Source organism: Pelophylax lessonae (genome assembly GCF_965119305.1).
Source record: "Pelophylax lessonae genome assembly, chromosome: 9".
NCBI classification, from domain to species: domain Eukaryota; kingdom Metazoa; phylum Chordata; class Amphibia; order Anura; family Ranidae; genus Pelophylax; species Pelophylax lessonae.
In genome coordinates, this window is record NC_138776.1 from 24630215 (window position 1) to 24702303 (window position 72089).

Consider the following 72089-nt stretch of genomic DNA (forward strand, 5'->3'; position numbering starts at 1 on the left):
TTGGAGGTGCTGGCGTGCCCTGCAGCCAGTGTATTATCTGAACGTGTATTTAGCATGGCTGGGGGCGTTATCACAGACAAGCGCAGCCGCCTGTCCAGAGACAATGTGGACAAGCTCACGTTCATTAAAATGAACCAGGTATGGATCCCACGGGACTTTTCCGTACCTTGTGCAGAATAGAGATGGATACCGACCTTACGCAGCCATTGTTCTATTTTTGATCTTTCTCACTCTTTTGGGGTGTACCCTCATTTAAAATGACTGAAAAAAAGCAGTGTTGGCTACCTCGTCCTCCTCCACCGCCGCTTCCACCTACACCACCCATAGATGTGCGCAGCCTATTGCATTAGGGTGTGCACCCCAAAGTTTAAATACACATGCATGCGTTTGCCTACATGTATATGGCCCCGGTACATTACTCTCCCTGCTGGCAAAGTGAAATAGAAGTGTGTGGCACTTCTCTTATGGCAGAGCAGGTCCGAGGGAGATCTTTCCCATCTCCTCACTGGCAAACAGAGCGATAATGCTAATGTGCCCTAGGTGATTAGGGTGTGCCCAGGCACACCCGGCACACCCTGTGCACACGCCTATGACACCGCCACATCCACCACCACCTCAACCTCCCTCCTACTCCATATGGGCCTCGTCCTTCACAGATGAAGAACATTGTTTTATTTTTCTGTTTTTTTTTTTTTTTTTGTTGTTTTAAGTTATTTCCCTATCCACATAGCCATGCTCTTAACTACGTTTTGCTGCAATTTGCAGCACTCTAGCCCTTTCCATTGGTGTTTTAGAGCCATTTTAGTGCCTGAAAGTTCGGGTCCCCATTGACTTCAATGGGGTTCGGTGTCCGGGTAAAGTTCGGAAAAAGTCCGGGACACGGACCCGGACTTTTTTTTAAAGTTCGGCCGAACCCGCCGAACACGGACATCCAGGTGTCCGCTCAACTCTAGTGACTAGCTCAACATAGTGCTAACCAGCGTTAATCAGCGTTAACCAGCGTTAATCAGCATTTTCCGGATCGTCCCTGCCTATTGTGCATAGTTCAGTTCAGTTGGAGTATCCCACTCATTGCTTCTCCTATCCAAGTTCCTAAAAAAACATAAAAAACAAAGAAATTGGACTGGTCCTTGTTTGAGGTAAAAACACTTGGAAACATGCCAAAATGTTCTACTGTTGCTAATGGTAACCCTGGGGAACCCGTACTCAGCAGCTCCCAAGGGAGTAGTGCTACATATATATATAGGTGATCTGACACTTCCGGGCAGTGGGCGCACTTAGGAGCCGGCAGCGGCATGCATCCGCTGTCATTAAACACAGCGGAAGCCGATTGGCGGGTGTCGGGGTACTCGATGTACGCCGCACCCGCCGATCATCGGGGAGAGAAAGCAAGAACTGCGATCTGACTATGTAAGCAAGGCAGATCGCCATTCCGACAGGAGGGAAGGCATGGAGTTTGTGTCTCTGCAAAGCAGGGAATAAATTTAATCTCTTCCCCTAGTAAAAGCACCTCCCACAGTATAGTAAAACACTGGCTAGGAACACAGTTAACCCTTTGATCGCCCCTGATGTTAACCTCTCCCCTGCCAGTGTCATTAGTACAGTGACAGTGCATATTTTTAGCACTGATCACTGTATTAGTGTCACTGGTCCCCAAAAAGGGTCAGTTAGTGTCAGAATGTTTGCGAAATATCGGAGTTCTGCTATAAGTTGCTGATCGCCGTCATTACTAGTAAAAAGATAAATAAAAATATCCCATCATTAGTAGACGCTATACCTATTGCCCAAACCCCTTTAGACGTGTTCCTATTGGGACTATCTCACCAAAAATTACATTTTTGTTGCAGGTGATGCCAGACATCTGAATTGTATCTTAGTGCAGACTTCTGGGAAAATTGGTGAGCCAATCACACAAGTAGGAAATTATGTTTCTGGGGGTGTGGTCAGTATACATTCTGTGTATAGAGCGCCTCCAGGTGGCCATATTGCATTGCATTTTCAGAAAATTACAACAGCTGCAGATTGAAAAGGAAAGGTCATTTTTAATATTATTTAAGTACAATATGATTTGTGTCGCAATTGTATACGCTATATATATATATATATATATATATATATATATATATATTGTAAGGGATTAGCTCGGTGGTAGGCGTATGGGTGACCCCTTTGGGGGTGCGTTTTCACAGAGAGATAGCCGAGCAGAGGTTGAAAACAATAGTTTTTGGTTTATTCTTCAAACAAGTGCATGCAGCAAAAACATCAAAATAAAATAAAAGACAAAATAAATCCTTGCCTCTGTGGGCGGCTACCTTCTCACGCTGGAACCTACCTAAGAAGTCTTCCCAACCTACTGTTGGGCCGACACTGCTGATCCTACAGCAGACACTCAAATGTCCATTTGTTTGCTTTTCACACAGTACAAACATTGTCCATTGAACATGTCCCTTTGTTTTCTTTCACACAGAAACACTTCGTCTTCTCACCTTTGAGACGTCTTCACTCGTTTTTACCCTCCTGAGCGCACACCGCTTCAGGAGGTCTTCCCCATGCTCACAGCTTTCAGGGGGCCCACAGGACTGTCCTCTACCCACATGGCGTCAGGATGCAGCCGTTTGTCTGCCTTCCTCTCCCAGCCCACACGGCGACAGGAGGCAGCAATCAATAGGACTTTCTCTGAACAAATTATAGAGCCTTAACTCCCTCATTCTGAACAGGTGAAGGCCTTTCAACTTCCTGCTGGCTAGCTCTGTAGCCAACACCCTATAGTATCAGTGAACTTTGTAAATCAGGTGGAAATGTATCTCCTTCCTGTGACTACATTCCCAGATTTACCTGACTTCCTGTCACATACCCCCCCCTCTTGTTTCAACCCTAGGGTTGGGACACAGATTTCCAGGCACGCATGTGTCAAGCACTGCTGACTCACTGATAAGCCTCCTATTATCCTCAAGCTTCCGGATGAAACTGTTTTGTCATCTTCATTGACGGATTTCTCATAAATGCCACACAGTTTGTCTCTCATCTCATATACACATTCTTCAACTGCATTTTTGGCATCATTTTGCTCCTTCTCGTTTCTGTCATCTTCATTGACAGCTTTCTCATAAATGTCAGACAGCTTGTCCCTCATAACCGTCTGTCCAATCCACCATGGAGGACCGTGATCCATAGGCAACTCAATTGGGCTAGTCTTAATGTCTTCAACATTCTTAAGACGCCTCTCTCTGCAATCCATAAATGTTTTCCACAAAACTTTGAGAACCTTTGCTTCACTAAGCTTTGTTCCAAGTAGGGACTCTTGACATCCCTCTGTGACTTGAGTTGCCTCTCCATACATCTGTACACAATCATTGACTTTTTGTTGTAAAAGGGAATGATCTTCCTTCTTGAGCTTTGCTTGCTCTAAGATGCTGTGCAGAGGATTTTCCAATTGAGACAACAGGCTGTCACACATTTCTTCAAAGTGACCCCTGTTCCTTTTCCCAGAGATATCAATATCATTCACCAAACATTTCATATTCATAGGCAGATCTGAAGCATTTGCACTCATCAACTTCTTAAACTTTTCGCCCTCCTGAGCGAGTCGCAGTAAAGGCCTACTATTTGATTTGATATTCAGTTTATATTTCTTGCCAAACTCTTCACAGAAGAAGCCAACCAGAACATCATCAACTTTCCTTCCACCAACATAGGGGTCAAAGGCAACAACACAGTTGAACCCAGCGATCTGGGTGGTATCCATTATAGACCTCCTCTCTGCATCAGTGAAGAAGCATGGAACTGCAACACATTCTTTTACAGGTTTCTTCAATGCACTTTCTGCTGAACTATTTGACCGCTCAAGGTCACCTAGTTCTTTTTCTCTATCTGAATTCCACATGGAATGCATCTCAAGATCACGATCAAACTTCTGCCACCCGTCTTTCACCAGTTCCATTTTGGAAACACTCCCTGAAAGGCACTTATTCATTTGCTTCACGTTTTCACCAACAGCCTTAGTTTTCCCCACTAGGTTTTCAGCCTGAACTGAGAAATCATCACATTTCTTACTCAGCTCCTTTGTTTGCTGAAGTTCTAATGATACATTTTCCAATGCTTGAAGTTTTTGAAGGAACGGTTTATTCCAAAGGGGTGATTCAAGCCACATGTCATCACATTTCTGAGGCTCACTCAGGACAGACCCCAAAACACTGATCCTTTTAAAAACTGCATCAGGCACACTATCCCCTCTTTGGGACAGATCCTCTGTTGCCTGGAATTCCTCTTCCAGTTCCTGTAACAGAATCTTCATCTCTTCTACTTGCTGTTCTAAGGCTCGCTTAGACTTTTCTAGCTCCTGAACGCTTTTCACAACATCATCCTTGGAGCTGACCAATTCTTCCATTTCTGTACGCAGCTGTTTAACACTTTCTAGTTCAGCCTTACACTCTAGAGCTTCCTCCAAAGAGCGAGCCAAGAACAGGGCTTTGCTCTCGTTATCACGCACCTCCGTTTCTGCACGTGCGCGTTCTTCTGCATATTTTTCAGACACATTCTTCTCTTCACCAAGCATCTGATCAAACTTCTTTTTCACATCTTCAACACACTGTAATGAACCAACGCTTTCTTCCATGCGTTTTTTCATATCCGCTATCTGAGCTTGCAATGTTGCGACTTGCTCTGATAGGTTTTTCTTTGCTTCCGCCTCCTCTTTTAATTGTTCCAGGAAGCCATTTTTCTCATCTTCCATTTGTTTGAGCTTTGTGCTAAAACTCAGCCTTTGACACCTCTCTTCCTGTAAGAGTTCCTGCGTGTCTTGCAGCTGCGATTCCAAGATAGAAAAATCTTCCGCAATTTCTCTAGATTTGCTGTCTGCTTGAGAAAGCTGATTTGTAACATTGTCCAACTCAACCTGCAGTCGGTTTGCCTTCTCTGACAGCTTAGCACACAATCGGTCACCTTCTGACACCTTGACTTGCGATTCCAGAAGCTGTGCCTCTACTTTTTCCCTCTTATGTTCACAATCTCCTTTTCCCTGCATAAGAGCCTTCACCTCATTGGCTAGCATCTGGGAATAAGAATGTAATTCTGCCACACAGGCTTCTTTCTCCTTTAACTGCTGCTGGACACGTTGGGCTTCCCCTTTCCAACTTTCACAGTCCGCACGCCATTCATTTACCACATTGCTCAAAGTAGTGAGCTCATACACAGTACTCAGTAATTTAGCCTCTCTTTCACTTTTCTCGTTGTCGCTGAGAGACAATGTCGTTTTCAGAGCGACATTCTGTTCCTGCCACTCCTGCAGGTCTATTTTTGTAGCTCCCAAAGACTGAAGACTTTTTTCCAGCTGATTACGCAACTCCAACATATCAGCCATACTTTGCTTCTGCAAAGTCTGAATTTCACTTTCCTTTTCCATGAGGATGGTATCTTTCTCCATTATAGTCTCTCTGCGTTTTTGCAACTCGACCAAAAGAAGAGCAGTGGATTCTTCCCACTGTAACACATGAGACTTGAGTAGTTCATTCATTTCCTGCAAGTTTCTATGCTCCATTTTAAGCAATTCCAAGGCTTGTTCCTTTTCTTCCATTTTCCGTTGCAAGGCATCCAACTCAGCCCTGCACACATACTCGGTTTCCTCCAAACCGATGGCCTCCATTGGCTGCTGGCGTCTCTGTTTCCAGCCTGCCATGCTCTCTTGATGAGCCTTTTGTTGAGCTGCAAAGCTCTGCTGAAAATCCGCATTTGCCTGCTGTTGAGCTGCATTTGCTTGCTGTTGAGCTGCATTTGATATAATCAGATGTTTCAACATCTCCTCCATTTTGAGTTTACTTTTCATCTGAGCACACTGCGTCTCCATAGCGGTTTCATCAGTGTTGCTAGGGACAACAACCTTCCTCTTTAGTAGACTCTCTTTAGGCATGGATGGGGCTGGTTCAGACGGCAACATCCCCTCCATCCATAGAATCCGGTCTCTCATTTCATCTATCTTTGCATTCTTCAGGCGTTTTGAACGCCCCATCTTCAATAACTCCACAAACAAATTTTTCACAGTCCAGCAAAAATTTTTCAGACCACTGTCTCTTTAACACATGTAGTTTTTCTCTCTCTCTTGCAAGATCTCTTTTCCTGCACACACAGTTTGTGCAGTCACTTGCACCAGACACAACAAAGTTCATCAAATAATTTTGAGACCGCTGTCTCTTTAAAACACTTTTTTTTTTTTTTTTTTTTGTCAGGATCTTCTCTCCTGCACACATAGATTGTGCAATCTCATGCACCAGACAAAGTTCATCAAACATTTGCACTTCCTTGCAGGGATCTCTGCTTATGCCCACTGCATACCTCCACCATATGTAAGGGATTAGCTCGGTGGTAGGCGTATGGGTGACCCCTTTGGGGGTGCGTTTTCACAGAGAGATAGCCGAGCAGAGGTTGAAAACAATAGTTTTTGGTTTATTCTTCAAACAAGTGCATGCAGCAAAAACATCAAAATAAAATAAAAGACAAAATAAATCCTTGCCTCTGTGGGCGGCTACCTTCTCACGCTGGAACCTACCTAAGAAGTCTTCCCAACCTACTGTTGGGCCGACACTGCTGATCCTACAGCAGACACTCAAATGTCCATTTGTTTGCTTTTCACACAGTACAAACATTGTCCATTGAACATGTCCCTTTGTTTTCTTTCACACAGAAACACTTCGTCTTCTCACCTTTGAGACGTCTTCACTCGTTTTTACCCTCCTGAGCGCACACCGCTTCAGGAGGTCTTCCCCATGCTCACAGCTTTCAGGGGGCCCACAGGACTGTCCTCTACCCACATGGCGTCAGGATGCAGCCGTTTGTCTGCCTTCCTCTCCCAGCCCACACGGCGACAGGAGGCAGCAATCAATAGGACTTTCTCTGAACAAATTATAGAGCCTTAACTCCCTCATTCTGAACAGGTGAAGGCCTTTCAACTTCCTGCTGGCTAGCTCTGTAGCCAACACCCTATAGTATCAGTGAACTTTGTAAATCAGGTGGAAATGTATCTCCTTCCTGTGACTACATTCCCAGATTTACCTGACTTCCTGTCACAATATATATATATATATATTTTTTTTTAATTGCTAATCTTTTTTCCCCCCATGAAAGTGGAGTTACCCTTTAAAGGAGTTGTGAAGTCAGAAGGTTTTTTTAATCTTAATGCATTCTCTGCATTAGAAAAAAAAGCCTTCCTTGTGCTGCAGAGCCCCCCACAGCCCCCCTAATACTTACCTGAGGTCCTGAGGTCTCAACCATCTGAGATTCTCCCTTCTGATTACCTGAGACACAGAAGCAGCACCGTTGTCTCCCACTGCTGTCAATCAAAGTCAACTAGCCAATCAGGGGTGAGAGGGGGCAGGGCTGGGTCAGGGCTCAATGTCTGAATGGACACAGGGAGCTGTCACTCGAATCGGGTTCCCCAATAGCAAGCTGCTTGGCCTGGGGCCAGGAGAGCCGAAAAGATCTGAGAAGAGGAGGATCGGGGCTGCTCTGTGCAAAACCCACTACACAGAGGAGGGACGTATAACATGTTTGTACATTTTATAGGAAAAAAAAAAACTAGACTTTACAATCACTTTTAAAAGTGGAAAAATTGGAAGAAAAAAGATGGGGTTTTAAGGGCCCAAATGAGATGATCAAAATATAATGCAACACAACAAGTTAATTAAAAACGCATATTTATTAATGAGTTTCTATTCACATAAAAGGCATGTACAAACATGCTCTAAAGACATACATACATATAACATGTAACATAACATAAGGTCAAGAACACAAATAGGGTAACCAAGTGGTGGGTCTCAACAAGAGAAGATGGAAGTGGTCCCTGTGCAGCCAACACGTTTCACTTGGTTTTGCTTCTTCAGGGCTTATGAGACCAAAGAACCAGCTAGTGTTCCACTAAATGCAGGACCATAGGGCGAACAGAAGTTCCATCGGTGGGCTCAAGTAATATAGCAAATACGGGTAGTATATTGATTAGCAGTGATGGTACAAAAATATATGCGTACCTTTATAAAGTATATATATGCATAAAGCGTTGGGGTGCCCGTGCGTCCATATATGACGCACACGCTGTATCAATGTACACATATAATGCCCCAATATACTATTAGTATTGGCTCTAATTGAACCATCTACTGATTTAGTGATGATATATTTCGTCCATATTGTGGGGTTTGCATAGTAGGCAGGCAGGTGATTATTTAGATAGTACTCCCAAGTGGGCAACAAGCTTCTTAATCATGGTGGAAAAGGGAGAGGGCCCAGAGGATATTATAAATACTGGTTACAAGCTTCCTTTTAAGGGACCATCTCTGTGTGCCCGTCCGAATATTATCCTGCCTTTTAAAAGTGTTCTCACTCACTTCAACTAAAATAAACCATATAAATAGTGCAACTAGCAAAAAATTAGCAAAATCATAAGTGAATGAATGTAATTAAAGGTGCAACAATAATGTATCCAAAAACAATAATTTTGTAAAATAAACAGCTAAAGTGAGTCCCAAAATATTTCCACAGTGCAGGGCCAGAAATAAATCAGTTCATTGTGTAATGAGTTATTCATCACTTCCAGTTCCTCCCCTTTGTTTAACTAGGAACCAGTGGCCAGAGGAGCAGCCAATCGGACTGATCTCAGTCTGATCGGCTGCATGGGGGGCCAGAGGAGAGATTTGGGGTCTAATAGACCCCAAATGTCTCCATAAAGCGGACCTGTCACTGTGCATGCTGTCACAAGGTATGTTGTTCATCCCTTGTGATAGTAATAAAGTTAGTACAAAAAAAAAAGTTTAAAAAAAGTGTAAAAAATAAATTTTTTGTATAAAATAAATAAATAAAAAAAAAATCTAAAGTGCCCCCATCCCACCATGCTTATGTGCAAATGCATGTGTTACTCCCGGACTCATATGTAATGGTGATCGCACCACGCATGTGAGATATTGTCACGATAGTCTGAGTGAGAGCAATAACTCGAGCACCTCCTGTGCAACGCTAAACACCATTTAAAGCGTCACCTATGGAGAATTTTAAGCACCGCAGTTTTCCGCCATTTCACGGGCAGACACAATTTTGAAGCATGACATGTTGGGTATCTATTTACTCGGCGTAACATCATCTTTTACATTATACAAAAAAATGGGCTAACTTTACTGTTTTTTTTTTTTTAATTAATGAAAGTGAAAAAATTGCGTTTGAAAAACCGTTGTGCAAATACCGTGTGACATAAAAAAATTGGTCTTTGACATAAAAAAGTGTCTCTGCTAAAAATATATATATAATATTTGGGGGTTATAAGTAATTTTTTAGCAAAAAAAGTTACACAGGAGCACAAGGGGGTTGACGATCATCCAGCAACCAGTGAGCAGGGCTGCTGACCTTTTAACCACTTCAATACCGGGCACTTTTCCCCCTTTTCAACCAGGCCAATTTATAGCTTTTAGCGCTGTTGCATTTTGAATGACAATTGAGTGGTCATGCAACACTTTACCTAAACCAAATTTATGTCATTTTTCCTCCACAAATAGAGCTTTCTTTTGGTGGTATTTGATCACCGCAAGGATTTTTCTTTTTTTGCTAAACAAAAAAAAAAAAAGACAGAAAAGTCTGAAAAAAAAAATATTTTTTTTGTTTATGTTATAAAATTTTGTAAATAGATATGTTTTTCCCTGCACTGATGAGCACTGATGAGGCTGCACTGATGAGGAAGCACTATGGGGTGGCACTAATATGCGACACTGATAAGCGGCAATGATATGCAGCATTGATGGGCACTGATATGTGGCACTGATAGGTAGCACTGAAATGCAGCACTGTTGGGCACTGATAGGTGGCACTGATGGGCACTGATAGGTGTCATTGATGGGCACTGATGGGCACTGATAGGCGGCAGATTCCTGTCCCTGACATTTGCATTGTGCCTAAACGTATGTGCAAATGTAGCCTTAGAACAAGGTTTGGGACCTACTACTTTAGAAAAAAAGTTACTAAACCCTGTTATAAAGTGCAGTTCCCTTTTAATAAAGTAGTGGTTACAAAGCCAGTTATAAAGCATGACTTACAAAGCCAGATATAATGGAGTACTCACAAAGCCAGTTATTAAGCAAAACTCCTCTATAACTGGCTCTGCGAGTAATGCTTATTAACTGGCTTTGTGAATACTGAAAAGCCAGTTATAAAGCATTAAGCCTCGTACACACCACTAAACTGACTGCTCAGGTCGGAGCCGCTGTACTAACAATCCGATGTTAGTACAGTGATCTCCCCTGCTGAGATTTGTGATCTGACCCTGCCTCCCCCCCCCCTGCCAGAACACTCTGGTCAGCACTCTCAGCCATTGGCTAAGAACGCTGACCAGGAGCCGCTTGGCAGACCTTTTTGGTCATTAGCCTTCGACAGAAGAAAGCTGAATGGCCAACTTCTGTCAGACTGGCTGCCACACACACAGACTAAATCCAGCCGACATTCGGCCCTTGTGTACTAGGCTTTACGCACAATATTCTGACTTAAATTGTTGTAATAGTGACTTATCCCTTGCTGAGACCTATTCCTGGCCTGTATAAGCAGATGCAATCACCGCAGACAATCGTTATCAGATATCTGAACTCACCAGACACCATTTCTTTCCATCCATGTAGGTTTTATTGTAAGCAGTAGGTATAGCAGACAACAAAATGTGGCAGATGTTTGGAGATGGTATCTGCAGGTCAAAACATGGTAATGTGTTCCTGGATGCGAGCAGATTGTATGAATGCCTAGACGAATGTGGCCATCTCTATTCCCACAAGCATAAAGAAGCAGGAACAGGAAATACATCATCAATGGGAGGGGACAGGAGGGAACACAAAAGGGAAAGACAAAAAGCAAGTGCAACAACCGAAAAAACAATCACATGTGTGCATGTGCGAACTGGAACCTTCGGTTTAGCGGTGGCCTAGGTTACCATGGAACAGTTTGGTGGGCGGGGGAATGGAAAGACTCTTTCCGCTCCGCCCACCACCACTGAGCATGTGCGGCACATCCACCCGTGGCCAGCCCTGCATGTCACAGCCAGCTTTACCTAAGACATGCAGCCCGGTGGCCCCGGCCCACCTGGGCAAACGACCTGTGTACCCTATGACCATTCTGGGCCAGAGGTTAAATAACAAACATGCTAAATATAGTTAAATGTTTCTTCTGATAACAAAATATGTTACATCACTGATTTCTGTGAATGTGTTCTACATGTACGAGGGGTCTCTGCACTTTTTTATATGTAATAGAGTTAAAAAAAGTACGGAAACTTCTTGCAGAACCCTTGTATTTCGAAACAATTCTTGCCATTTGGTCTCTGTTTGTGCATTCCATCCATGTTCTCATTATATTTTGTATTCCGGTTGTGCTCATCAGCTTGTGGTTTTAAACTTGACATTGTGGAGAAACACATGGATCTTGCAACCCAATGAGAGAACATGTAGGGTGATTTGGTTTGGACATTTTCTTCTGTATCTCTGTGTGGTCATCGTATGATATCAGACACTAGGTGCTGGTGGTTTTGTTTCCTCTTTAGAGTTTGTTTGTCTTTCCATCCACAGAAACCTCCACTTTCAAAATGAATGAAGCTTCTTAAGATTCAAGCCTAACTATCCAGCCCCTGCTATTCTTTTCCTGTAGGTGCTTGGGTGTAAGATAAATTTACACAAATTCGAGATAAAATCTAGCCATTCTATAAGACAGGTCTGACCTGAACGTTTCAACTTTTTTACAAAAAGTAAGACCTATTTTCTTGGTTTTGCCAATGTTAAATCATCAAAACGTCAATCTAACCTAAATTCCTCTCCCTACCTATTTACACCCCCCCCCCTCCCATACCTCAAAAAGGTCAGCACCATTTCCATGTAGGCTTACAAATGCCCAAGACTCAAATGTCAACTTCACTGCCTATTGAAATCTCCTGGGAGCCTGGCCTTTCAGGAGCCGGTCAGATACCACTCAGCTTGTCCCTTAATAAGACTGTTAAATTGTTCCAGATTTATTCACTTCAAGCAACGGATCATACTTGAGCATTATAACTATTCCTTCCTTTTATGCAGATCACCATGGTATGGTACTGTATGTATCCCATATGCCTTCATCTCTGAAGATCCACCCCTTCTATCCTTTTCTATCAAGATATATTCTGAGACACTAACAAAATACAACCTCTCTTCCACTCATTCAACCCTATACCCAATTATTGGCCATCCAGAGTTCCCTGAAGACTTCCCAGATGCCCCTTTTCATAGGCTTTATAATAGATCTCAAGCCTTTAACTTTATTATCCTAGAACAATAGTCATATTTTATCAACCCTACGGGTCCCTACAGCATGGATCTCTGGAAGACCTCTCAACCCTACTACCCTACTATGCCACCTCCTTTGGCCTTCTCCAGACCTCTAACTACTTCAATCTTTGTGGACTTTGACCCCCATCAGACACTCCCTGTCCTTCCTATTCTCCCTACTAAACCCTTGATAATGAGTATTAAAAACCCCTGTATATTAACATATAAAAAAAAGACACTGTGAAAACGCCAACAATGAATAAAGTGGACCATAAAGGATCACAATCAACAGTTAACCACTGATTCCATACCTGGGCATATGAAGAAACCACCATACAGTATATGTCCTAAACAGGGACCCCAGGAGGAAGTGGTGTGCAATTATCATAGATGTAATAGATCACAAAACATCATACAAAACCAAAAGATTGAGGGGAACAAGGTAATCATGAAAACGTTGACATATAGGAAGGGTTTGTAAAGTGCCAGGAGGTACCATGGCTCAAGGGAATAAATGGTGCAGGATCATTTTCATGTACCCTGTTGAGGGTGACAAAGTATATACAGGAAACATGATTAGGGTTGAGCGGACACCTAGATGTCCGTGTTCGACGGGTTCGGCCGAACTTTAAAAAAAAGTCCGGGTCCGTGTCCCGGACTTTTACCGAACTTTTCCCGGACACCGAACCCCATTGAAGTCAATGGGGACCCGAACTTTAAGGCACTAAAATGGCTCTAAAACACCAAAGGAAAGGGCTAGAGTGCTGCAAATGGCAGCAAAACGTAATTAAGAGCATGGCAAGTGCTCTGCAAACAAATGTGGATAGGGAAATAACTTAAAACAACAAAAAAAAACAGAAAAATAAAACAATGTTCTTCTTCATCTCTGAAGGACGAGGCCCATATGGAGTAGGAGGGAGGTTGAGGTGGTGGTGGATGTGGCGGTGACATAGGCGTGCGCACAGGGTGTGCTGGGTGTGCCTGGGCACACCCTAATCACCTAGGGCACATAGCATTGCCAGTGAGGAGATGGGAAAGATCTCCCTGGGACCTGCTCTGCTCTATTTCTCCTTGCCTACAGGTACATGGCCCCGATACATTACTCTCCCTGCTGGCAAACACATGCATGTGTATTTCAACTTTGGGGTGCACACCTTAATGCAATAGGCTGCGCACACCTATGGGCGGTGTAGGTGGAAGCGGCGGTGGAGGAGGACCAGGGCCGGATTAACAGCATCATGGGCTTGGTGCTGAGGATTTTGAAGGGCCTTAGGGCCGTGCCTTGCCATGCACCCAGAGGAGGAAGGGTGCAGCCATGCATGCCTAATTCAACATGGGATGCTGTCTCTGAAGCCCATAAACACATCCATGCATCGCCAACTGTCCCTCCTTGTCCGGCCTTCACGCTGTGTGGGGAGGTTCTGAGGGTGCTGCCTGGGGAAGCGAGCATAGAAGCCAGACTTCTGTGTTTACAAGTGACAGAAGAGCGGTAACAGTGAATATGGCCAACCCGGGGCCTATATAAAAGGTAGGGGCCTGGAGCTGCAGCTCCAATAGCCCCTACATTAATCTGGCCCTGAGGAGGAGGACGAGGTAGCCAACACTGCTTCTTTTCACAAATTTTAAATGAGGGTACACCCCAAAAGAGTGAGAAAGAGCAAAAATGGAACAATGGGTGGGTAAGGTCGGTATCCATTGCTATTCTGCACAAGGTACGGAAAAGTCCCGTGGGATCCATGCCTGGTTCATTTTAATGAACGTGAGCTTGTCCACATTGTCTCTGGACAGGCGGCTGCGCTTGTCTGTTATAACGCCCCCAGCCGTGCTAAATACCCGTTCAGATAATACACTGGCTGCAGGGCACGCCAGCACCTCCAAGGCGTAAAGGGCAAGCTCAGGCCATGTGCCCAATTTGGAGACCCAGAAGTTGAAGGGGGCAGACCCGTCATTCACTACATGTAGGCGTGTGCACACATACTGCTCCACCATGTTGGTAAAATGCTGCCTCCTGCTAAGACGTTCCATCTGAGCTGCTGGTGCTGCTGTTTGTTGTGGCGTGCTGACAAAGCTTTTCCACATTTCGGCCATGCTAACCCTGCCTTCTGAGGTGCTGGCGGTGCCCTGGTTGCGTTGGCGACCTCCTCCTCCTCCTCCTCTGCCTTGTGCTTCCACTGTGGCCCCGCTGTCAGATGGGAATGCCAGCAGCATGGCGTCTACCAGCGTGCGCTTGTACTCGCGCATCTTGCGATCGCGCTCCAGTGAGTGAATTAAGGACGGTACGTTGTCCTTGTAACGGGGATCCAGCAGCGTGGCCACCCAGTAATCAGCACAAGTTAGAATGTGGGCAACTCGGCGGTCGTTGTGGAGACACTGCAGCATGTAATCGCTCATGTGTGCCAGGCTGCCCAGAGGCAACGAAAGGCTGTCCTCTGTGGGAGGTGTATGGTCCGTGTCCTCTGTATCCCCCCAGCCACGCACCAGTGATGGCCATGAGCTGGCCTGGGTGCCACCCTGCTGTGAACATGGTTCCATCTCCTCCTCCAGCTCCTCCTCCTCCTCCTCATCCTCCTCATCCTCCAGAACTGTGCCCCTGCTGGACAATTGCGTCCCTGGCGTTTGCGTGTGCAGGAACCCACCCTCGGAGCCCCTTGCGAATGACTGCCCTGAAAGCCTTGGAAATGTTACCTCTTCATCCTCCTCCTCCTCCTCATCCTGTGCCACATCCTCTTCCATCATCGCCCGAATTGTTTTTTCAAGGAGGCATAGAAGTGGGATAGTTAAGCTGAGAACGGCGTCATTGCCACTGGCCATGTTGGTGGAGTACTCAAAACAGCGCAACAAGGCACACAGGTCTCGCATGGAGGCCCAGTTATTGGTGGTGAAGTGGTGCTGTTCCGCAGAGCGACTCACGCGTGCGTGCTGCAGCTGAAACTCCACTATGGCCTGCTGCTGCTCGCACAGTCTTTCCAGCATGTGCAAGGTGGAGTTCCACCTTGTGGGCACGTCACATATGAGGCGGTGAGCGGGAAGGCCGAAGTTACGCTGCAGCGCTGCCAGGCGAGCAGCAGCAGGGTGAGAACGCCGAAAGTGCGCACAAACGGCCCGCACTTTCTGCAGCAGCTCTGACATATCGGGGTAGTTTTTAAGGAACCTCTGCACCACCAAATTCAGCACATGCGCCAGGCAAGGAATGTGCGTCAAACCGGCTAGGCCCAGAGCTGCTATGAGATTTCGCCCGTTATCGCACACCACCAGGCCGGGCTTGAGGCTCGCTGGCAGCAACCACTCATTTGTCTGCTGTTCCATGCTCCTCCACAACTCCTGCGCGGTGTGTGGTTTGTCCCCCAAACAGGCAAGTTGTAAAACTGCCTGCTGTCGTTTACCCCTGGCCGTGCTGAAGTTGGTGGTGAAGGTGTTACGCTGTCCGGATGAGGAGGCGGTAGAGGATGAGGAAGCGGAGTAGGAGGAGTTAGGAACAGGAGGCAAACTGAAGCGCCCTGCAATCCTCGGTGGTGGAAGGACATGCGCCAAATTGCTATCCGCCTCAGGCCCATCCGCCACTGCATTTACCCAGTGTGCCGTTAGGGAGATATAACGCCCCTGACCGTGCTTACTGGTCCACGTATCCGTAGTTAGGTGGACCTTGGCACAGATGGCGTTGCGCAGTGCACACCTGATTTTTTCCCCCACTTGGTTGTGCAGGGAAGGGATGGCTTGCCTGGAAAAGTAGTGGCGGCTGGGCACGACGTACTGTGGGACAGCCACCGACATAAGGTTTTTAAAACTGAGCGTCTCCACCAGACGGAATGACAGCATTTCAAAGGCCAATAATTTTGAAATGCTGGCATTCAGGGCCAGGGATCGCGGGTGGGTAGGGGGGTACTTCCTCTTCCTCTCAAGTGTTTGGGAGATGGAAAGCTGAACGCTTCCACGGGACATTGTGGAGATGGTTGTTGGTGACCCAGGTGGTGGTGTTGCTGACAGATCGTCTGTTTGCGGGGTGGCAGGTGCCGGTATCACTACAGATGTGGCTGGAGCGGCCGAGACTGCAGCAGAAGAGGAAGCAGGATGAGCCAGAGACGTTTCTTGGTTTTGAAGGTGTGTACTCCACTGCAGCTCGTGCTTTGCACTTAGATGCCTGATCATGCAGGTTGTGCTCAGGTTGAGAAGGTTCATGCCTCGCTTCAAGCTCTGATTGCACAGGGTGCAAACCACTCGTGTCCTGTCATCAGCACATTTTCTAAAGAACTTCCACGCTAGAGAACTCCTTTGAGCTGACTTTGGTGCGCTCGTTCCCTTGCTGCGTTGGGCAGTAGCGGGCGTAGTGTCTAGGGCACGGCCGCTCCGCTTCTGCACCCTGCTCCCTCTTCTGCTGTGCTGGTGGCTCTGTGCGACCACCGCCTCTTCCTCCAAACTACTCAGTTCACCTGCATGACGTTCATTCCATGTGGGGTCGAGGACCTCATCGTCCTCCACATCATCTTCCACCCAGTCTTCACCCCTGCCCTCCTTGTCGGTCTCCACAATGCTGAACGCCGCAGCAGTTGGCACCTGCGTTTCGTCATCATCGGAGACGTGCTGCGATGATCCTTGCATGTACTCATCTTGAGAAATAAGTGGTTGGGCATCGCTGCACTCAATCTCTTCCACTTCTGGGGCAGGGCTAGGTGGATGGCCCTGGGAAACCCTGCTGACAGAGTCCTCAAAAAGAATAAGAGACTGCTGTATGGCTTGGGGCTCAGACTGCTGGCCTGATTTGCAAGGGGGTGAGGTGAAAGACGGTTGGACATTGGCTGCAGGTGCCAACTCTGACCTTTCTGCAGTAGACTGGGTGGGAGACAATGTGAAGGAACTGGAGGCACTGTCAGCAGCAAACCAATCTACTATCGCCTCAACTTGTTCTGGCCTCATCACTTCTAGGGGCGTTTGATGCCCTACCAAATACTGATGCAGGTTCTGTCGCCTACTCACACTTGAGGAAGGTGTTTCACTTGTGCGTGTAGCTGGCACAGATCGACCATGTCCTCTCCTTGCAACAGGAGCTCTACCAGCAGCACCACGACCCAGGCCACGGCCCTTATTTGACGGTCTCCTCATATTTCTGTAATTTAAGATCTTGCCCTAGAAAGGTTTTTATTGAATAGCGGAATAGAAAATATGATCCAAAAAAAGTGTATGTATATCACACGTACACAACCACACTAGGCCCCAATTACTATTGTTTGTACCCCTAAAAGGCTAGATGAGGAGTAGGGGGAGTATGGAACAGGCAGCACCCTCAAACCTTCAGAAGTATGAGATGAACCCCAACAACTTGGAAAGGTGGATCTCTCTCACACGTACCGACACAGACTATCCCGCAATTCAATTGATCCTCAAAGGTTTTTATTGAATAGCGGAATAGGAAATATGATCAAAAAAAGTGTATGTATCTCGCACGTACACAACCACACTAGGCCCCAATTACTATTGTTTGTACCCCTAAAAGGCTAGATGAGGAGTAGGGGGGGTATGGAACAGGCAGCACCCTCAAACCTTCAGAAGTATGAGATGAACCCCAACAACTTGGAAAGGTGGATCTCTCTCACACGTACCGACACAGACTATCCCGCAATTCAATTGATCCTCAAAGGTTTTTATTGAATAGCGGAATAGGAAATATGATCAAAAAAAGTGTATGTATCTCGCACGTACACAACCACACTAGGCCCCAATTACTATTGTTTGTACCCCTAAAAGGCTAGATGAGGAGTAGGGGGGGTATGGAACAGGCAGCACCCTCAAACCTTCAGAAGTATGAGATGAACCCCAACAACTTGGAAAGGTGGATCTCTCTCACACGTACCGACACAGACTATCCCGCAATTCAATTGATCCTCAAAGGTTTTTATTGAATAGCGGAATAGGAAATATGATCAAAAAAAGTGTATGTATCTCGCACGTACACAACCACACTAGGCCCCAATTACTATTGTTTGTACCCCTAAAAGGCTAGATGAGGAGTAGGGGGGGTATGGAACAGGCAGCACCCTCAAACCTTCAGAAGTATGAGATGAACCCCAACAACTTGGAAAGGTGGATCTCTCTCACACGTACCGACACAGACTATCCCGCAATTCAATTGATCCTCAAAGGTTTTTATTGAATAGCGGAATAGGAAATATGATCAAAAAAAGTGTATGTATCTCGCACGTACACAACCACACTAGGCCCCAATTACTATTGTTTGTACCCCTAAAAGGCTAGATGAGGAGTAGGGGGGGTATGGAACAGGCAGCACCCTCAAACCTTCAGAAGTATGAGATGAACCTCAACAACTTGGAAAGGTGGATCTCTCTCACACGTACCAACACAGACTATCCCCCAATTTAACTGATCCCCAAAGGTTTTTGATTAAATAGCGGAATAGAAAATATGATCCCAAAAAAGTGTATGTATATCACACGTACACAACCACACTAGGCCCCAATTACTATTGTTTGTACCCCTAAAAGGCTAGGAGTAGGGGGAGTATGGAACAGGCAGCACCCTCAAACCTTCAGAAGTATGAGATGAACCCCAACAACTTGGAAAGGTGGATCTCTCTCACACGTACCAACACAGACTATCCCCCAATTTAACTGATCCCCAAAGGTTTTTGATTAAATAGCGGAATAGAAAATATGATCCCAAAAAAGTGTATGTATATCACACGTACACAACCACACTAGGCCCCAATTACTATTGTTTGTACCCCTAAAAGGCTAGGAGTAGGGGGAGTATGGAACAGGCAGCACCCTCAAACCTTCAGAAGTATGAGATGAACCCCAACAACTTGGAAAGGTGGATCTCTCTCACACGTACCAACACAGACTATCCCCCAATTTAACTGATCCCCAAAGGTTTTTGATTAAATAGCGGAATAGAAAATATGATCCCAAAAAAGTGTATGTATATCACACGTACACAACCACACTAGGCCCCAATTACTATTGTTTGTACCCCTAAAAGGCTAGGAGTAGGGGGAGTATGGAACAGGCAGCACCCTCAAACCTTCAGAAGTATGAGATGAACCTCAACAACTTGGAAAGGTGGATCTCTCTCACACGTACCAACACAGACTATCCCCCAATTTAACTGATCCCCAAAGGTTTTTGATTAAATAGCGGAATAGAAAATATGATCCCAAAAAAGTGTATGTATATCACACGTACACAACCACACTAGGCCCCAATTACTATTGTTTGTACCCCTAAAAGGCTAGGAGTAGGGGGAGTATGGAACAGGCAGCACCCTCAAACCTTCAGAAGTATGAGATGAACCCCAACAACTTGGAAAGGTGGATCTCTCTCACACGTACCAACACAGACTATCCCCCAATTTAACTGATCCCCAAAGGTTTTTGATTAAATAGCGGAATAGAAAATATGATCCCAAAAAAGTGTATGTATATCACACGTACACAACCACACTAGGCCCCAATTACTATTGTTTGTACCCCTAAAAGGCTAGGAGTAGGGGGAGTATGGAACAGGCAGCACCCTCAAACCTTCAGAAGTATGAGATGAACCCCAACAACTTGGAAAGGTGGATCTCTCTCACACGTACCAACACAGACTATCCCCCAATTTAACTGATCCCCAAAGGTTTTTGATTAAATAGCGGAATAGAAAATATGATCCCAAAAAAGTGTATGTATATCACACGTACACAACCACACTAGGCCCCAATTACTATTGTTTGTACCCCTAAAAGGCTAGGAGTAGGGGGAGTATGGAACAGGCAGCACCCTCAAACCTTCAGAAGTATGAGATGAACCCCAACAACTTGGAAAGGTGGATCTCTCTCACACGTACCAACACAGACTATCCCCCAATTTAACTGATCCCCAAAGGTTTTTGATTAAATAGCGGAATAGAAAATATGATCCCAAAAAAGTGTATGTATATCACACGTACACAACCACACTAGGCCCCAATTACTATTGTTTGTACCCCTAAAAGGCTAGGAGTAGGGGGAGTATGGAACAGGCAGCACCCTCAAACCTTCAGAAGTATGAGATGAACCCCAACAACTTGGAAAGGTGGATCTCTCTCACACGTACCAACACAGACTATCCCCCAATTTAACTGATCCCCAAAGGTTTTTGATTAAATAGCGGAATAGAAAATATGATCCCAAAAAAGTGTATGTATATCACACGTACACAACCACACTAGGCCCCAATTACTATTGTTTGTACCCCTAAAAGGCTAGGAGTAGGGGGAGTATGGAACAGGCAGCACCCTCAAACCTTCAGAAGTATGAGATGAACCCCAACAACTTGGAAAGGTGGATCTCTCTCACACGTACCAACACAGACTATCCCCCAATTTAACTGATCCCCAAAGGTTTTTGATTAAATAGCGGAATAGAAAATATGATCCCAAAAAAGTGTATGTATATCACACGTACACAACCACACTAGGCCCCAATTACTATTGTTTGTACCCCTAAAAGGCTAGGAGTAGGGGGAGTATGGAACAGGCAGCACCCTCAAACCTTCAGAAGTATGAGATGAACCTCAACAACTTGGAAAGGTGGATCTCTCTCACACGTACCAACACAGACTATCCCCCAATTTAACTGATCCCCAAAGGTTTTTGATTAAATAGCGGAATAGAAAATATGATCCCAAAAAAGTGTATGTATATCACACGTACACAACCACACTAGGCCCCAATTACTATTGTTTGTACCCCTAAAAGGCTAGGAGTAGGGGGAGTATGGAACAGGCAGCACCCTCAAACCTTCAGAAGTATGAGATGAACCCCAACAACTTGGAAAGGTGGATCTCTCTCACACGTACCAACACAGACTATCCCCCAATTTAACTGATCCCCAAAGGTTTTTGATTAAATAGCGGAATAGAAAATATGATCCCAAAAAAGTGTATGTATATCACACGTACACAACCACACTAGGCCCCAATTACTATTGTTTGTACCCCTAAAAGGCTAGGAGTAGGGGGAGTATGGAACAGGCAGCACCCTCAAACCTTCAGAAGTATGAGATGAACCCCAACAACTTGGAAAGGTGGATCTCTCTCACACGTACCAACACAGACTATCCCCCAATTTAACTGATCCCCAAAGGTTTTTGATTAAATAGCGGAATAGAAAATATGATCCCAAAAAAGTGTATGTATATCACACGTACACAACCACACTAGGCCCCAATTACTATTGTTTGTACCCCTAAAAGGCTAGGAGTAGGGGGAGTATGGAACAGGCAGCACCCTCAAACCTTCAGAAGTATGAGATGAACCCCAACAACTTGGAAAGGTGGATCTCTCTCACACGTACCAACACAGACTATCCCCCAATTTAACTGATCCCCAAAGGTTTTTGATTAAATAGCGGAATAGAAAATATGATCCCAAAAAAGTGTATGTATATCACACGTACACAACCACACTAGGCCCCAATTACTATTGTTTGTACCCCTAAAAGGCTAGGAGTAGGGGGAGTATGGAACAGGCAGCACCCTCAAACCTTCAGAAGTATGAGATGAACCCCAACAACTTGGAAAGGTGGATCTCTCTCACACGTACCAACACAGACTATCCCCCAATTTAACTGATCCCCAAAGGTTTTTGATTAAATAGCGGAATAGAAAATATGATCCCAAAAAAGTGTATGTATATCACACGTACACAACCACACTAGGCCCCAATTACTATTGTTTGTACCCCTAAAAGGCTAGGAGTAGGGGGAGTATGGAACAGGCAGCACCCTCAAACCTTCAGAAGTATGAGATGAACCCCAACAACTTGGAAAGGTGGATCTCTCTCACACGTACCAACACAGACTATCCCCCAATTTAACTGATCCCCAAAGGTTTTTGATTAAATAGCGGAATAGAAAATATGATCCCAAAAAAGTGTATGTATATCACACGTACACAACCACACTAGGCCCCAATTACTATTGTTTGTACCCCTAAAAGGCTAGGAGTAGGGGGAGTATGGAACAGGCAGCACCCTCAAACCTTCAGAAGTATGAGATGAACCTCAACAACTTGGAAAGGTGGATCTCTCTCACACGTACCAACACAGACTATCCCCCAATTTAACTGATCCCCAAAGGTTTTTGATTAAATAGCGGAATAGAAAATATGATCCCAAAAAAGTGTATGTATATCACACGTACACAACCACACTAGGCCCCAATTACTATTGTTTGTACCCCTAAAAGGCTAGGAGTAGGGGGAGTATGGAACAGGCAGCACCCTCAAACCTTCAGAAGTATGAGATGAACCCCAACAACTTGGAAAGGTGGATCTCTCTCACACGTACCAACACAGACTATCCCCCAATTTAACTGATCCCCAAAGGTTTTTGATTAAATAGCGGAATAGAAAATATGATCCCAAAAAAGTGTATGTATATCACACGTACACAACCACACTAGGCCCCAATTACTATTGTTTGTACCCCTAAAAGGCTAGGAGTAGGGGGAGTATGGAACAGGCAGCACCCTCAAACCTTCAGAAGTATGAGATGAACCCCAACAACTTGGAAAGGTGGATCTCTCTCACACGTACCAACACAGACTATCCCCCAATTTAACTGATCCCCAAAGGTTTTTGATTAAATAGCGGAATAGAAAATATGATCCCAAAAAAGTGTATGTATATCACACGTACACAACCACACTAGGCCCCAATTACTATTGTTTGTACCCCTAAAAGGCTAGGAGTAGGGGGAGTATGGAACAGGCAGCACCCTCAAACCTTCAGAAGTATGAGATGAACCCCAACAACTTGGAAAGGTGGATCTCTCTCACACGTACCAACACAGACTATCCCCCAATTTAACTGATCCCCAAAGGTTTTTGATTAAATAGCGGAATAGAAAATATGATCCCAAAAAAGTGTATGTATATCACACGTACACAACCACACTAGGCCCCAATTACTATTGTTTGTACCCCTAAAAGGCTAGGAGTAGGGGGAGTATGGAACAGGCAGCACCCTCAAACCTTCAGAAGTATGAGATGAACCCCAACAACTTGGAAAGGTGGATCTCTCTCACACGTACCAACACAGACTATCCCCCAATTTAACTGATCCCCAAAGGTTTTTGATTAAATAGCGGAATAGAAAATATGATCCCAAAAAAGTGTATGTATATCACACGTACACAACCACACTAGGCCCCAATTACTATTGTTTGTACCCCTAAAAGGCTAGGAGTAGGGGGAGTATGGAACAGGCAGCACCCTCAAACCTTCAGAAGTATGAGATGAACCCCAACAACTTGGAAAGGTGGATCTCTCTCACACGTACCAACACAGACTATCCCCCAATTTAACTGATCCCCAAAGGTTTTTGATTAAATAGCGGAATAGAAAATATGATCCCAAAAAAGTGTATGTATATCACACGTACACAACCACACTAGGCCCCAATTACTATTGTTTGTACCCCTAAAAGGCTAGGAGTAGGGGGAGTATGGAACAGGCAGCACCCTCAAACCTTCAGAAGTATGAGATGAACCCCAACAACTTGGAAAGGTGGATCTCTCTCACACGTACCAACACAGACTATCCCCCAATTTAACTGATCCCCAAAGGTTTTTGATTAAATAGCGGAATAGAAAATATGATCCCAAAAAAGTGTATGTATATCACACGTACACAACCACACTAGGCCCCAATTACTATTGTTTGTACCCCTAAAAGGCTAGATGAGGAGTAGGGGGAGTATGGAACAGGCAGCACCCTCAAACCTTCAGTATGAGATTGTGTTCACTGTACCCCACAAAGATTGAGTTCACTGCACCCCACAATGATTGTGTTCACTGCACCCCACAAAGATTGTGTTCACTGCACCTCACAAAGATTGTGTTCACTGTACCCCCCAAAGATTGTGTTCACTGCACCCCACAAAGATTCTGTTCACTGTACCCCACAAAGATTGTGTTCACTGCACCCCAAAAAGATTGTGTTCACTGCACCCCAAAAAGGATGTTGTTCACTGCACCCCAAAAAGGATGTTGTTCACTCCACCCCAAAAAGATTGTGTTCACTGCACCCCACAAAGATTGTGTTCACTGCACCCCAAAAAGATTGTGTTCACTGCACCCCAAAAATGATTTTGTTCACTGCACCCCAAAAAGGATTTTGTTCACTGCACCCCAAAAAGGATGTTGTTCACTCCACCCCAAAAAGATTGTGTTCACTGCACCCCAAAAAGATTGTGTTCACTGCACCCCACAAAGGATTTTGTTCACTGCACCCCAAAAAGATTGTGTTCACTGCACCCCAAAAAGGATGTTGTTCACTGCACCCCAAAAAGGATTTTGTTCACTGCACCCCAAAAAGATTGTGTTCACTGCACCCCACAAAGGATTTTGTTCACTGCACCCCACAAAGATTGTGTTCACTGCACACCAAAAAGGATTGTGTTCACTGCACCCCAAAAAGATTTTGTTCACTGCACCCCAAAAAGATTGTGTTCACTGCAGCCCAAAAAGATTGTGTTCACTGCAGCCCAAAAAGATTGTGTTCACTGCAGCCCAAAAAGATTGTGTTCACTGCAGCTCACACACAGAAAAATGGATGTGGATCACTGACACCTGCCTATCTCCAATCCCACACCACACAGCAATATCGATTGTAGTTTGTAGAACACAGTTTCCCTAAAATTCAGCAGACTCTGTCCCTAACAGGATTGAGAAGAGATCGTAGATCAGGATTGAGTGCAGACCCCACCCCCCACACAGCAATATCGATTGTAGTTTGTAGAAGACACTGACCCTATATAATTCAGCAGACTCTATCCCTAAAATGCCTACAACTCGCCCTGCCTAAACACTCCGACCTGTCCCTCAATTCTATCCGGACACAAATGGTTTTTTCCTGCCTATCTTTCCCTAATCAGCAGCCAGCACGTTGATGTGTGCTCTGTCCCTGAATCTAAGCAGCATAATGACGCCGCTGCGGCTGCCTCGAACTTATAAAGACTTGGTCACATGCTTCAGACGGCCAATCACAGCTACTGAGACATTTGCAGGCATGGCTGGGATGGCTTAAGGCACACCAGTTAAACGATTGTTGATTGGCTGTTGAAAGCCCGCCATGAAAAGAGCGCCAAAGCATGCAAAACCCGGAAATAAAACGACCGAACACGGATTTTTACCCGAACATACAGTAAAGTGTCCGTGTCCGTGTTCGGGTACAAAAAATCCAATTATTCGGTACGAACACGAATAATACAGTCCGTGTTCGCTCAACACTAAACATGATGATTATGTTTCAGGCCAACATGTCTACCTTTAAGTGTGGAAAGCTATTATGACATGTATCTAGGAGCGAGCATCTAGGCCATCCGCCACCGGCTATTGACTGCATCTCACTACGAAGGGGAACCCCTCATCATCATACAGGTTGTATTAACAAAACGCCACCCAGTGGCTACCTACGGACTTTACACACAAAAAAGTCTTTCTCAGTTTATTATCACACTTTGTGTGGCACGTTCATTTATTTACTATTTGTTCATTTCACACATCTTGTGGTAGTGGGTTTATTATACTCACGGTATTTGTTCATTTCACTGTTTGTGATTTATTTTTTGATCTTTATGTGAATAAACACTTGTATATTCATTTAGACTATCACTCATATTATTTTTGGCACACTTCACTATTTGTGGGTTATCACACCCTTTTATCCCCACTCACGTTATTTGGGGCATTTGTAAAGGTAGCGCCAACACCAATCGTCACAACTTTTATTTATCACTTTCACCTTCACCTAAGGTTTGATTGGGGCAGCTTACACCTTTTTGTTTTTTTCTCACCCCCCCATTTCATATTTTGAAGTCCGTAGCGCTGGTCACCTCTCTTTATTATTATTATGACATGTAGTCATGCTATGTGTCATATATAGGTCATGTGAATAGCTAGCATGACATGGTCGTATATGCATTATGATTTTTAATTAGTAAAAAAGAGGTTATAGGGATTTATTTTTAGTATTCACAACATCACACTTTTTATGGGGTTGTGATAGTGTTGCTTTATTGTTCTTTATACTAACTGATGTACGTGGGGCAGTTTGGAGCAGCAGGTGGGTCAGCAGACGGATACACCTTTAGTATAAGAGCTAAACCAGCATCATGGTTTGGGCCTGCTTTTCTTCAGCAGGGACAGGGAAGATGGTTAAAATTGATGGTAAGATGGATGGAGCCAAATACAGGACCATTCTGGAAGAAAACCTGATGGAGTCTGCAAAAGACCTGAGACTGGGACGGAGATTTGTCTTCCAACAAGACAATGATCCAAAACATAAAGCAAAATCTACAATGGAATGGTTCACAAATAAACATATCCAGGTGTTAGAATGGCCAAGTCAAAGTCCAGACCTGAATCCAATCGAGAATCTGTGTAAAGAACTGACAACTGCTGTTCACAAACGCTCTCCATCCAACCTCACTGAGCTCGAGCTGTTTTTCAAGGAGGAATGGGAAAAAATTTCAGTCTCTCGATGTGCAAAACTGATAGAGACATACCCCAAGCGACTTACAGCTGTAATCGCAGCAAAAGGTGGCGCTACAAAGTATTAACTTAAGGGGGCTGAATAATTTTGCACGCCCAATTTTTCAGTTTTTTATTTGTTAAAAAAGTTTGAAATATCCAATAAATCTCGTTCCACTTCATGATTGTGTCCCAATTGTTGTTGATTCTTCACAAAAAATTACAGTTTTATATCTTTATGTTTGAAGCCTGAAATGTGGCAAAAGGTCGCAAAGTTCAAGGGGGCCTAATACTTTCACAAGGCACTGTATATAAATATTTTTTTACGTCACTTCATCACCGCTCACATTATTGATTATTCAGCCACGAGTAGTTATTTATTTATTTACTTTCACTGGATCGTTGAATATTGGTTTTAGCCATTTATTGTAGATCAAGAGCATTATACTATTTTATTTCACTCATTGACATCCAGCCACCTCCTTTTTATTTCACTATTGTCACTTTACTTGCACTTGCAAGCACATCACCTCCATATTTGGTTTTATTTTCAAGTTTGGACATCACTGTTTGTCCCGGCACTGAAGTCACTTTATATATATTATTGCTCTTATTTTACCACTGCTAGCTGTGTCTTTTCCAGCACTACAAGTCACTGTATTTTTATACATTGTGCTCAATCAGAATGTTTTTCTATATTTTGGTAAGTGCCTTACTTGATCAGCACAGCTCCATCCTTCTACTTTTCTATATCCTGTAATTTGTCTTAGGAAATGGCCTACGTGCCTATTGGCTAGTTACCCTATGCCAGTGATGGCGAACCTTGGCACCCCAGATGTTTTAGAACTACATTTCCCATGATGCTCAACTACACTGCAGAGAGCATGAGCATCATGGGAAAAGTAGTTCCAAAACATTTGGGGTCCCAAGGTTCGCCATCACTGCCCTATGCTATATGTATACATTAAGCTTCTGTTATATTGAGTATATAAGACAAAGGCCTACACCCCCTTGGAGGAAATTATACAATAAAGCATTTTCTCTGTCGCTCATTGACAGACGCAGTCCTCCTTGATTAATATCAACTCGGGTTATACTGCCCTCTACAGGAGTAAGACTAGACAGGAAGAAAATGTTCTGGCCACACCCTAGGGGCAGTCCCAGAGGGTATATCCTCTCACTTCCTGCTACAGGATATCAGTTTTTTTCTGTCTAGTTAGGAGTAAGGACCTAAGTTCCTTGCTGGGATCTTTTGTCCTGGCAAGATTTTTTAGAAATACTTTTTTTTTTAGGCAGCTTTTCTTCTCCAGTGTTCCTGTGAGATCTTCAAGCAAGTACGCTGAAACTGGGCGACGGGCTGGATGTTGAGATCCAGTGGTCACCCCAGTTCAGCCTACGAGCGCGTGCAGGCCCTAGCTCCACGCTGGGTCGGCCGCGACATAGTCCCACTGGACGGGGACTGACCCGGCGAGTTAAACGTCTCGCCTGGAAGACAATGACCAGTTACAAACTGAGTCACGGCGTCCGTATTGGTCGACAGCCCCCCCACTCCGGTGGAGAGGGGTTCTGTCAGGAATTGGCGCCCGCCTGGTTCCGGTATGGTGAGTAAAATGTTCCCCTCTCCCCCTGTCGGGTTTGCTGGTGGACGCGGGCCCCTCTCTGGTAAGGATGGACGTGATCCTAACAGGTGTCATTGATCCCCCTCTTGACTTGGTTTGGGAGCTGACTATCTATAGTCACTATATGACACTGTAAGGGATATGACTGTAGTCAGTGGCAGACTGCTAAAAGGCATACTGCTGAGGTATAGAGGTGATAGTATCCTACCTGACATAAGGTGCTATACAGGCATCTGCAGGTCGCCATCCTCCCATTGGCCGGTCACCTCCCGCAGGCCGCACAGCCTCCCACAGGCCGCACAGGCCAAGGACTACCTCCCGCAGGCCGCACAGGCCGAGCGCACACCTCCCGCAGGCCGCTGCTACCTTGCACAAGCTGCCGCCATCCTCCACAGGCCGCCGCCATTTTCCCGCAGATCGCACGGGGCCACCATTTTGGCGTAGCCTCGTGTCTCCAGCATGGGGGCGGCCATGTTTGAGGTGACCAAACACCTCGAGCAGTAATTGGGAGGCGCCGGAAGACGAGCCGCCTCCTTGGCCCGGGAAAGCAAGCCAAAGACTTCCTGTCTGTAACAGACAGTGCTGGAAGCAGGTTGATAAGAAACTTCTGTGCATCAGGTGAGCCTTGAAGTCTCTCTCTCTCTCTCTCTCTCTCTCTGAGGGGTCCAAGCAGGTAACACTGAGGGGCGCTATTGCACTGGGGGACTAAGTAAAAAAAAAAAATAAAAATGTGTTTTTTCTTGCAATTCATTTTTTGTGTTTGCTGGCAAGTGTCTTGTATAATCATGAACCCTGCCACACAGGTATCCCCACCTGATCCCCTCGAGGTGGCCGTAGGGCCCTCCAGTACCCCACTTGTGATGATGCATTATCAGCAGTTTTGGAGTCTTTGGTATCCCGGGTGGAGGTAGCCTGTCAGGGACGGGGGTCAAGAAAAGCGACCCCCGCCTACCCCTATTTCATCTGATACTTCAGATACGGATTCTGAGCTGGTCATTGCAGCCCCTTTTCTGGGGTTGTTGTCTCAGGTACGGTCTCCTCAGTCATTGAGGAGGACGCTTCTGCCTCCGCCATAGCAGAAGCGTTGGTGGATGCACTAGTTGTGTCTGTCCGGGAAACCTTAAATCTTGAGGTTACACCGGCAGAGGTAGCTGAGACTGATATTCCTTTTTTGGTACTAGCAAGCCTACCAAAATGGCGAAGGGTTTCCCTTGCCCAAATGGGGTCGTCCGAAAACGAACCCCTGCTATTTCCAAACGCATTGCTAGGCGCTATCAGTTTGAGGAATCCCTCATTATAAAGATGGACGGTACCACCAATAGTGGACTCACCGATTTCCAGACTAAATAAAGCTACTGTTATCCCGTTGGATTGACAGAATGGGCCCCCACCCATCTCTAGGGTGGGGGGACGTCTTCACCGGTTTCCGGATCCATGGCTTTCCAGAATCCCGGATAAAGGGGTTCGCGAGGTCATACGGTCGGGATACAAGATTGAGTTTCGATCACTTCCACCGGTGCGATTCTTCCCTTCCAATATTTGACATCCCCGGGTCGCTTAAAAAGCTTTGCGGGGGACAGCTTGATGCAACAAGGAGTGGTAGTTCCCATTCCTTGGACAGTTTCAAGGGTTCTAGTCGAACCTGTTCACAATGCCCAGGAAAAAGGGCTAGGTGCGTCCAATTCTGGTCTTGGGAGAGATGGAGTCCATCCGTACAGTGGTGGCCTCCCTGCATCAGGGGGATTTCCTGACGTCCATAGACATTTAGGATGCCTATCTTCATATCCCCATCTTCACAGGCTGGTTCCCACCAGGAGACTGAACTATCTGGGCCTAATTTTGGATACATCCTTGGCAAGAGTGTTTCTCCATGCGGAGAAACTCCAAGAAGATTCAGTCAATGATTTGGATGTTGCTGTCCATCAACTGGCTGGGACTGATGGTGGCCTCCTTAGAGGCAGTACCGTTTGCCCAGTCTCATACCCGAATTCTCCAAGAGGAGATTCTTCTCAAATGGAATCGTAATCCCGATTCCCTGGACAATCGGATCCGATTGAGCGAGCGGACCAGGGAGGCTCTGGTCTGGTGGCTTCGGTCTCCGATGCTCAGCCAGGGGAAGTCATTTCTTCTGATAAATTCCAGGTTACCGATAAAGGTGTTGGAACTGAGAGTGATCAGACTTTGTCTGATTTACTGGACCGAGCAGCTCCAGGGCAGCCCGGTTCGGATCCAATCGGACTATGCCACGGTCATGGCTTATGTCAATCACCAAGGGGCACCAAGAGTGCCCTGGCGGCCATAGAAGTGGCCAACATTCTTTATTGGGCGGAACAGTTGTTCCAGCTCTCTCCGCGATATTCATCCCGGGGGTGGACAGGCAGATTATCTCAGCCGTCAGATTCTGGATCAAGAGGAATAGTCTCTTCATCCAGAGGTATTTCACCAGCTGTCCCTTCATTGGGGCACCCCGGATATGGATCTGTTGGCGTCTCGGCTCAACAGGAAGGTGCGGAGGTTTGTAGCTCGCGCCCGTGATCCTCTAGCGGACGCAGCAGACGCGCTGATCGCCCCGTGGGGGCAGTATCAGCTACGGTATGCCTTCCATCCTCTCAAGTTACTGCGGGAACTTCTCCGCAGGATAGAGGTGGAGGGAATTCCAGTTATCCTGGTAACTCCAGACTGACCTCATCAAGTCTGGTACGCCGACTTGGTGAGGCTAGTCGCGGACGCTCCTTGGAGACTTCCTCTCAGGGAGGATCTGCGGTCTCAAGGACCGATCTTCCATCGTGCTTTACAGTCGCTGGCTTTAATGGCCTGGCCATTTGAGACCCAGGTACTGAAGGACAGGGGATTGTCAGCTTCAGTTATTCCTACTCTAATTAAAGCAAGGAAAGCGACTTCCAGCAAAGTCAATTATCGCACATGGAAGGCTTATATTGCGTGGTGTGAATCTTTGGGATTTCCCCCACGTACCTATTCGGTGACCCGAATCTTGGCTTTTCTGCAAAAGGGGGTTGAGCAGAAACTATCCTTGAGCACTATCAAGGGTCAGGTTTCAGCGTTAGCAATCTTCTTTCAGAAGCCTTTGGCTACTCATTCCTTGGTGCGGAATTTCATCCAGGGGGTGCGGCACTTGACTCCGCCAGTGCGCGCGCCCTTACCGCCCTGGGATCTTAATTTGGTGTTGTCGGTTCTTCAGAAACCTCCCTTTGAAAATATCAGGGAGATTCCCTTGCTAACATTATCCCAGAAGGTGGCCTTCTTGGTGGCTATTACTTCCGCACGCAGGGTGTCAGTACTGGCCGCATTATCTTGTTGTTCCCCATATCTGGTGGTTCATAGGGATAAGGTGGTTCTTCGTCCGAATCCATCCTTCCTTCCTAAAGTGGTTTCAGAGTTTCATCTGAATGAGAATATTGTGTTACCTTCCCTGTGTCCTAAGCCTAGCCATCCTTGGGAGTTTGCATTACACTCCTTGGATGTGGTTCGGACAATCAGGGTACACTTGACTACTACGAACTCGTTTCGTAAAACGGATTCACTTTTCGTGATCACGGATGGCCCTAGAAAGGGGCTGCCTGTTTCTGCCGCGACCATTTCTAGATGGATCAGACAGACGGTGGTACAGGCTTATTCTATTAAGGGGCGGGATCCCCCGTTCCCTGTTAAGGCGCACTCTATTCGGGCGCTTAATGTTTCCTGGGCCTTCCACCATCAGGCGTCAGTGGTCCAGGTTTTCAAGGCGACTACTTGATCGTCGGTTCATACCTTTACAAAATTTTATAAAGTTGATGTGATGGCATCGTCGGATGCCTCTTTTGGCCGCAAGGTTCTGCAGGCCGCAATTTGAGGAGACCGTTGGTCTACCTAGAGGGTTTGTTGGGTTTTTTCACTTAGGTCTCATCTTTTTTGCCGATGAGTCCTTGATGCTTCTGGTTGGCTCCGGTTGGGCCTTCTGGATTTTGATTTCTGTTATCCCACCCCTCATTTGTGGCACTGCTTTGGGATGTCCCGAGTTGATATTAATCAAGGAGGACTGCGTCTGTCAATGAGCAACAGAGAAAAATGGATTTTTGTAAGATCTTACCGTAAAATCCTTTTCTCTTAAGCTCATTGACAGACGCAGTACCCGCCCCTCTGTTTTTGAGTTGGGTTGGGTTAAATTCTCTGACACTGCTTTGTGACATAACTGATATCCTGTAGCAGGAAGTGAGAGGATATACCCTCTGGGACTGCCCCTAGGGTGTGGCCAGAACGTTTTCTTCCTGTCTAGTCCTACTCCTGTAGAGGGCAGTATAACCCGAGTTGATATTAATCAAGGAGGACTGCGTCTGTCAATGAGCTTAAGAGAAAAGGATTTTACGGTAAGATCTTACAAAAATCCATTTTTTAAGGCCTACCAATCATTGACCAAGGGGAAGAGTTAAGTCAGGATGCTCTAAAGTGTATATAAGACACATTGTATGCAGACTAGACTAGGTTGGCTACATGTGTAAGGACCCCTATTCCACGGGTCACTGTAGCTGATAGGCCTATGCCTATATGTAACCTATCTCCTCGTACGAGAATAAATCTTTTTGACGTGCTAGATTGTGGTCTAAGGTGATTTCCCTCACAGTTTCCCCATCAATAGGAAGTTTCTTTCCAGCTTAAAATGTGAACTCCTTACCCCCATCTGTAGCCGACACGTGGGGTGCGATCATCAAGTGCCTTCAAAGCGGTTGTGACAGGAATCACTTTGTGCATGGGGGTTGTGGACCCCAAATTCCTTTAAAGAGGTTGGGAGGCACCATGTCCAGCCTTGTATGGCTTTCTTATGTTTAAGTCACCCTGCATCTTTTATGGATGCAGGGTAACCGGGAGGGTGGTGTACACTGAGAATATGGTTTGGACTACTTCAAATGGGACAGTAATATGCATTACCAGTATCTCTCAGGAAATATGGAGATCTACCTTATTTCTATACACTGTAAGGCACAGGAAGTGCAACTCCTAATTTGGGCTTCCAGGAACTATGAGAGACACCCTGTCCTCTCTCCAGCAGCTCCTCATAAAGAATGTCTACTGATTAACTAAGTGCTTTTGTCTAAAATAGGACAGTATGTTAATTGAGTCTGAGACTATTGATAAGTATGTTAATGAGCTCACCTGGCTGTCTACTAAGGGAGGTAATTACACAGTCATTGTTCATGTGGTCTTCTCAAAGTGTATATAAATGCTGTGTTTCTTTCAATAAAAGGGCAGAAGAGAGTTATTCTCACTTGACCCCAATACGGAGCCTTGTCTTGTACTTGGGGGGGGGGGATTATTTGTGTGGGCTTCATGTATGGCGGATTGGAGTGGTCGCTAGCTGTCCTGGTGTTTGGGAGCGGATTATCCTAGACGACTGTAACCCCTTTCATATTTTGGGGTGTCGTTACAGAGGTGCTTCAGCAGCTGCTGAGTACTATGCCTAACTATTCCTGTCAGTTAGTTTAACCACTTTACGTCTGCCTGCAGTAATATTACTGCGGCAGAGTGGCTCGTTATCTTCTGTCGATGTAGTACTAAGTCGTCAGACACTCCCCTTTCTCGGCGGCGCGCGCGCGCCGCCGGAGGCTCGCTCCCGCTGTATTCAGTCACAGCGGGAGTCGGGCCAGGGGAGGAGCAGCGGCAATTGCCGCTGCTCTTCCCCGATCGTCGGGGATCTAGTGTGGAGATCCGCCTGCTTGTGTAAACACAAGCGGGCGGATCTCCTAAGTGACAGGCAGGGTCAGATTGCAGGGTTCAGCATAGCTGAACCCTGGATCTGTCCTTGTGTCACATAGTCACCTCCCCCCACACACGTCACTAAGCACCAGGCATACATTAACCCCTCCCTCTCCAGTAAAATTAACCCCTTCCCTGCCAGTGTCATTTTTACAGTAACAGTGCATATATATAGCACTGATTACTGCAGTAATGTCACTGGTACCCCCAAAAGTGTCAAAAATGTCAATCAAGGGTCCCATCTGTCCGCCGCAATGTAGCAGTCCCGCAAAAAAAATCGCAGATCGCCGCCATTACGCGTTAAAAAAAAAACACCAAAAAATGACAGAAATCTTTCCCTTTGTTAGTAAATGCAATAACTTTTGCGCAAACCAATCAAAATACGCTTATTGTGAATTTTTTTACCAAACATAGGTAGCAGAAAACAAATTGGCCAAAAATTAAAAAAAATTTTGATTTTTACATTTTTTTGGGGGGAATTTCATATAAAAAAATGTGAAAAATATTGTTGTGTTTTCAAAATGTACGCTCTTTTTTTGTCTATAGCGCAAAAAGTAAAAATCGCACAGGTGATCAAATACCACCAAAAGAAAGCTCTGTTTGTGGGGAAAAAAGGACATAAATTTCGTTTGGGTATGGCATCGCACGACCGCGCAATTGTCAGTTAAAATTGCACGGTGCCGAATCGCAAAAAGTGGCCCAGACGTAAGACAGCAAAATCCTCTAGTGGTAAAGTGGTTAAAGAAAGTTTTAGTTTCCAATCGGTTATTATTAACCATAATCATAAAGTCTAAAAAATCTATTTGCTCAGTGCTCGAATTAAAGGTTAGTTTTATATTCCGCTCATTGATGTTCAAGGTATTCATAAAATGCTCTAGTGACGGACCATCACCTTCCCAAATCAGCAGAATATCATCTATAAATCTCTTATAGAACACCAGGCCAGCCCACTGTTGATTGAAAACTACCTCCTCCCAATATGCCATGAAAAGGTTTGCTAGGCTGGGGGCAAATTTTGCCCCCATAGCAACTCCTCTTTGTTGCAGATAATAACAGTTTTGGAACCAGCAAAAATTATGTGTCATGGCCGCGAATAGTAGGAGCTCAATAATAAATTTCCTCTGTTTCAGGGGGATGTGGCCATATTCCTTTAAATAATATTTGACTGCTCTCACACCATCAACATGTTTGATATTGGTGTACAAAGATGTTACGTCTGCAGTCACCAATATCATAGGTCTCACTATCATCAATTATATAATGCATTTGTTTTAAATACTGTTGTTTATCCAGTACCACTACCCCACCACCTTTATCCGCAGGTCTTATTATCAATTCTTTCCTATTATTTAGCTTTTTATACCTGAAAGTCTCTTCTCTTTAAAGCGGAGGTCCGGGCACAAAATCGACCTAATCGACTTTGTGCCCATCCGCTGGATCTTCTTCACCTGAAAAGGAATTGGATAGTTAGGTATATTTTTTTTTTTCACTCACCTTGTAATTTTAGATAGAAAATACTCACCTATTCTCCACTTCCTCCCTCTGTCCCGCGGCTCCTCCGTCACTTCCTGTCTTGCAATGATTCCTGGGAGATGAACATCATCGCTCCCAGGAATCAATGCGACGGCACCGGCCCCGCTCGTCACTTCCGGGGCGACGCCGGTGGAGGAATGCGGCGCCGCACCGGAAGTGACGAGAAGGGCCGGTGCAGGTGCATTCTGGGAGAAGAAGACACGGAAGAGGACGCAGAAGAGGGTCGCGCCGGCTTCAGCTGCCCACAACAGAGATGGCAACGCTGGAGAAGAAATTTTATAAGTGAGTATTTCTTCTTGCAGGTAAGTGCGAACCGGGACAGATCAGAGGCTAGCCATTGTGGAATGTACTAGCCCTGACTGTCCCGGGGGTATATTTAGTTAAAAAACGTTTTCGTGCCCGGAACTCCGCTTTAAATACCTTTCCGAGAATTAACCCTATTCTCGGAATCAAACAATACGTTGGCCGCACCACTAGAAGGTTAACAGAACAACTTGGGGAACATGTTTACTGCATAAGGACTGGTTTGAGAAAACACAGTTTATCATTACACTATAGAAAGTGTCACAACCGTAATCCTAAATGTTTAAAATTTGTAGGAATTGCCTTGATTGGACCACAATGGAGAGGATGTGATCAGACTAGGGAAGTCTCCAGATTTGAAATGTATTGCTTATATGAACTGAGAACTTTTTTTTCCCCATGGCCACAATATAGATTGGGACATAAACTGCTTTATAAATACCAGTTGAGGGAACTGACCATTTTGAGAAATATATATCCTTTTTTCCTCCTAATGTATCTCTTCCCTTTCTATATACGGGTCCTTAGTCTAATATCTTTTTACTACCTCCGGTGAGGTTTTATTTTACCTTCTTGTAGTATAATATCCTTTAAGGGATTATACCACTGAATTTTATGAGATTGGAGGTAATTTATGATTTGTCCACTAGATGGCGATATCCTGATGAATAACCTTGAAACTCTGTTGCTTTACTATATAAGTTGTAAATATACTTGAACTTCACCCTGGTGAAGCAGAGATAGACTTTCCAATCCTGGATGTTTATAACTATTGTCACTTTGATAAATAATATTAGCAAATTCGACTCTGGGTATGATGTGTCTACGCTGCACGTTTCAGCACTGTATAGGCTCTACTCGGCTCGGTTTGCTTTTCCACTAAAGTAGTAAGTGGGTGGGATTACAACGATTCTCTGACTAATCAGTGGCTAGTAGTCAGGGCCGGCCCTACCTATAGGCAAGGTAGGCACCGGCCTAGAGCGCACACCAGTAGGGGGCGCTATGTGGAGAGCGGCGGGCATTGAGAGCAGAAGTGCGCTCTGCTTCCCAGCTATCTACATGACAGGAGATACGCCTGCAGTCACTCCAGTCATAGGAGGAGTTTGCTCCGCCCCTTCTCTAAGTGCAGGACTGGGATCTCCTCTGGCTACCAGGCTCTTGTGTTCTGTGGATGGTACCCACCTTATCTTACTGTTTTCCTGCCCGCCCGCATGTCTGAGCCACCCGCCCGCCCGCCCGCATATCTGAAACACCCGCCCGTCCACCCGCATGTCCTGCTACCCCCCCTCACCTGACACCCGCCTACATGTCTGAGCCGCCCGCCAACTGTCTGAACCACCTGCCGCCAGTCCGCCGGCCACCCACTGCAACTCAGAGGGAGATGTTGATGACCAGGAGCTGAGGTAATCTTAACTGACTGTACCTAACTGACAGAGTACTAAGAGAATGGGACTGGAGAGCAGGCTGGAAGTGAGGAGGGGGTTAATATTGCCATGTCCACCGATGCAGGTGGGGGCTGGGGGGGAGTAAGTGGCAGTGAAAGTTAACCCCCCAGCCCCCACCTTGCATTGTCCTCATGGCATTGACATTTTACCCACCTCCCCCTTCTGCATTTGTGGTAATGCCAGTATTAATAACCCCCTCCCCTCACATTGGTGGTCATGGGGGGTTACATTTCAATGCCACTTATCACCAATGTGGGGGAGGGGGTTAATAATGCTGACATTTGTGCTGGGAATTATTAGTGCGTTCACTGACCTCAATGTTGGGGATTTTTAATTCATCCACTGATACCTGTGTTGGGGTTATTAATGCATCCACTGACATCAATGCTGGGAGTTATAATATGGTCTAATGACAGTTTATGCATTCAGGAAGGGGGAGCAAATTGGAATCTCTGCCACTGAGATCCATATCTCCCCTGTCCAGGCTGGCAGATGGTGGATCCAGTGTCCCAGGTAATGGCAGCTGAGTGAATGGTGTCTGTGATGACCCGCCGCAGAGGATCCCCAGTGATGCATGAATAGGTACCAACCTCCCCTACCCCCCACACACACACACACCTCCAAGCCCCAACCCCACACCGGCTGCAGGGGGCGCTTAACAGCTGGGAGTGTCTACAGGAGACCCCCCCCCCCAGTGGGGAGGGCTGGCACTGACACACATGGGTAGTAGACCCCTGCCTGCACTGCAGCCTCTTGTCTTGGACTGATCCCTGTCTATATACTACCCTAGCCTGTCCGTATACCTGTGGACCATGGCTGGCATGAGGAAGTGAGCCGGTGCCGCTACTATTTGTGTTCAGGCTGGGTCCAGAGGCACAGGTGTAGGCCCAAGGATCACGGCTGAAGAAATAGGTGGAGAGGCGCCGTAAGAATATCCACCCTGCCACCTCCACCATATACATAGACAGGGGCAAAGGGGGCGCAGTCAGGAGCGGAGGGGGGGGCGGCAAAATGAGGTTTCGCCTAGGGTGTCAAAAATCCTTGCACCAGCCCTGCTAGTAGTGACAAACAATCAAGGCTGCATGCGAAGGATTGTGGGATATGGTATAGGTATGGCCCGCTTGGAACCCCAACTGAGGTGGTACTGTTTAAGCGAGCCATACCGACGCCGTACCATGTAGTGGAAAAGCGCCGCTGTACAAAACCGTACCAAACCATTCTAACACGTACCATGCGGTACCATGCAGTGGAAAAGCGCCAAACCAAGCTTAACCGAGCCGTACCATGCAGTGGAAAAGTGCCTTTATTTAACTTATTTAACTCTTTAATTTGCATTGCTAGCTGCTCCTGTATGAGTGTGCGCGGATTCTGTACTATCATTTAAATCATGTATAGTACAGGAGATGCAAAGGCTGCGGGCATTGTAAAGGAAATGCAGAGGCTGTGGACATGGTACAGGAGATGCAGAGGCTGTGGACATGGTACAGGAGATACAGAGGCTGTGGACATGGTACAGGAGATGCAGAGGCTGCGGACATGGTACAGGAGATACAGAGGCTGCAGACATGGTACAGGAGATGCAGAGGCTGTGGACTTGGTACAGGAGATGCAGAGGCTGCAGACATGGTACGGGAGATGCAGAGGCTGCGGACATGGTACAGGAGATGCAGAGGCTGCGGACATGGTACAGGAGATACAGAGGCTGCGGACATGGTACAGGAGATGCAGAGGCTGTGGACATGGTACAGGAGATGCAGAGGTTGTGGACATGGTACAGGAGATGCAGAGGCTGCAGACATGGTACAGGAGATACAGAGGCTGCGGACATGGTACAGGAGATGCAGAGGTTGTGGACATGGTACAGGAGATGCAGAGGCTGTGGACATGGTACAGGAGATGCAGAGGCTGCGGACATGGTACAGGAGATGCAGAGGCTGCGGACATGGTACAGGAAATGCAGAGGCTGTGGACATGGTACAGGAGATGCAGAGGCTGTGGGCATAGTACAGGAGATGCAGAGGCTGTGTACATGGTACAGGAGATGCAGAGGCTGTGAACATGGTACAGGAGATGCAGAGACTGCGGGCATGGTACAGGAGATGCAGAGGCTGTGGACATGGTACAGGAGATGCAGAGGCTGTGGACTTGGTACAGGAGATGCAGAGGCTGCAGACATGGTACAGGAGATGCAGAGGCTGCGAACATGGTACAGGAGATGCAGAGGTTGTGGACATGGTAAAGGAGATGCAGAGGCTGTGGACATGTTACAGGAGATGTCAGAGGCTGCGGGCATGGTACTGGTGATGTCAGAGGCTATGGACATGGTACAGGAGATGTAGGGGCTTCGAGCATGGTACAGGAGATGCAGAGGCTGCGGGCATGGTACAGGAGATAGAGGCTGCGGGCATGGTACAGGAGATGCAGGGGCTCTGGGCATGGTGCAGGAGATGACATTTTTGTTGCAGAGGATGCCAGAAATCTGACTTGTATCTTAGTGCACACTTCTGGGAAAGATGGTGAGCCAATCACACAAGCAGGAAATTATGTTTCTGGGGGTGTGGTCAGTATACATTCTGTGTACAGAACAGCTCCAGGCAGCCATATTGCATTATAAAAATAAAGGGTGCGCTGATAAAATAAATAAAGTAAAGCTGCGACCAAGATACTGTGCCAAGTGTGAATGTGTTAAAAATAATTGGTGCGCTAAACGTGTAAATGCGATTACAATGAATCAACTCAATATATAAAACGAAACACAGTGAAAACAAAGTGCCAACTCTTCTGAATTAAAGTCCAAAAGATAAATGCCCATCAAATTATATCCACACTGTGATAATAATAAATGGTATATGTCGTGAAGCTGTAGTGATCATAGGGGTGCTGGAACCACGTCCCAAACCATGTGACATCCACGTGCGTAAAATCCCACCTCCAGCTGGCTGTTCTTCTTACCAGATATATAAATATCATGAGCAATCCAAAATCATGCACATCCACCCTATGTGTGAACCACACTTAAGAGCCTCTTACCAGATGTAAGATGAATTGGATCATTGGAAATGTACTCTCCCTCGGCCAGAACGTAACAGGTAGCTGAATAGGTGATCTAATCCCCACGGACCAAGTGATAATGGATCTTCTTATTGCCTCCGCACATATCATGTAATAAATACAAGTAGGGCCGACAATAGTGTATTATCCCCGGTTTATTCGATAAACATAGGCAAATGTACTTACTGGAAACGATCTTGTATATAGCGTGTATCAAGCGGAGCCTATGGTTGTTCTACGTTCGGCTGCAGCAGGAACAAACAAAGTGCCAAGTGGCATTGCACTGAGTCACCTAATTTGCATACTATTGGCACAGTAGCACTTTATTGCAGCTTATCATTCATTTATTTATATGTGGACATTTTTACAGCAGCGCTGACACTGTTTGATTTTTATGACAGCAGGTGGTTGTAAAGTGTTTGATGTTTTGTTAAACTGTAAAATTGTTGTCAAGTTAATATATGTGGGTTCAACTTGTGTACTGAAATTTAAAGGGTAACTCCACATTCGTGGGGAAAAAAAATAGCAAATAAAAAAAAACAGTCTAGCGTATACAACTGCGACACAATTGTCCAAATCAGAGTCCATTCAGTATATTACATAGAAAATATTTATTTTGGCACTGAGCACATAAGCACTTTAGTATTTAATTTTTATTGTATATTTTAAGCCGTGTGTATACATTTACACTGCCTTGCGAAAGTATTCGGCCCCCTTGATTTTTGCGATCTTTTGCCACATTTCAGGCTTATATATATATAAGTATGCTGTTTATGGTGACATTATATTCATAACACCACTGCAAATAGATTTCCAGTGTTTTAGAGAAATACAACGGACATCAGAAGTAGCGCCCACACCCTATATTACCTATACCTATAGGGTGGATGTGCATGATTTTGGATTGCTCATGATATTTATATATCTGGTAAGAAGAACAGCCAGCTGGAGGTGGGATTTTACTCACGTGGATGTCACATGGTTTGGGACGTGGTTCCAGCACCCCTATGATCACTACAGCTTCACGACATATACCATTTATTATTATCACAGTGTGGATATAATTTGATGGACATTTATCTTTTGGACTTTAATTCAGAAGATTTGGCACTTTGTTTTCACTGTGTTTCGTTTTATATATTGAGTTGATTCATTGTAATCGCATTTACACGTTTAGCGCACCAATTATTTTTAACACAGCCATATTGCATTGCATTTTCAGAAAATTATAACAGCTGCAGAAAGGTAATTTTTAATAACATTCAATTACAATATGATTTGTGTCGCAGTTGTATACGCTAGACTGTTTTTTTTATTTGCTATTTTTTTTCCCCACAAATGTGGAGTTACCCTTTAAATTTCAGTACACAAGTTGAACCCACATATATTAACTTGACAACAATTTTACAGTTTAACAAAACATCAAACACTTTACAACCACCTGCTGTCATAAAAATCAAACAGTGTCAGCGCTGCTGTAAAAATGTCCACATATAAATAAATGAATGATAAGCTGCAATAAAGTGCTACTGCGCCAATAGTATGCAAATTAGGTGACTCAGTGCAATGCCACTGTAATTATTATCATATGCAAATACAATAGTGCAATTAAAAATAAAACATAATCAGTCCATCAAAGTGCTCTTAGTGTTGTTTATGATCCTTAAAGTGCTCCACAAGTGATGATTGTGCTCCCCTTTGGTGTCCCCACTCACTGGAAAGACTTAGGAAATAAGCCTGTGTATATAAGAATAGCTCCTGGTCACATCTGGGCTTCCAGGGGAATATACGAAGTAACTTCCTGGCAAGAGTTGGTTTAATGCTCCCCATGTACCAAATAAAAAAGAGGATAATCCTTGGTGACCGTACGTATGAAAAATGTATTTGTAAATAAAATATCCACTTACATATAGGTATAAAAAGTTACTCCTATGTGTGCGGCTCGGTGGTTCCGGGGGTTATCCGGCGTGCGTTCCTGGCCGGAAATGACGTTGTATGCTCGGTATCACTGTCCTATTGTCTATTTTGAGATGGAATGTGTATTGGGTTAAAGTCTACCTGTCCGATTGTTAAATGTTAATGAGCCCACATTGTTCTGTCCAGATGGCCAGATAATTAGTTCAGGTTAATTCTGTTTCTGTATACAATTTCATCTGCATATGATAATGTAATCATGCAACCCCTGACCTGTGTGTGGTAATCTGATCAGGAGGGGGAGGTCCATGCTGTAAATAAATTCTGTGTGACTGTTCAATAAAGAGTTCTACTTCAGCCTCAATCGCCTGTCTCTTAGTGGCGGAATCTGCTACAAGTGATTGCTATGCTCTTCATACTCCCTTGAATCATCACTAAGCTCTTGTAAGAGCCTGTTCCTGCTTCTGTGCCTGCTTCACTCTCTGGGGAAAGAGAGGTTCACCCACTGGAACCTGGAGCCTTGTCGTAGGTCCAGGGTGGGTAGGAGACGGCGAGACCCCAACCAAGCTGCGGCGGTTCGTGGAGTCTGAGGTGGTTATGGTGTCTTGTGGAGTGCTTGGAGCCTTAGGGAAGCACAAGGAGCATCCGTCAAGGGAGGTAGCCGGTTGAACCTTTACACAGATACAAAGCTAAATGGATAGAAAACTAAAATATACACAGGTCATAAAAAAAGGCATTGTATACAGATGAAATGTAAGCAGGATAACAAAAGAGTGTAATAAAGAGTAAATGAGTATATGTTCTTTTTATTTTATTTAGTCCTCCAACAGCAACACAGACAAATAAAAATAAATAATAAATTAAATAATACCATACAGTTTAGGAAAACACTAAGGGCAGATTTAGATGTGCGTCTAAAACTTCCTTTCTTCTGAAGCCTGATCTGCTCTCAAATCGTGCTTCAGAGGGTACTGATATGGCCCATTTGTTTCACATGTTGTGTAGACTTTGCTGCAGGTCCAAAACATCACGCCTGCGGCATGTAAACATTCCCATCTGCAGGGGGGGGGGGGGGGGTGGGGGGGAGTTGTTGAGTGGTAAAAGGTGTGGCGTAACCACACTTTTTTTGCCGCCCCCAACTGCAAGTCTACATGAAGCCTTAAAGAGGAACTGCAATCTGCTCACATTATTTGTAATAAAAACCTCTTTGCCTTTCCGGAGCTTCCCTCCAACCACTTTGCATATTATTTTATATATACTGTGAGAAATAATTTTATAGATACTGCAGAACTCTCCCTCCAATAAATCTGTCTGCAACCATTTTAACTGTGGGCAGCTGACGCTGCTGGCTGCTCACTTCCTTGATTTACACAAACACACAGAGGCACACACACATGCATATATATAATTAATACATTTTTTAAACAAATAAATAAATAAATAAATAAATATATATATATATATATATATATATATATACACACACACACACACACATATATACAGGCACACAAACTCACACATATATACAGTACACACACACACACATACATACACATATATGCAGACACACAAACTCACACCACTGATTGCCTGCACATTTCTCCTCTCTTGATGAATACACATGGATCTCTGCAGTCTCCTGTTATCTCTCCATTCCTCCAGCTCTGCAGCTCTCCTTGGCTTTCCAATGACTCATTCCTCCCTCCCCTGCTGGCAAACTCTCACGAGAGAGTAAAAAAACAGTTTCATGAATTTAAAAAAAAAAACAAAAGTTAGCCCATTTTTTTTTTGTATAATGTGAAAGATGATGTTACGCAGAGTAAATAGATACCTAACATGTCATGCTTTAAAATTGCGCACACTCAAGGAATGATGCCAAACATCGGTACTTAAAAATCTCCATAGGCAATGCTTTATATTTTTTTTACAGGTTAATTTTTTAGAGTTACAGAGGAGGTCTTGGGCTAGAATTATTGCTCTCACTCTAACGTTCATGGAGATACTTCACATGTGTGGATTGAATGCTGTTTACATATGTGGGCGCGATGTACATATGAGCTCGGAGGGATGGGGGCACTTTACTTTTTTTTATTGTTTATTTAATTTTTTTTTGCACGATACCTGTAAATATTTTTTATATCACTTTTTTTCCATTATAAGGAATGTAAGCATTCCTTGTAATAGGAATAGTGCATAACAGGCAGGGCCGGCGCTCCCATTAGGCGAACAAGGCAGCCGCCTAGGGAGCACTGCCGCCTAGGGCGCAGCCAGGGCTCAGCAGCTGTGATCAGACACCGAAGAGGAGGGGGAGATTTGCAGTCAATCAATCGGCCTCCTCTCCCCCTCCTTCCCTTGGATCTGAGTGGTGCCAGTGTACAGCAGCCTTGTCAACTCTCTGCCCACCTCCATCCCTGGGCGATGTGCAGCCATTGGAGGAGCAGGGTGGGTGGCACTGTGGACGAGACAGCTGAGATGAATACACCCAGGCCCGGACTGGCCATAGGGCACACGCCGAGCCGGGGCTGCCGTGCCACCTGTCCTGGTGGAGCCCTGCAGCCCGCCCCGCTCACCAAGCCTCTCCACGGCCGGCCACCTATTTAGTTCTTGGCGCGCCATCGGGACCCAGGCGGCAGAACCCAGAGATCAGCTGACCTATCATGGGGGAGGAGCTGGAGAAGGTCTCCCCTGCGTGAGCTGCACCCCCCCTTTCCTGTCCACCTGGTTGCACCCCCCCTCTCCTGTCCACCTGGCTGCACCCTCCTCCACCTGGCTGCATCCCCCTCTCCTGTCCACCTGGCTGCACCCCCCCTCCACCTGGCTGCACCTCCCCTCTCCTGTCCACCTGGCTCTGTCCTCCTCCCCCACTTGGTTGCATCCCCACTCTCCTGTCCACCTGTGGGCCTGGTGCGGTCATGGGGGGGCCCTGAGAAGGATGGCGGGAGCTTCATGAACATCCATCCACTGAGCCTCCCTCTTTAGCAATGACCAGGAAGTGACATGTATGATGCCACTTACTGGACTGGCACTGCCATTCTACAGGAGCTGTGCTCAGGGAAGCACCATCTGTGTTCCATCAGCTGTAGCAAAATACAGAGTAGACATCCAGGGTCTAATAGGCATGTCTAATAAAGAGTACCTGTCATCTATATGCTATCATATAGGTGGTTATTGGTCCCCTATGTAATAACAATAAAAGTTATGTAAAAATAAAAATGTTTTTTCAACATTTAAGCAGACACATTAAAAGAAAAAAAAAAACATTTTAGAGCCCCCCCCCCCTACACGCTCACACATACACAAATGCATGCAATTGCCCTATACATGTTATGTATCACCGCACACATCGGAGTGAAAGCAATAATTCTAGCATCAAAACCCCTGCATAACACTAACCTGATGTCCTGTAGGGGGCTTTTAAAGTGTTGCCTATGAAAAAATATAGGGAACTGAAGTTTTTTGATGTTTCATGGGTGCACACACGCAAAGCCCCTATAGGTCATCAGTTTAGTACTATGCAAGAGTTCTGGTGCTACAGTTAATAAATTAATTTAGATTTTTTATTTTTTTTTGTTTGGGGGGGTGCAAGTAGCTGGTCTTGCCTAGGGCGCAAAATAGTCTAGCACCGGCCCTGATAACAGGTCCTCTTTATGGAGAGATCTGGGGACAATAAGAGCCCACATCTCTCCTCTAGGCTGGAAAGCCTAAGATCTCCAGCTGAGAAAACGGCAGTGTTTACAACTTCCAGGCAGGACGTGATGTCATAATGCTGCGCCGGGGCCTCCGAGAGTCATAGAGGCTGCCAAGAACAATCTGGTGCTCTGTATTCTCTATGGTGAGCTTCCAACAGCTGGCGGATTCTTTCTCTGGCTCGCCGATCGCACAGGCGAGCCGGTAGAAGTAACGGAGGGAGGCGGGAGGGGATGCTCCCCCCCCCCCCCCGGACAGCCGCTATGATTGTTCTTACAGTGCAGGGAATCGTCAGCTGAAAAAGAAGATATCTGAATGATGCCTACAGCTGCACCCAACATCCAGATATCTCCACTCAAAGTCCAGGAAATCATATGATGTCCAGCGGTATGGAAGTGGTTACCCCAAGTGTGTGTTTGCCTGTACTTGTATTTTGTTATCACCTTGCCCCTCATATGCACAAACCATATCACTGAAAATGTAACCCCTTCCATTTATCTTTTGTGCTGAAAAGTAAGACATCTTCTAATCAGTGTCTTTAACCGGTTGCCGACCGCCGCACGACTATATACTGCGGCGGTCAGCCCCGGCCAGGCAGAGTGACGTATGGGTACGTCACTCGCCTGTCACTGACTTGAGAGCCAATTGCGGGCAGGGGGCGCTGCGGCTCGTTCACTGACAAGTCAGTGCGTGTGACCGGCGGACCGAATCATCCGCCGGTCACTCACGATCGCTCCGGTGAAGGGAGGAAGGCGGAGCGGCTTATGTAAACAAGCCGCCTGTCATTCTCCCTGGTGTAAAAATGAAGATCAGACGGTTCTACTATGTAGGACCGTTGATCTTTGTTTTTACACCAATAGCCATGTCCCTATACAGTTAGAAACACGCCCCTAGGACACACTTAACCCCTCCCTCTCCAATAAAGTTAACCCCTTCCCTGCCAGTGTCATTTTTGCAGTAACAGTGCATATGTATAGCACTGATTACTGCAGTAATGTCACTGGTAACCCCAAAAGTGTCAAAAATGTCAGTCAAGGGTCCGATCTGTCCGCCGCAATGTCGCAGTACCGAAAAAAAAATCGCAGATCGCCGCCATTACGTGTTAAAAAAAAAAAACACCAAAAATTACAAAAATCTTTCCCTTTGTTAGTAAACACGATAACTTTTGCGCAAACCAATCAAAATACGCTTTTTGCAATTTTTTTTTACCAAACATATGTAGCATAAAACAAATTGTCCGAAAATGTTAAAAAATTTTGATTTTTACATTTTTTTTTTGGGGGGAATTTCATATAAAAAAGGTGAAAAATATTGTTATTTTTGCAAAATTGACGCTCTTTTTTTGTTTATAGCGCATGATCAAAAAATCGCACAGGTGATCAAATACCACCAAAAGAAAGCTCTGTTTGTGGGAAAAAAAGGACATCAAATTTGTTTAGGTACAGCGTCGCACGACCGCGCAATTGTCCGTTAAAGTCACACAGTAAAAAATCGCAAAAAAAACCCTGGTCTTTTAGCAGCCAAATCCTCCGGGGCTTAAGTGGTTAAGCTGAAATTTTAGTAAAAATTATTTTCAGCCCTAAAACTTTGGTAACCTAACTTATCTGTAAAGAAGGATGTCCCGCCAATGCCAATGCCAATGCAGGCAGCTGGATCCTGGAGGAATCTTCACTGCATCCAGAGTGGGAGCGCTCTAACATGAGGTGTGTTACTGGCCAGATCAAGGTGAAAACAGAGGGGAAAAAAAAAACTAAAAACGAATGCAGCCACAACATTTAATAAGTAAGCTGCAATATATTATATTCTTTATTTTGGGTTTATTACTGCTTTAAAACATCTCTCTTTATGCGTATTCGGGATGATGACTGTGGCTGCAAATCCATTTCATTGCATATCTTCCACTATGACTTTTAAAACCTTCACCATTCAGGAAAACATATTCAGGTTCATTATAGGTTGGTGGCTTTCTAGTAATATTAAATCTGAAAAAAAAAAAGAAAAACACCCATAACATTGCATAAAAAATTTGCAGTTATCACATAATGATCATTTATCATATAGTAGTTTTCTTTATATGCCTTTTATAATCAGGACCAAAAATAATGCAAATTTTAGGTGAAGCCGACCTTTACATTTTAGGTGTGGAACTTACATTGTTTCTGAATAGGATGTTCCATCAGTCCAGACCCAGCCTGAGTCATTTTGTGTCCTGCTCAGTCCAATCCAATAATTATATTTTTGACGATTTATAAAGTTCTGCAAGACAGAAAGACAATCTACTGAAATAACGACCATTTTTTCCCGCAAAAAAAAAACAGCTTAGAACATTGCAATGAACTGGACTGAACCTTTTATTTACATGTTTAAAAAAATCCTTTGAGGCCTGGAGACCCCCAAAACATTATATGGTAAAATCTTGGATTGGGAGTAACTTGGTTTGAGAGTGTTTTGCAAGACTAGCACATTTTTTTTTATAAATTTTGACTTGATATACAAGTAGCGTCACCTCACAACTGAGTATAAAAGGGACGAGAGGTGCCTCTAAGTGTAGCAATACAGTTACATTTTAGGTACAACATTTAACAACTCACATGGTTGATTAATAAAACAGGCACATCTAAGTATGCAGGCATCCGGGGTAAAGCTGTCCACATAGACCGTCCACCGCACCGCCATCAACGTCATCCCTTTCACGCTGCGCACCATGCTTTCAAATCGTTCTACTGCAGGGTAGTCTTCCCGGTAACGATTGTAGACTGCCGGTGGTGAGAGCGGGCGGTGGGGAGGACAGCCTATGTGGACAGCTTTACCTCGGATGGCTGCATACTTAGATGCACCTCTTTAATCATCAACCATGTGAGTTGCTAAATGTTGAACCTTCATTAAATGTAACCATATTGCTACACTTAGAGGCTCCTCTCTTCTCTTTTATACTGTGTACCTCCTGCTGGCTTTGGCTGCCATGGAAAGGTCTGTTGCTCATGTCTAGGGCTGCAACTAACGATTATCTTTATAATCAATTAGTTGGGCGATTATTGTTTCGATTAGGCGATTAATCGGATAAAAACCTCACTATGCCAACTTTTCTATATTTTTCCAATTTGTTATAGAGTGTAATAGAATTGTAGTATGATCATGTCCAGTGGTGGGTCATGTTGGGGGTGTAGTGTTCTATGTATAGAGTGTAATAGAATTGTATTATGATCATGTCCAGTGGTGGTCATGTTGGGGGGTGTAGTGTTCTATGTATAGAGTGTAATAGAATTGTATTATGACCATGTCCAGTGGTGGGTCATGTTGGGGGGTGTAGTGTTCTATGTATAGAGTGTAATAGAATTGTAGTATGATCATGTCCAGTGGTGGGTCATGTTAGGGGTGTAGTGTTCTATGTATGGAGTGTAATAGAATTGTATTATGGTCATGCCCAGTGGTGGGTCATGTTGGGGGTGTAGTGTTCTATGTATAGAGTGTAACAGAATTGTATTATGATCATGTTGAGTGTCAGGTGATTGGTGGAAATGGGTTTATTATTACTCACCATTTCTTTCTCATTATCAATAATTGCCAGGGATGAATTGTGTGATTTGCAGAAGTTCTGGCTGTTCATCCATGTATCACTCTGGTCTGAGAAATAGTAACATTTTCCTCTGTATAATACCCAATCATCCAAACAGTCTGCATCTGTTGAACCATTCACCACTTTTGTTTTAGTTTCCTCTCCTACAAATAGATGAAATAGTTTATTTTAGTCAATTTATGTATTAGAGAAAAATTATTAGAAAATTACAAAACTTTTAGGCCTCATGCACACTGGATGTTATTAAAAAGTAGCTTTGTAGTGAGTTTTTCAGCGTTTTCCAGCTTTTTTGCTTTGTCGTTTTTTAGTGTTTTTTTAGCATTTTTTTTGCGTTTTTAGCATAAAATCACCTCTTTTAGTAACTCCCACTTTCCCACAATGCAATGCTGGCCAGACAATGCTTGCCAGAATTGCATCGCATAGGTGTTCACACCCATGTGATAAGATTTAGGTGCAGGGAAAAAGGGTCCTACAACATTAGGCGTGTTCACACCCATGCGATGCGATTCTGTCAAGCTCACTGCATTTTGAAATCTGTTTTGGGGTGTTCATGGAACATTAAGCCCCCAGATACCAAATCAGAGTCTATTGCCGGTAACATCACTATGCGAATTGGTGCAACCCTGACTTTTTGGCGCCGCACCGATTCCCAAAAGTAGTTTCTGCACTATTTTTGGCGACTTCAGAGCGATTTCAAATTGCCCTCTAACTCGTACTGACATGGGAGTTTGAAATTGTGCGCGTTCAGCTGAATGATTTCAAACCCGCCCTCAGTGTTAACCGGTGCAGTTGCCGGCAACAGGCTCCAATTTGACATGCGATTCCACATGACAAATCGCATGCCAAATCGGCATAATTTCAACAGGACTTCATGTTTCACGAACGATCCCCGGAAACAGATTGCAAAATGCAGTGCGCTTGTCAGAATCACGTCACATGGGTGATCACACCCATGCATGCATGACATAGGAGAACATGCTGGGGAGACATAGGAGAACATGCTGGGGAGACATAGGAGAACATGCTGGGGAGACATAGGAGAACATGCTGGAGAGACATAGGAGAACATGCTGGGGAGACATAGAACATGCCGGGGAGACATAGGAGAACATGCTGGGGAGACATAGGAGAACATGCTGGGGAGACATAGGAGAACATGCTGGAGAGACATAGGAGAACATGCCGGGGAGACATAGGAGAACATGCCGGGGAGACATAGGAGAACATGCTGGGGAGACATAGGAGAACATGCTGGGGAGACATAGGAGAACATGCTGGGGAGACATAGGAGAACATGCTGGGGAGACATAGGAGAACATGCTGGGGAGACATAGGAGAACATGCTGGAGAGACATAGGAGAACATGCTGGGGAGACATAGAACATGCCGGGGAGACATAGGAGAACATGCTGGGGAGACATAGGAGAACATGCTGGGGAGACATAGGAGAACATGCTGGAGAGACATAGGAGAACATGCCGGGGAGACATAGGAGAACATGCCGGGGAGACATAGGAGAACATGCTGGGGAGACATAGGAGAACATGCTGGGGAGACATAGGAGTACATGCTGGGGAGACATAGGAGAACATGCTGGGGAGACATAGAACATGCCGGGGAGACATAGGAGAACATGCTGGGGAGACATAGGAGAACATGCTGGGGAGACATAGGAGAACATGCTGGGGAGACATAGGAGAACATGCTGTGGAGACATAGGAGAACATGCTGTGGAGACATAGGAAAACATGCTGGGGAGACATAGAACATGCTGGGGAGACATAGGAGAACATGCTGTGGAGACATAGGAAAACATGCTGGGGAGACATAGAACATGCTGGGGAGACATAGGAGAACATGCCGGGGAGACATAGGAGAACATGCTGGGGAGACATAGGAGAACATGCTGGGGAGACATAGGAGAACATGCTGGGGAGACATAGGAGAACATGCTGGGGAGACATAGAATAGAACATGCTGGGGAGACATAGGAGAACATGCTGGGGAGACATAGGAGAACATACTTGGTAGACATAGGAGAACATGCTGGGGGAGACATAAGAGAAAATGCTGGGGAGACCTAAGAAAACATGCTGGGGAGACATAGGAGAACATGCTGGGGAGACATAGGAGAACATGCTGGGGAGACATAGGAGAACATGCCGGAGAGACATAGGAGAACATGCTGGGGAGACATAGGAGAACATGCTGGGGAGACATAGGAGAACATGCTGGGGAGACATAGGAGAACATGCAGGGGAGACATAGGAGAACATGCTGGGGAGACATAGGAGAACATGCTGGGGAGACATAGGAGAACATGCTGGGGAGACAGAACATGCTGGGGAGACAGAACATGCTGGGGAGACATAGGAGAACATGCTGGGGAGACATAGGAGAACATGCTGGGGAGACATAGGAGAACATGCTGGGGAGACATAGGAGAACATGCTGGGGAGACATAGGAGAACATGCTGGGGAGACATAGAACATGCTGGGGAGACATAGGAGAACATGCTGGGGAGACATAGGAGAACATGCTGGGGAGACATAGGAGAACATGCTGGGGAGACATAGGAGAACATGCTGGGGAGACATAGGAGAACATGCTGGGGAGACATAGGAGAACATGCTGGGGAGACATAGAACATGCTGGGGAGACATAGGAGAACATGCTGGGGAGACATAGGAGAACATGCTGGGGAGACATAGGAGAACATGCTGGGGCATTTATTGGCTGTAGAAAAAAAAATGTATGATGCCAAAAACAGCCACTGAAAAAACGTCACGTGTGCATGGGGCCTTAACCGGTTGCCGACCGCCGCACGACTATATACTGCGGCGGTCAGCCCTGGCCAGGCAGAGTGACGTATGGGTACGTCACTCGCCTGTCACTGACTTGAGAGCCAATTGTTCACTGACAAGTCAGTGCAGACCCAATGTCCGCCGGTCACTCACGATCGCTCCGGTGAAGGGAGAAAGGCGGAGCGGCTTATGTAAACAAGCCGCCCGTCATTCTCCCTGGTGTAAAAATGAAGATCAGACGGTTCTACTATGTAGGACCGTTGATCTTTGTTTTTACACCAATAGCAATGTCCCTATACAGTTAGAATCACGCCCCTAGGGACACACTTAGCCCCTTCCTCTCCAATACAGTTAACCCCTTCCCTGCCAGTGTCATTTTTACAGTAACAGTGCATATGTATAGCACTGATTACTGCAGTAATGTCACTGGTAACCCCAAAAGTGTAAAAAATGTCAGTCAAGGGTCCGATCCGTCCGCCACAATGTCGCAGTACCGAAAAAAAATCGCAGATCGCCGCCATTACGCGTGAAAAAAAAACCACCAAAAATGACAAAAATCTTTCCCTTTGTTAGTAAACGCGATAACTTTTGCGCAAACCAATCAAAATACGCTTTTTGCGATTTTTTTTACCAAACATATGTAGCATAAAACAAATTGGCCAAAAATGTTAAAAATTTTGATTTTTACATTTTTTTTTGGGGAATTTCATATAAAAAAATGTGAAAAATATTGTTATTTTTGCAAAATTGACGCTCTTTTTTTGTTTATAGCGCATGATCAAAAAATCACACAGGTGATCAAATACCACCAAAAGAAAGCTCTGTTTGTGGGAAAAAAAGGACGTCAAATTTGTTTAGGTACAGCGTCGCACAACCGCGCAATTGTCCGTTAAAGTCACACAGTAAAAAATCGCAAAAAACCCCCTGGTCTTTTAGCAGCCAAATCCTCCGGGGCTTAAGTGGTTAAAAGAAAACAGGATATTATAAAAATACTAACAGAAATATCAAACAAGAAATAATCATCATATAATGAAATGATAGCAAAGCTGGGCATGTTTAGTGTGTAGAGGTGAAAGGACCAATCAGAAAGTAGTAATGGCAATACTGATGAAGTGTCACTTCCAGTAAAGGCTAAAGTATTTATATCTCATTTCTTTTAGTTGTGATTAGAGTGGTGAGGGGTTGGAACATCTTTAGAACAAATCTGTAACCCTGGTGGGGAGATTCAACCTCTCTATCAGTTCTGGGGACCTTATATTACATCTGATAGAAAGTTTTGGGAAATGCATAATTGTTTAGTTGTTACCAGAGCAGTAGGTGAGGGAAAATATCACAATGGGACGCCTGCTCAGGTAAAAAGTGTCTACCAGGGTAATCCCCCTCACTTTGGAGAGATTTCCTCTCATTTCCTCATACGTCTCTGTTGACAGAAAGTGAAAGGAAATCTCCCAAATGGATCACAGGTAGAAAAAAGTTAAATGTAGCACCCGCCTACATAGGTGCTAGGTAAAAGCATATTTTTGGCTCCTGCTGCTTATCAGGGAAGTTTGATCTGTTAAGCCCCGTACACACGTACCGAATGTCGACCGAACAATCGGCCGTCTTTTGTCCGGTGCTTTCCTGTCGGCTGAAAAGTGCTAAAGACTGCACATGATGAATTTTGTCGGCCAACAACAGCCAACTGCAGAAGTGATGTCATGTGATGGTTAACTTTCCGTGTGTTTTTTCTTCTCTGAGCATGCCCAGTCTTGCTCATCTGCTGTTTGTCGGCCGAATTCTGTACTGACTTGCGAACAATCAGGCCGTTCTGGTGACGGCCAACAAAAATTTTATAGCCTGCACACTGTAACGCTCCTGCGTTTCTTATATGGTGTGGATTTTCAGCTGCAGAAATAGTTCCACGTCAGTAGTCATGTAAGAGATATGCTGAGATACCATTCCCAACCTCAATGACTCATCATGTGTGGAAGGTTTTATTTCAGCCAGTAAATACACACAATTAGCAAGCTGGTTCCTAGAGTGACTTTATGTATGTGGTAACACAATGATGAAGGTTGAGGGATAGGTTGAATGGAGGTGGTAGGTGATAGACACTTGAAGGTGAGACAGTAGCAGATGGATGCAGGAAGGTTTAGCAATGTTGTATGATAGCAGATGATAGAATAGCAGGTGGACATACAAAAGAGATCAACCCAGTGCAGAAAAGTAGCAGTAGTCTCAAGAGCTAGCAATCTAGTTATGCAGATGTGATAAACAGTCTTTACTATGCAGAGCTAGATAGTGTAAGCTTAGTATAAGTTTATAGAGAATTCCCCTGCGGGGTACTTAGCACTATTAGCGATACAGCCGAAGGGTGGTTCAGGAGAGGCGGATGATCCAGTAGCGGGATACAGGGATCAGCGCAGCGAGGTTCCGTCAGCGAAGTAAGCTTGCAAGCATGGAAGCTTCAAGCAAGGTTAGCATCCAGGTAAGGGTGTTTGAACGAACACATGTGAGTGAGAACCGGCGCTTTAAATAGCCATCTAGTCCGGCGCTGGGTGATGACAGCTCCAGTCTTAAAGGTGTATGCGCACCTTTCCAAAAGTAAATGGTGGGGCGCATACACTTGTGGAAAGTGTAATTTAGGGTACCAAAGGTACCGGAACATTACACACACCCGATTCTGTTTCGGCCGAAAAGTCGCTGTCGGTTGTCGGAAGCATCATACTAACAAGCCGACAATCGGCCGATCGTTTGGCGGCCGAATATTTGCGGCCGACAATCGCTACGTGTGTACAGGCCTTTAGTTTTGCCTGTCACATGTTTCCAGGTGTGATTTACTGGGTCTAAGGGAGTGTCCCCACTGTTATCCAATGAGGGAGCTTGTTGGACACTGGAGGAAACCTAGCCAGTAGCATACTGGGGTTTATGGCTGTCTCAGTGGGTGGGCATTGCTGCAATGCATCCTGGGATTGGCTATAAATCTGGAGGGAGCTTGTGACAGGGCGTCTTTGACTGGAAGCAGAGTCCCAGGAGGAGGCAGATGGCTGTCCCTCCTCCTGCAGGTGTGAGGAAGGTGGTTCAGGCAGTCGGCCTAGTGAACCAAGTGTGTGGAGCTGAGCTGCAGAAGGATCCAGAATGCTGACAAGAGGAGCTGCTGGCAGAGTCTTGTGGGAAAAACAGTATAGTGAGCACCAGGGGGCCTGCCTGAGAGACGGGACCACTCCAGAGAAGTCAGGGGATCAAGGAGACAGCTCACACGGGATGTGTATCAGCAAAGGGGGTGCCGTGTAGGGCCCTGAAGTTGTTCAGCAGTACAGTACAGTTTACCTCAGAAAGTACATTACTTACAGGCTCGGTTCACACTTAATTTGCAGCCTGTTCCCGCATCGCAAACGCACCCCTGGCAGTTCACACTGCCATATGCGATACGCTGGGGTTCTCAATGTAATGTTAACGACACCCCCAGTTTGATCGCATATCGCAGTGCGATCTGACAGTTCGCACAGGATCGGATCGCACAAGTGTGAACCACTGTGTGATCCGATCCTGATGCGGCTCAAAAAAAGGGTCATGTGAGAGTTTACTGCGGGTGCAGTGCGAATTTAGCTATACAAAGTGTATGGCTGAATTCGCACCGCACACCCGATCGCATGTAATGAAGGAGCAGCGCGCTCCGATATTACATGCGATCGCCGCAGCCGCACTAGTGTGAAGTGGCCCCCTTTCACACTTGTGCGACTTGTCCTGCGATTTGGAACTGCAAAGTCGCATGACAAGTCCTTCTCCATGACTTCCAATGTATACTGTTCATATCTGTATGACTTCAAGTCGCAACGACTTCAAAGTAGTCGCTACACTACTTTTGGCCTAAGGTTTAACCCCCTTGATCACCCACAGTGTTAACCCCTTCCCTGCCAGTGTCATTATTACAGTAACAGTGCAGTAGTAAACGCAATAACTTTTGCGCAAACCAATCAAAATACGCTTATTGTGATTTTTTTTTACTAAACATAGGTAGCAGAAAACAAATTGGCCAAAAATTTAAAAAAATTTAGATTTTTACATTTTTTTTGGGGGGGAATTTCATATAAAAAAAATGTGAAAAATATTGTTATTTTTTCAAAATTTACGCTCTTTTTTTTGTTTATCGCGCAAAAAGTAAAAATCACATTGGTGATCAAATACCACCAAAAGAAAGCTCTGTTTGTGGGGAAAAAAAGGACGTAAATTTTGCTTGGGTACAGCGTCGCACGACCACGCAATTGTCAGTTAAAGTCGCACAGCGCCGAATCGCAAAAAGTGGCCTGGAGGTAAGACAGCAAAATCCCCCGGTGGTAAAGTGGTTAAAGTAACGCAGTGCCGAATCGCAAAATATGGCCTGGTCAGGAATGGGGTAAAATCTTCCGGTCTTAAAGTGGATGAAAATACGCTCATTGAGAATTTTTTTGTCAAAAACATGTAGCTAAATACATTATATTAAATATTGTACATAAATATTTGACAAAAATTGAATATATTGGATATTTTTTAACTGTCAAAGTAGAAAATGTCAATTTTTCGCAAAATTTTCGCTCTTTTTTTATTAATATCGCAAAAAAAATAAAAAGTGCAGAGGTGATCAAATACCACCAAAAGAAAGCTCTATTTAGGAGAAAAAAGGGACGTAAATTTTGTTTGGGTACAGCATTGCATGACCGCGCAATTGTCAGGTAAAGTCCCGCAGTGCCAAGTTGAAAAAAGTGGCCTGGTCATTGAGCAGCAAAATTTTCCGGGGCTAAAGTGGTTAATTCCTCAAATATGTTCCATTGTTTTTCAGAATTTTTAAGGTGACATGTTCAATTGTCAGCCCACCTAAAACCAATATTTAGGCTGACAGTGGATGCAGACTTGTCCCATCACCCCATGGGGAGTCATTATAGCCTAATAGTATTATAAGCATCAATGCATTTTTCTTTATATTGTTCTTGCACACGATTGAGTTTTGTTCTCAAAGTAAATCTTCTCTGTGTTCCACCTCATTGACTAAGATAAGTGAAAATTCACTTTAAAAGTGAGCAAACCCTACTCCTTAAGTTAATCAAGGTGACAAGGTCATTGTGTATCTGTTATGGTCTCCAGTGGTTTGAACTGTGAAAATACCTGGTAATGTTTCCGGACATGCAGGGCATTCGGCATTTCCTGGGCAATCTGTTAAAAAAGAACAAAGAGTCTTATCTCTATTTTGTAAACTACTACTCCCATCAACCCCCATGTATTGGAGATGAACAAAGGCAGACATGGTTGTCAAACAGGCTGGATTGCAAACATGACTCCTTCCATAGATACAATGGAGAAATGAGTGTATAAAGGAAGAGACAGGAAATGTGTTAAAGTGATATTAAAGACAAGTTTTATTTTATTTTAAATAACAAACATGTTATACTTACCTGCTCTGTGTAATGATTTTGCACAGAGTAGCCCCAATCCTCGTCTTCTCGGGTCCCCCGATGGGGCTCCTGGACCCTCCTGCCAAGTGCCCCCAGAGCAAGCAGCTTGCTGTGGGACCACCCAAGCACACTCATTCCGTGTCCAATCTCCGCCGGTCACATGTAAATGAGGAAGTGCCGTTTATCGGCTCTCCTCGCCTCACACTGTCAGAGTGTGTGGTGTGGATCGCCGATCAGCGACTCCTCCTCAAAGGGGAGACAAGGACAGGTAATCAGGGCACTAATGATCATCAGTGCCCTGATTACAGAAAAGTGAAAAATAGTGCCAATCAGTGCCCACAATCAGTTCCCACCATCAGTGCCCATAGTGCTGCCAGTCAGTGCCCATCAGTGCCTGCTCATCTGTGCTGCCTATCAGTGTCTATTAATGCCGCCCGTCAGTGCCCATCAGTGCCGCCTCTCAGTGCCCGTCTATCAGTGCTCATCGGTGCTGTCTATCAGTGCTCATCGGTGCCGCCTATCAGTGCCACCTATCAGTGCCCATCAGTGCGGCATATTGGTTCCTCCTCATCAGTGCCCCTAAGTGCCACCTCATTCAGTGCCCATCAGTGCAGCCTATCAGTGCCCATTAGTGCCGCCTCATCAGCGCACATCAGTGAAGGAGAAAAATTATTTATTTTCAAAATTTACTCACAGAAAATAAGAAACTTTTTTTTTTTCAAACTTTTCTGTCTATCTTTTTTTTTTGTGAAAAATAAAAAGACCCAGAGATGATTAAATACCACCAAAAGAAAGCTCTATTTGTGTGAAAAAAAAAATTATAAATTTTTTTTTATGGGTACAGTGTAGCATGACCGTGCAATTGTCATTCAAAGTGTGACAGAGCTGAAAGCTGAAAATTGGCCTGGGCAGGAAGGAGTGAAAGTGCCCGGTATTGAAGAGGTTAAAACATAGGATACACACACAGGGTACTATTAGTAATAGCAGGGGCGTAACTACAGGGGTTGCAGGGGTTGCAATCGCTACCGGGCCCCATGCTCCAGGGGGCCCGGTAGCAAACCAGTGGGTGAACTTCCAGGATTGCAAAGGTCACACTTGCGACCGGACCCTGGTATTGCACCACTGTGGGGAGGCCCCAAGATTGCAGAAAGGGGGCCCACTGCAGAACTTGTGAAAGAATTCTGCTGCGGGACCGTAATAAAAGGCCATGCAACGAGAGTAAAGAGCCCCAGGATTAGTGGGAAGAGCCCTGGGCTTGAAGGTAAGGGCCCCGGCCAGGGGTCTGGGGGGCCCTTCATGGTTTCTTGCATCAGGGCCCTGAAGGTTCTAGTTACGCCTCTGAGTAATAGCAATTTGTAAGGGTTGGAAATGTTCTTTGAAACATTAATTTCTCTTTTGTCAGATTCTGCCTTGTGTTCTTATTGGAAAAAAATTCTGTAGAGTTCATAGCAAGACTTACCTTTTATATACAGAAGAACAGGGAGGGTGATGCTCACAGTTAGTAATATTATTACTCCAATTATAACATAGAACCAAGGAACTGCGGGTGACATGAGTTTCTGCCAAATTCCTAAAAACAATAGAGAGATCAGACATTAGAGGGACATCAATCTGCTATTTATCATTATTGGTGTAGAAATCAGAGAGACAGAACATAATGGAGTCACAGATGAAAACATCATACGGTTCTTATAGGAGAGCTCAGAGTGAATGAGATCACTTCTTGTATGTTCATGGAGAAAATCAACCCACGCCGCTGCTATATATAGAGCCTAAGGTATGGGGGAACCCAATGAGCCACCTACTTTTGAGGTCTGCGACAGAAAGAGAAGCAGCAGACTGGAGAGCCGATCTCTCACTTTGTTCTCTCCTCCTATTAGCATGCTTCTACCAACACATGAGAACAACTGATTGGCTTTTTGTGTTGTATCTCCCTCTCACAGTCTGAGCTCTGCCGTGTGGGACTGCAAGAGGCTGATACCAGGTCATATTCAGGTATTTACATTGCTTGCATTAACCACTTCAGCCCCAGAAGGGTTTACCCCCTTCCTGACCAGGCCATTATTTTTTGATACGGCACTGCGTTGCATTTACTGACAATTGTGTGGTTATGTGACGCTGTATCTAAATAAAATTGATGTATTTTTTCTCCCACAAATAGAGCTTTCTTTTGGTGATATTTGTTCACCTCTGCGGTTTTTATTTTTGCGCTATAAACAAAAAAAGAGCGACAATTTTGAAAAAAAAAAAAAAAACTATTTTTTGTGCAGTACCTATTTGGTCTTTGTAGTGCCCTGATGAAGCAATGAATGTGAAATGCGTCGGCTTATCCAGGGACCGATAGTCTGCATACATACTGGAATCCGTTGGTGTGGTTTATTTGGTATCTTCCTTTAGTTATCACACACACACGGATCTGTATATATTTTATCTCATGTCTTGATGTTACATTTGTTTTTATTATTTGTAATAAATAAATATATTTTTTATATATCAGTGTTGTTTGTATTCCTGCAACCATCACATGCCGGGATAGTCCCGCTTTCTTGGTACCTCTCTTGGTCCCTACACTTTTGCTCTGCAACAATATTTTTTACTTTCTGCTATAAAACATTTAATAAAAAATGTACAAAATCGAATTTCTTCATCGATTTAGGCCAATATGTATTCTGCTACATATTTTTGTTAAAAAAAAAAATTCCAATAGGCGTATAATGATTGGTTTGCGCAAAAGTTATTGCATCTACAAACTACAGGATAGATTTATGGAATTTTTTTTTCTAATTATTTTTAGTAATGGCGGCAATTAGCGATTTTTAGTGGGACTGCGACATTGCGGCGGACAAATCTGACAGTTTTTGGGGACCAGTGACACCAATACAGTGATCGGTGCTGAACAAAATGCACTGTCACTGTACTAATTAGACAAATATTTGTTAGCGCCCAAGCAATATAAAGTCAGCAGCATGCAAAGCAGTGCCAATATGCCAACACTAACAGTGATACATCAATAGAAGGTTGCAGCGCTATGCAAATATATAATGAGTGAGATTGCAAATCACAAACTGAGTGTGACAAAACAAATAGCTCCTGATGATGCGCGTGGCGTGAAACGGCCGTTGAGCTGAGATATGCGCTGAGGTCCAGCCGCCATCCTGTTTTTAGTTTGGCGTAATTCGCAGTAAATGCATTACCATTGTTTGCATTATTGTTTTTGCACTTCATGGACCTTGTTCATAGAATTTCATTGCCAGTATTTTGTTTTTAACTGGTGTTTGGCTCTTAGCGAGTCCATGGTTTTAAGCCCCCGTTCACACTAGGGCGACCTGTGAGGCGACCTGGTCGCCTGACAGGTCGCCGTAGGTCGCCCGCCATACAGAAGCTATGGACCCGTTCTAATAGGAGCGACACAAGTCGCTCCGACTTAGAAAAAGGGTCCGGAGCTTCTTTGGGGCGACCTGCATTGACTTGAATGTTATGAAGTCCGTGCCGGCCGCTCCGAGGTCGCGGGGCGAGCAGCGCGCCACGACCTGTGAGGTCGCCCGGCAAAGTAGCGTCCATTATGTGAAGCCCGTGCAAGTAGCGGTGCACGGAACTTCACAGGTCGCCCCCGAAGTAGTGCACAAGTCGTGCCGCTTCAGTGTGAATGGGGGCTTGTCCTCTTTTTCTCGTTCAAAGTATTTTATTACAAACATACAATAGATACAACAGAAGTAAAAGGATACAACAAAAATTTAAAGAAGATAGAGTCCAAATATAGAGTGGGCAAATGGTAAACAAGATATAGAGAGAGTAAATGAGTAGTGTTGAGCGAACACGGACTGTATTATTCGTGTTCGTACCAAATAATTGGATTTTTTTTACCCGAACACGGACACGGACACTTTACTGTATGTTCGGGTAAAAATCCGTGTTCGGTCGTTTTATTTCCGGGTTTTGCATGCTTTGGCGCTCTTTTCATGGCGGGCTTTCAACAGCCAATCAACAATCGTTTAACTGGTGTGCCTTAAGCCATCCCAGCCATGCCTGCAAATGTCTCAGTAGCTGTGATTGGCCGTCTGAAGCATGTGACCAAGTCTTTATAAGTTCCAGGCAGCCGCAGCGTCTTCATTCTGCTGCTTAGATCAGGGACAGAGCACACATCAACGTGCTGGCTGCTGATTAGGGAAAGACAGGCAGGAAAAAAACATTTGTGTCCGGATAGAATTGAGGGACAGGTCGGAGTGTTTAGGCAGGGCGAGTTGTAGGCATTTTAGGGATAGAGTCTGCTGAATTATAGGGTCAGTGTCTTCTACAAAGTACAATCGATATTGCTGTGTGGGGGGTGGGGTGACTCTGCACTCAATCCTGATCTACGATCTCTTCTCAATCCTGTTAGGGAGAGGCTGCTGCTGCTGAATTTTAGGGAAACTGTGTTCTACAAACTACAATCGATATTGCTGTGTGGTGTGGGATTGGAGATAGGCAGGTGTCAGTGATCCACATCCATTTTTCTGTGTGTGAGCTGCAGTGAACACAATCTTTTTGGGCTGCAGTGAACACAATCTTTTTGGGGTGCAGTGAACACAATCTTTTTGGGGTGCAGTGAACAACGTCCTTTTTGGGGTGCAGTGAACAAAATCTTTTTGGGGTGCAGTGAACAAAATCCTTTTTGGGGTGCAGTGAACAACATCCTTTTTGGGGTGCAGTGAACACAATCTTTGTGGGGTGCAGTGAACACAATCTTTTTGGGGTGCAGTGAACAAAATCCTTTGTGGGGTGCAGTGAACACAATCTTTGTGGGGTGCAGTGAACACAATCTTTTTGGGGTGGAGTGAACAACATCCTTTTTGGGGTGCAGTGAACAAAATCCTTTTTGGGGTGCAGTGAACACAATCTTTTTGGGGTGCGGTGAACAAAATCCTTTGTGGGGTGCAGTGAACACAATCTTTGTGGGGTGCAGTGAACACAATCTTTTTGGGGTGCAGTGAACAAAATCCTTTTTGGGGTGCAGTGAACAACATCCTTTTTGGGGTGCAGTGAACAACATCCTTTTAGGGTGCAGTGAACACAATCTTTGTGGGGTACAGTGAACAGAATCTTTGTGGGGTGCAGTGAACACAATCTTTGGGGGGTACAGTGAACACAATCTTTTTGGGGTGCAGTGAACAAAATCCTTTGTGGGGTGCAGTGAACACAATCTTTGTGGAGTGCAGTGAACACAATCTTTTTGGGGTGCAGTGAACAAAATCCTTTGTGGGGTGCATTGAACACAATCTTTGTGGGGTGCAGTGAACACAATCTTTTTGGGGTGCAGTGAACACAATCTTTTTGGGGTGCAGTGAACAACATCCTTTTTGGGGTGCAGTGAACAAAATCCTTTTTGGGGTGCAGTGAACACAATCTTTTTGGGGTGCGGTGAACAAAATCCTTTGTGGGGTGCAGTGAACACAATCTTTGTGGGGTGCAGTGAACACAATCTTTTTGGGGTGCAGTGAAAAAAATCCTTTTTGGGGTGCAGTGAACAACATCCTTTTTGGGGTGCAGTGAACAAAATCCTTTTTGGGGTGCAGTGAACAACATCCTTTTTGGGGTGCAGTGAACAAAATCCTTTTAGGGTGCAGTGAACACAATCTTTGTGGGGTACAGTGAACAGAATCTTTGTGGGGTGCAGTGAACACAATCTTTGGGGGGTACAGTGAACACAATCTTTTTGGGGTGCAGTGAACAACGTCCTTTTTGGGGTGCAGTGAACAAAATCTTTTTGGGGTGCAGTGAACAAAATCCTTTTTGGGGTGCAGTGAACAACATCCTTTTTGGGGTGCAGTGAACACAATCTTTGTGGGGTGCAGTGAACACAATCTTTTTGGGATGGAGTGAACAACATCCTTTTTGGGGTGCAGTGAACAAAATCCTTTTTGGGGTGCAGTGAACACAATCTTTTTGGGGTGCGGTGAACAAAATCCTTTGTGGGGTGCAGTGAACACAATCTTTGTGGGGTGCAGTGAACACAATCTTTTTGGGGTGCAGTGAACAAAATCCTTTTTGGGGTGCAGTGAACAACATCCTTTTTGGGGTGCAGTGAACAACATCCTTTTAGGGTGCAGTGAACACAATCTTTGTGGGGTACAGTGAACAGAATCTTTGTGGGGTGCAGTGAACACAATCTTTGGGGGGTACAGTGAACACAATCTTTTTGGGGTGCAGTGAACAAAATCCTTTGTGGGGTGCAGTGAACACAATCTTTGTGGAGTGCAGTGAACACAATCTTTTTGGGGTGCAGTGAACAAAATCCTTTGTGGGGTGCATTGAACACAATCTTTGTGGGGTGCAGTGAACACAATCTTTTTGGGGTGCAGTGAACACAATCTTTTTGGGGTGCAGTGAACAACATCCTTTTTGGGGTGCAGTGAACAAAATCCTTTTTGGGGTGCAGTGAACACAATCTTTTTGGGGTGCGGTGAACAAAATCTTTTGTGGGGTGCAGTGAACACAATCTTTGTGGGGTGCAGTGAACACAATCTTTGTGGGGTGCAGTGAACAAAATCCTTTTTGGGGTGCAGTGAACAACATCCTTTTTGGGGTGCAGTGAACAACATCCTTTTAGGGTGCAGTGAACACAATCTTTGTGGGGTACAGTGAACAGAATCTTTGTGGGGTGCAGTGAACACAATCTTTGGGGGGTACAGTGAACACAATCTTTTTGGGGTGCAGTGAACAAAATCCTTTGTGGGGTGCAGTGAACACAATCTTTGTGGAGTGCAGTGAACACAATCTTTTTGGGGTGCAGTGAACAAAATCCTTTGTGGGGTGCATTGAACACAATCTTTGTGGGGTGCAGTGAACACAATCTTTTTGGGGTGCAGTGAACAACATCCTTTTTGGGGTGCAGTGAACAAAATCCTTTTGGGGTGCGGTGAACAAAATCTTTTGTGGGGTGCAGTGAACACAATCTTTGTGGGGTGCAGTGAACACAATCTTTTTGGGGTGCAGTGAAAAAAATCCTTTTTGGGGTGCAGTGAACAACATCCTTTTTGGGGTGCAGTGAACAAAATCATTTTTGGGGTGCAGTGAACAACATCCTTTTTGGGGTGCAGTGAACAAAATCCTTTTAGGGTGCAGTGAACACAATCTTTGTGGGGTACAGTGAACAGAATCTTTGTGGGGTGCAGTGAACACAATCTTTGGGGGGTACAGTGAACACAATCTTTTTGGGGTGCAGTGAACAAAATCCTTTGTGGGGTGCAGTGAACACAATCTTTGTGGAGTGCAGTGAACACAATCTTTTTGGGGTGCAGTGAACAAAATCCTTTGTGGGGTGCATTGAACACAATCTTTGTGGGGTGCAGTGAACACAATCTTTTTGGGGTGCAGTGAACAAAATCCTTTTTGGGGTGCAGTGAACACAATCTTTTTGGGGTGCAGTGAACAAAATCCTTTGTGGGGTGCAGTGAACACAATCTTTGTGGGGTGCAGTGAACACAATCTTTTGTGGGGTGCAGTGAACAACATCCTTTTTGGGGTGCAGTGAACACAATCTTTGTGGGGTGCAGTGAACACAATCTTTTTGGGGTGCAGTGAACAAAATCCTTTGTGGGGTGCATTGAACACAATCTTTGTGGGGTGCAGTGAACACAATCTTTTTGGGGTGCAGTGAACAACATCCTTTTTGGGGTGCAGTGAACAAAATCCTTTGTGGGGTGCAGTGAACACAATCTTTGTGGGGTGCAGTGAACACAATCTTTTTGGGGTGGAGTGAACAACATCCTTTTTGGGGTGCAGTGAACAAAATCCTTTTTGGGGTGCAGTGAACACAATCTTTTTGGGGTGCGGTGAACAAAATCCTTTGTGGGGTGCAGTGAACACAATCTTTGTGGGGTGCAGTGAACACAATCTTTTTGGGGTGCAGTGAACAAAATCCTTTTTGGGGTGCAGTGAACAACATCCTTTTTGGGGTGCAGTGAACAACATCCTTTTAGGGTGCAGTGAACACAATCTTTGTGGGGTACAGTGAACAGAATCTTTGTGGGGTGCAGTGAACACAATCTTTGGGGGGTACAGTGAACACAATCTTTTTGGGGTGCAGTGAACAAAATCCTTTGTGGGGTGCAGTGAACACAATCTTTGTGGAGTGCAGTGAACACAATCTTTTTGGGGTGCAGTGAACAAAATCCTTTGTGGGGTGCATTGAACACAATCTTTTGGGGTGCAGTGAACACAATCTTTTTGGGGTGCAGTGAACACAATCTTTTTGGGGTGCAGTGAACAACATCCTTTTTGGGGTGCAGTGAACAAAATCCTTTTTGGGGTGCAGTGAACACAATCTTTTTGGGGTGCGGTGAACAAAATCCTTTGTGGGGTGCAGTGAACACAATCTTTGTGGGGTGCAGTGAACACAATCTTTTTGGGGTGCAGTGAAAAAAATCCTTTTTGGGGTGCAGTGAACAACATCCTTTTTGGGGTGCAGTGAACAAAATCCTTTTTGGGGTGCAGTGAACAACATCCTTTTTGGGGTGCAGTGAACAAAATCCTTTTAGGGTGCAGTGAACACAATCTTTGTGGGGTACAGTGAACAGAATCTTTGTGGGGTGCAGTGAACACAATCTTTGGGGGGTACAGTGAACACAATCTTTTTGGGGTGCAGTGAACAAAATCCTTTGTGGGGTGCAGTGAACACAATCTTTGTGGAGTGCAGTGAACACAATCTTTTTGGGGTGCAGTGAACAAAATCCTTTGTGGGGTGCATTGAACACAATCTTTGTGGGGTGCAGTGAACACAATCTTTTTGGGGTGCAGTGAACAAAATCCTTTTTGGGGTGCAGTGAACACAATCTTTTTGGGGTACAGTGAACAGAATCTTTGTGGGGTGCAGTGAACACAATCTTTGGGGGGTACAGTGAACACAATCTTTTTGGGGTGCAGTGAACAAAATCCTTTGTGGGATGCAGTGAACACAATCTTTGTGGAGTGCAGTGAACACAATCTTTTTGGGGTGCAGTGAACAAAATCCTTTGTGGGGTGCATTGAACACAATCTTTTGGGGTGCAGTGAACACAATCTTTTTGGGGTGCAGTGAACACAATCTTTTTGGGGTGCAGTGAACAACATCCTTTTTGGGGTGCAGTGAACAAAATCCTTTTTGGGGTGCAGTGAACACAATCTTTTTGGGGTGCGGTGAACAAAATCCTTTGTGGGGTGCAGTGAACACAATCTTTGTGGGGTGCAGTGAACACAATCTTTTTGGGGTGCAGTGAAAAAAATCCTTTTTGGGGTGCAGTGAACAACATCCTTTTTGGGGTGCAGTGAACAAAATCCTTTTTGGGGTGCAGTGAACAACATCCTTTTTGGGGTGCAGTGAACAAAATCCTTTTAGGGTGCAGTGAACACAATCTTTGTGGGGTACAGTGAACAGAATCTTTGTGGGGTGCAGTGAACACAATCTTTGGGGGGTACAGTGAACACAATCTTTTTGGGGTGCAGTGAACAAAATCCTTTGTGGGGTGCAGTGAACACAATCTTTGTGGAGAGCAGTGAACACAATCTTTTTGGGGTGCAGTGAACAAAATCCTTTGTGGGGTGCATTGAACACAATCTTTGTGGGGTGCAGTGAACACAATCTTTTTGGGGTGCAGTGAACAAAATCCTTTTTGGGGTGCAGTGAACACAATCTTTTTGGGGTGCAGTGAACAAAATCCTTTGTGGGGTGCAGTGAACACAATCTTTGTGGGGTGCAGTGAACACAATCTTTTTGGGGTGCAGTGAACAACATCCTTTTTGGGGTGCAGTGAACACAATCTTTGTGGGGTGCAGTGAACACAATCTTTTTGGGGTGCAGTGAACAAAATCCTTTTTGGGGTGCAGTGAACACAATCTTTTTGGGGTGCAGTGAACAAAATCCTTTGTGGGGTGCAGTGAACACAATCTTTGTGGGGTGCAGTGAACACAATCTTTTTGGGGTGCAGTGAACGAAATCCTTTTTGGGGTGCAGTGAACAACATCCTTTTTGGGGTGCAGTGAACAAAATCCTTTTTGGGGTGCAGTGAACACAATCTTTTTGGGGTGCAGTGAACAAAATCCTTTGTGGGGTGCAGTGAACACAATCTTTGGGGGGTACAGTGAACAGAATCTTTGTGGGGTGCAGTGAACAGAATCTTTGTGGGGTGCAGTGAACACAATCTTTGGGGGGTACAGTGAACACCATTTTTTTGGGGTGCAGTGAACAAAATCCTTTTTGGGGTGCAGTGAACACAATCTTTGTGGGGTGCAGTGAACACAATCTTTTTGGGGTGGAGTGAACAAAATCCTTTTTGGGGTGCAGTGAACAACATCCTTTTTGGGGTGCAGTGAACAAAATCCTTTTTGGGGTGCAGTGAACACAATCTTTTTGGGGTGCAGTGAACAAAATCCTTTGTGGGGTGCAGTGAACACAATCTTTGTGGGGTGCAGTGAACAAAATCCTTTTTGGGGTGCAGTGAACAACATCCTTTTTGGGGTGCAGTGAACAAAATCCTTTTTGGGGTGCAGTGAACACAATCTTTTTGGGGTGCAGTGAACAAAATCCTTTGTGGGGTGCAGTGAACACAATCTTTGTGGGGTACAGTGAACAGAATCTTTGTGGGGTGCAGTGAACACAATCTTTGGGGGGTACAGTGAACACAATCTTTTTGGGGTGCAGTGAACAAAATCCTTTGTGGGGTGCAGTGAACACAATCTTTGGGGGGTACAGTGAACACAATCTTTTTGGGGTGCAGTGAACAAAATCCTTTGTGGGGTGCAGTGAACACAATCTTTGTGGGGTGCAGTGAACACAATCTTTTTGGGGTGCAGTGAACAAAATCCTTTTTGGGGTGCAGTGAACAACATCCTTTTTGGGGTGCAGTGAACACAATCTTTTTGGGGTGCAGTGAACAAAATCCTTTGTGGGGTGCAGTGAACACAATCTTTGTGGGGTGCAGTGAACACAATATTTTTGGGGTGCAGTGAACAAAATCCTTTTTGGGGTGCAGTGAACAACATCCTTTTTGGAGTGCAGTGAACACAATCTTTTTGGGGTGCAGTGAACAAAATCCTTTGTGGGGTGCAGTGAACACAATCTTTGTGGGGTACAGGGAACAGAATCTTTGTGGGGTGCAGTGAACACAATCTTTGGGGGGTACAGTGAACACAATCTTTTTGGGGTGCAGTGAACAAAATCCTTTTAGGGTGCAGTGAACACAATCTTTGTGGGTTGCAGTGAACAAAATCCTTTTTGAGGTGCAGTGAACACAATCTTTGTGGGGTGCAGTGAACACAATCTTTGTGGGGTACAGTGAACACAATCTCATACTTCTGAAGATTTGAGGGTGCTGCCTGTTCCATACTCCTCCTCCTACTGCTCAACCATCCTTTTAGGGGTACAAACAATAGTTATTGGGGCCTAGTGTGGTGGTGTACGTGTGAGATACATACACTTTCTTTTTGATCATATTTTCTATTCCGCTATTCAATTAAAACCTTTGGGGATCAATTAAATTGCGTGATAGTCTGTGTCGGTACGTGTGAGATCCACCTTTCCAAGTTTTTGGGGTTCATCTCATACTTCTGAAGATTTGAGGGTGCTGCCTGTTCCATACTCCTCCTCCTACTGCTCAACCATCTTTTTAGGGGTACAAACAATAGTAATTGGGGCCTAGTGTGGTGGTGTACGTGTGAGATACATACACTTTCTTTTTGATCATATTTTCTATTCCGCTATTCAATTAAATCCTTTGGGGATCAATTAAATTGCGGGATAGTCTGTGTCGGTACGTGTGAGATCCACCTTTCCAAGTTTTTGAGGTTCATCTCATACTTCTGAAGATTTGAGGGTGCTGTCTGTTCCATACTCCTCCTACTCCTCATCCATCCTTTTAGGGGTAGAAACAATAGTAATTGGGGCCTAGTGTGGTTTTGTACGTGCGAGATACATACACTTTTTTGGATCATATTTCCTATTCCGCTATTCAATAAAAACCTTTCTAGGGCAAGATCTTAAATTACAGAAATATGAGGAGACCGTCAAATAAGGGCCGTGGTAGAGCTCCTGTTGCAAGGAGAGGACGTGGTCGATCTGTGCCAGCTACACGCACAAGTGAAACACCTTCCTCAAGTGTGAGTAGGCGACAGAACCTGCATCAGTATTTGGTAGGGCATCATACGCCCCTAGAAGTGATGAGGCCAGAACAAGTGGAGGCGATAGTAGATTGGTTTGCTGCTGACAGTGCCTCCAGTTCCTTCACATTGTCTCCCACCCAGTCTACTGCAGAAAGGTCACAGTTGGCACCTGCAGCCGATGTCCAACCGTCTTTCACCTCACCCCCTTGCAAATCAGGCAAGCAGTCTGAGCCCCAAGCCATACAGCAGTCTCTTCTTCTTTTTGATGACTCTGTCAGCAGGGTTTCCCAGGGCCATCCACCTAGCCCTGCCCCAGAAGTGGAAGAGATTGAGTGCAGCGATGCCCAACCACTTATTTCTCAAGATGAGTACATGCAAGGATCATCGCAGCACGTCTCCGATGATGACGAAACGCAGGTGCCAACTGCTGCGGCGTTCAGCATTGTGGAGACCGACAAGGAGGGCAGGGGTGAAGACTGGGTGGAAGATGATGTGGAGGACGATGAGGTCCTCGACCCCACATGGAATGAACGTCATGCAGGTGACCTGAGTAGTTTGGAGGAAGAGGCGGTGGTCGCACAGAGCCACCAGCACAGCAGAAGAGGGAGCAGGGTGCAGAAGCGGAGCGGCCGTGCCCTAGACACTACGCCCGCTACTGCCCAACGCAGCAAGGGAACGAGCGCACCAAAGTCAGCTCAAAGGAGTTCTCTAGCGTGGAAGTTCTTTAGAAAATGTGCTGATGACAGGACACGAGTGGTTTGCACCCTGTGCAATCAGAGCTTGAAGCGAGGCATAAACCTTCTCAACCTGAGCACAACCTGCATGATCAGGCATCTAAGTGCAAAGCACGAGCTGCAGTGGAGTACACACCTTCAAAACCAAGAAACGTCTCTGGCTCATCCTGCTTCCTTTTCTGCTGCAGTCTCGGCCGCTCCAGCCACATCTGTAGTGATACCGGCACCTGCCACCCCGCAAACAGACGATCTGTCAGCAACACCACCACCTGGGTCACCAACAACCATCTCCACAATGTCCCGTGGAAGCGTTCAGCTTTCCATCTCCCAAACACTTGAGAGGAAGAGGAAGTACCCCCCTACCCACCCGCGATCCCTGGCCCTGAATGCCAGCATTTCAAAATTATTGGCCTTTGAAATGCTGTCATTCCGTCTTGTGGAGACGCACAGTTTTAAAAACCTTATGTCGGTGGCTGTCCCACAGTACGTCGTGCCCAGCCGCCACTACTTTTCCAGGCAAGCCATCCCTTCCCTGCACAACCAAGTGGGGGAAAAAATCAGGTGTGCACTGCGCAACGCCATCTGTGCCAAGGTCCACCTAACTACCGATACGTGGACCAGTAAGCACGGTCAGGGGCGTTATATCTCCCTAACGGCACACTGGGTAAATGCAGTGGCGGATGGGCCTGAGGCGGATAGCAATTTGGCGCATGTCCTTCCACCACCGAGGATTGCAGGGCGCTTCAGTTTGCCTCCTGTTCCTAACTCCTCCTACTCCGCTTCCTCATCCTCTACCGCCTCCTCATCCGGACAGCGTAACACCTTCACCACCAACTTCAGCACGGCCAGGGGTAAACGACAGCAGGCAGTTTTACAACTTGCCTGTTTGGGGGACAAACCACACACCGCGCAGGAGTTGTGGAGGAGCATGGAACAGCAGACAAATGAGTGGTTGCTGCCAGCGAGCCTCAAGCCCGGCCTGGTGGTGTGCGATAACGGGAGAAATCTCATAGCAGCTCTGGGCCTAGCCGGTTTGACGCACATCCCTTGCCTGGCGCATGTGCTGAATTTGGTGGTGCAGAGGTTCCTTAAAAACTACCCCGATATGTCAGAGCTGCTGCAGAAAGTGCGGGCCGTTTGTGCGCACTTTCGGCGTTCTCACCCTGCTGCTGCTCGCCTGGCAGCGCTGCAGCGTAACTTCGGCCTTCCCGCTCACCGCCTCATATGTGACGTGCCCACAAGGTGGAACTCCACCTTGCACATGCTGGAAAGACTGTGCGAGCAGCAGCAGGCCATAGTGGAGTTTCAGCTGCAGCACGCACGCGTGAGTCGCTCTGCGGAAC